Source organism: Anomaloglossus baeobatrachus, chromosome 4, assembly GCF_048569485.1.
Source record: "Anomaloglossus baeobatrachus isolate aAnoBae1 chromosome 4, aAnoBae1.hap1, whole genome shotgun sequence".
Lineage (NCBI taxonomy): Eukaryota > Metazoa > Chordata > Amphibia > Anura > Aromobatidae > Anomaloglossus > Anomaloglossus baeobatrachus.
In genome coordinates this window covers 132,190,939-132,263,027 of record NC_134356.1, presented here as the reverse complement: position 1 = coordinate 132,263,027, position 72,089 = coordinate 132,190,939, and positions in this window count along the sequence as shown.

The window sequence follows — 72,089 nt, the reverse complement described above, 5'->3', positions numbered from 1 at the left end:
CGAGGAGGAGGAGGAAGACAAGGATGTTATGGTGGCAATTCCTGTACAAACACGTTGGCAATGCAACCTTGAGAAGCACTGCATCCTCAGTCACAACTCTGGTTGTGGCCAGCAGCAGCTGTGGGTCTGCGGTTTGCAGGAAGGGTTGCCAGGCCAGGGCCTTTTTTAAGACCCAAAAGATAAAAAGATGACCCAACTTCCATTATCTGACAATGTTGTAGACATTGACTGAGTAGAGACACAAATTCAAATAATTTGACAACTACATGCATGAACAAGCACATGAGCAACCAACATGCGGAAATCTCACTGCGCTAAATTGTGGATTAAAGGACCTACCCAACTACCGGCCACTAAATCAACATCGTCTGCTGCTTCTTCCTCCTCCTGCATCAATGGCGAAACTATTCTAACACAGATCTCCGACCGCAGAATCTCCTCTTCTGTACCCGCTACAGTGGGGGTGAGTGAGGATGTTACAGAAGTGCTGGTGTTGTTGATCCATGTAAAACACCAAACACAACACATGTTTCTCAATCCAGCATTAAATCTCCCACTAAACCTCCCTCCCAGTCCACCGCTCGGTCGTGCACTTCTTACTCCACCCTCTCTCAGCACAACAGCCAACCCTCGGTCCCACAGTTTTGGACACATAAAAGACAATTTCATCCCACTCAAGGCAAAGCGCAGTGCTTGAATTTCACTGTATCGAAACTGCTGGCCACAGAAATGCTGCCATTCCGCCTGGTGGATACAGAGGGTTTCCGAAACATGATGGCCATTGCAGTCCCCTAATACCAGTTACCCAGTCACCATTACTTCTCCAATGAAGCTGTGCCTGCCCTACACCATCATATTGCAGCCAAGATTGCCTTTTCCATGAATAATTCTGTATCTCCCAGTGTACATTTCACCACTGATGCCTAGATGAGCAACCATGGACAGGGACGTTACATCTTGCTGACTAGGCACTGGGTTACTCTGGTGGCTGCAGGGGCATGTGGGAAAGGGGCTGCTTCCAAAATGTTGAAAACCCCTAGGCTTTCAGGACAAACTTCTGCATCTACCGTTTCTTCTTCTGCTTCGACCACCAATTCTAGGGTCTCCACCTGCACCCTAAACCTTTCACTTAATGTAACATGCGTTCAGAGAGTCCCCCCACCTTCGTACAGCTCAGCCAGGGCTCAACACAATCAGTCAATACTGAAATTAATCTGCATCGGAGAATGCAGTCACACAGCTGCAGAATTGTGGACCGCAATCCGGGCTTCTATCAATGGCTGTCTCCACTGACCCTGAAGCCAGAGAAGGCTGTGTGCAACAATGGTGCAAACCTGTTAGCAGCCCTATGCCTAGGTGACATCCCACAGGTGCCTTGCACCTGGTTGTACAAAAATTTCTAGCCCACTATCTGTGGGCTGTATGCGCTGCTGCACAAGGCATGATCGGTGTGTGCTCACTTCCGCCGTCCACATCTCGCGGCTAATCGACTTGCAATCCTACAATGGACTTTCGCCCTATTGGTTAACCGGTTGATATGCGATGTGCCAACTTGGTGGAATTCCACAGATGTTACAGAACTATGCACTATGCCATGACTCATACCCTTGGACAACGCTGTATGAATATGGGTCCTATCACGATTGCGGAGTGGTCACAGATGTAGAACCTCTGCACCCTTCTGCAGTTTCAAAATTGCTATGAAGATAGTTAGCGCTGACGATGCTGTCATCAGCACAACTATTCCGCTCATCTACATGTTGGAGCACACTTTGAATGGTCTGCGAGACGAGGTGGGGGTCACAGAGGAAGAGAAGGAAGCAGAGGAGGCTAAGGAAGGCATTCCATTTCCTATAAGGTCCAGACAGTTGTCACATTGGCGGATGTCATAGGAGGGTAGCGTCCATCGATCGAGGCAGGCTCATGGTAACAGACAAAGTGGTAGTGAAGGTGCAGGAGCAGAGGAACAAATGGAGGAGGAAGAGGTGATTGGCTCAGAAAAATACGGAGACAAAGAAGATATTGATATTGTCCTTTTTGTTCATGGTTGCTGGAAGGGGACAGAGGAGGTAAACTTGAGCACTACGCCGCCACCAAGACAACATAGACTTGGACCACATGGAAGCGTCTGACACATGAGCGCCTTCTTGCTTCAATATTTGCAACATGATGTCCATATTGTTACTATTAGAAATAGTGCAGACTTTTGAGTTACACAATAAAAGAGTCAATTTAGCAAGATGCTTCCACCCCTGGAAATGGACGCGCGGATGCTGGAGCATCGAAACAAGCTTGTAGACCATGTTAACAGTACTTTTCCACAAGACAGTGAGGAAGACAGCGTGTATCGCAGTTCTGGAAATCCAATTACGGGGATGTTGCATTGTCAACGGAGAAATATTAGCAGCAGCAGTTCAAGTGGCACAAGCAATTTCTATGCTTTGTGGCACACATTTTTTTATACCATTGCATGCACCTGCGAAACAGAGTAGAAGTCTGACAAAGTGAATGACTGCAGAGGATGGTGCAGGAGTATCTAGAGCTGAACATCAATGCCATAAAGGGGGATTGGACTCTTTTGCAATTTGGTCTTCAAAAATGGAAGAGTTGCCTGAGCGCGCCAATCATGCCTTGCCCAGCAGCCAGCGTTCTCTCAGAACATGTCTTCAGCGCTGCTGGCAGTGTATGGACAGATAAGCACATCCGGCTGTCCCCTCAAAGCGTTGACCGCCTAACATTCATAAAGATGAATAAATTACGGATATCCAGTGACTTTGCCACCTCAGTCCCAGACTGTGCAGACTAGGCAATGGTGTAGTGCCATGTCTCTGTGAGCAAGAGGCCTACCCCTGTCTGTCATGTGTCTCATAATTTGAAAAATCTAAATGCCAGGCCACATCCAGTGTGATGCATGGACCATACCTCTCTGCTGTTTTAACAACATATGGGGAGGCGGTGAATTGATGCTACTGTACTACTGTCTACCTGAAAGGTATTTAAATGTTGAGATTCCAAGGTGGGTCTCCAATTATGTCTTGTGGGTAATGCATTAACTTGCTGTCTCTGATGAAGGTAGAAATGCTGGTTCAGGCTTTCTTCCTGGGTTGGTCCCAAGCTGCCATGTTGCATAGTTGGCCTATTTGTAGTGTGTGCCACTTTTTGGCAATTTTCATGTTGCCTGACCCTAAAACCCCTTAATAATTGCGGGCAGTAATATTACGTCCTAGCGGTTATAGTGTTAATCACCGCCGGCTGATGCAAGCAGTCTGCGGTGATCTGCGCACATGTCAGCTGATTTGTACAGCTGACATGTTTGCCTGGCAGGCACGAGTGGATCCATGATCTGCCAGTACCTGTTAACCCTTTAATTGGCACTGTCAGAATGTGACAGCGCCACTTAAATCGCGGTCGCGGTAAAACTTTATTCACCGACCACCGCCGGAAGTCACGTGTCCTGATCATGTGGAGCCGATGGTTGTCATACTAGCACAGGGTCATGTGATGACTCCTGTAGCTCACATGACTCAGGCCCTGTAACAAGCAGCCAAGTATTGCAGGTTTCTTGTGAGCATTTCTCCTGATCTGAGCGGTGCAGCTCTGATTGGGAGAAAAGAATGAGCAATCAGACTACTGATCCTTGTAGTCCCCTAGGGGAACTAGTAAAAAACAAAAAAAAAGTTAAAAAAAGTTTTGAAATATTAAAAAAATAAAAAAATTTAAAAGTTCAAATCACCCCCGATTCGCGTCATTAAAAACTAAAGAGTTAAAAAAAGGAGAGCTATACACACATTTGGTATTGCCCGGTTCACAAATGCCTGATCTATCAAAATATAAAATAAATTAATCTGACTGGTACTCGGAGTAGCAGCAAAATAATTTCAAACGCCAAAATTACATTTTTTTGGTCTCTGCAAATTTTGCGCAAAATGCAAGAACAGACAAAATGTAGCATCTGCGCAAAAATGGTACCGTCAAAACGTCAGCTTGAGACACAAAAAATAAGCCATCACTGAGCCATAGATCCCGAAAAATAGGGACACTACGGGTCCAGGAAAATGGCGTAAAACATGCGCCACTTTTTTATACAAAATTTAGATTTTTTTTTTTAACCACTAAAAAAGTAAAGCTATACTTGTTTGGTGTCTACGAACTTGCACCGACCTGTGGCATCATAGTGACTAATCGGTTTTACCATATAGTGAACACAGCGAATAAAATATCTCAAAAACAATTGTGCAATCACACTGTTTTGCAATTTTTCCGCATTTGGAATTATTTTGCTATTTTTCAGTACAGTATCTGGTAAAACTTATGATTTCATTTAAAAGTACAACAAGCCCTCATATGGCAAGATTGACTGAAAAATAAAAAATGTTACGGTTCTCGGAAGAAGGGGAGCGGAAAAAAAAAAATGGAAAATCAACCAGGGGTGAAGGGGTTAATTTTTGGAAATATGGAGACTCCAAGTAAGGTCTCCAAGTTGGCTTTGGTCTGTAGTGCCAGGAGTATGGGAACACCAGCCCTACGACTGTCTTTTATCTTGATGTCTCGGGTGAAGGAAGAAATGCTGTTTCAGGCCTTGTTTCTGGGCCGGTTCCATGCTGCCATATTGCTTTGTGGGGCTATTTGTAATGTGTGTTAACTGTTGCCACATTACATATTACTTGACCTTAATTTTTGGAAATGTGGAGACTCAAAGTAGGGTCTAGAAGTTGGCTTTGGTCTGTAGTGCCAGGAGTAGCGGAGCACTAGCCCTACGCACGTCTTTCATTCATCTCAATATTTTTCAGTTTTAAATGCCAAGCCACATCCTGTGGGTTCCATGGACCGTATCTCTCTGCTCTTTTAATGCTCTATGGGGAGGAAGGGGGGAATTGATGCTACTGTACTGTTGTCTGCCTAAAAGGATTTTTAAGATTTCTATTCTCATATGTTTTGTGAACAATACAAACATTAACAAACAGTAAAAATATAAAACCATCTTTAAAAATGCTCTTGAAAACTTTTGATTTTTAACACTGTTGACACAAATATCCTTCAAAACAAGAATAATGGTTATCCAGACCTAGTGTAAAATTCTAAGAAATGTGCTACAAACCTAATGGTATGTTGCTTTTAGAAAGAATAAAGCGGGCTTTGCACGTTGCGACATCGCAAGCCGATGCTGCGATGTCGCACGCGATAGTCCCCGCCCCCGTCGCAGGTACGATATCTTGTGATAGCTGGCGTAGCGTAAATTATCGCTACGCCAGCTTCACATGCACTCACCTGGCCTGCGACCGTCGCTCTGGCCGGCGACCCTGCGACGTCGTGCGGCGTCCCTGCGACGTCACATGGCAGGCGGCCAATCGGAGCGGAGGGGCGGAGATGAGCGGGATGTAAACATCCCGCCCACCTCCTTCCTTCCGCATATCCTACGGAAGCCGCAGTGACACCGGTAGGAGATGTTACTCGCTCCTGCGACTTCACACACAGCGATGTGTGCTGCTGCAGGAGCGAGGAACAACATCGGACCGTCACGTCAGCGTAATTATGGATTACGCCGACGCTGCACCAATGATACGATAACGACGCTTTTGCGCTCGTTAATCGTAACATCTAGGCTTTACACACTACGATGTCGCATGCGATGCCAGATGTGCGTTACTTTCAATTTGACCCCACCGACATCGCACCTGCGATGTCATAGTGTGCAAAGCCCGCGTAAGGGTTACAGCCAGATGGACCACACATGGTCGATAGATCAAACATGGCAGCAGAATCATTACCAAAAGAAACAGGAGCCTGAAAAGTAGGTGCCATGGGATATGATGGCTAAACAGAGGCTGCTGCTAGTTTGGGGTTTGGAGGCAAAGTCAGAAAATTATTGTTCTTTTATTCAGCAATACTCTGCAGGTTATTTGACAGAAAACACACAATATTTATCAGATCTGGCATAACCATTTTTCCATCCTCAGTGATCTGATGCCCATAGGTGGCAGCTCTTGTTCTTCCATTTCCTTCTCTTCCCATTCCACATCTTCTACTATAAAAGTGAATATGTTATCAGGAATATTCAGGTGCTCCTCTCTCGGTACTTTGGTGACATTTGTGGGACATGAAGACCAACATGGATGGCTTGGAAGAAGTGGAGCCAGTAAGAGGAGAGGTTGTTCATCCTCAAGACCAGCTCCCTCCCCTAAGGGGTGAAGTTTGGCAGCTATTAGCTGGCATGCTGGAAGTGGAATTATAAAGGCCTTCATCTTGTGGGTATTGATAATTACATCTCAGTTTGTGGTTTAAGTAGGAAATGAGTTGAGTATAGAACACGGCATCACTGGAGGTCTGGGGAAAGAAACGCAGAAGGCACATATCCTTAGTGCGATCCACATCTTACCAGACTGATTCCTGGCATTTGAAGCCTTTACTTGTGATCATCTTTGGCAATTTCTGACAAAATTGGCAACTATAACCCGAAACTTGCATAGGTTTCACTTGAAATTGCTTAATAGAAAACATCTGAATCAAGCTTTTCCATATTGCAGATTGAGATGAGGAGGCGTTCTGAATTTTACCATGTAGGAAATCACCTTCCATGCATTCAATGGCTTCTCCTGCCTTTGAGAATTGAAACTTCTCTCCATGCTTCTTTTCCTTGGCATTCGTGATTGGTGATTTTACTTTTCTCCATTGGCCCATATTATTTATATCATATTTATATTTATATCTGATTTATATTTTCCACATGCAAATAAGACAATTGAGGACAAGAAGGTGAGTTTTATGATGACCTGTTGTATCTCGTGTCCTAAGTTATGTTATCAACATCTGAACTCAATGAATATTTGTTTTTTCAAGGAGTATCAGACTTATCCTCAAACGTAAACATTTGATCTAGGGATATATTGATTTCCATCAGCCCCTTGTGTGTGAGTTTTATCATTTGCTACTTCTGAATTAGTGCTTTCTCCGCTTTCTCAGTGATCTCCAAATTATGCTGCCTCTCTTGGTGTCTCCAATCAGCTAACTGTTGGTGAGCCATTTTTGTAGGGGTCATCTGAACAAGACATTGAGGAGTAATCTCATCTATTACCACCTGTTGAAAGAAACCCTTATTTTTGGGGTTCATTAGGTTGAATAGAAGACTTCTATACTTAGTTTTGTACCTTACACCAGTATCACGATACAGGCTAAATATTTCTTCTTTAACATTTTCAGCCAGTATTTTTAATATTTATTCAGTCAAGTTAAGATACTGAGTCTCATTAAGGCTACTTTCACACATCTGGCTTTTGCCGTCAGGCACAATCCGGTGTGTGCCTGATGCAACGGATCCGTCGCAGATTGTGTAAAAACTGATGTGATGGATCCGGTAAAAAAACAGATCTGTTGTAGCAGTTTGTACCGAGAATCCAGCTGTGGCTGCGGGTAACCTGAGTGACGTCACTGCTGACAGCACGACTCACTTCAGTGCTCTGTGGAGCTCACAGTGAGCGGCGGTGTTCTACGGCTGCTCCTGTCAGCTTCCAATGTAGCAGAGCTGAAAGCATCATGGGACCTCGTGTGGATTACGTCAGAACTGGAGGGGTATTTGGGGATTTTAATAAAGTAGTGAAAGAGGGTGTTTTGTTGTCTTTTATTTCAAATAAAGGATTTTTTCGGTGTTTGTGTTTATTTACTTTAACTACAGTTTAATGATGGGGGGGTGTCTCATAGACACCTGCCATCACTAAGCTAGAACTTAGTGGCAGCTATGGGCTGCCATTAACTCCTTATTACCCTGATTGCCACCGCACCAGGGCAATTCGGGATGAGCCGGGTAGAGTCCCAGGACTATCGCATCTAATGGATGCGGCATTTCCAAGCGGCTGCTGGCTGATATTTTTAAGCTGGGGGGCTCCCCATAATGTGGGGCTCCCCATCCTGAGAATACCAGCCCTCAGCCGTTCTTTACTGGTTTGTCCTGAGGAACGGAGCTGTGTCTCCTGAAACGCGTTGACATGACCTATGCATGAAATAAAGCAGCATTAATCTTAAGCTTACATGATCCGGTGGTCATTGGCGCGGCTGTGAAACCCTTCTCTACTACTCTCTGTTATCTGCCTTATGGGGACCGCTGCCGTGACTGGAGTTACATGCTAATATAGGAGTTGTGACTTTCACAACCCCCTTTGGTGAGTAGTATTGCTCATTTTCTCACCCTGTATATATTGGAGTAAGACCCTATTGCGCTTCTTTTTCCACAGTATTACTCTGATTGGTTGCAGTGAGACAGCTGTCACTTAGCATGGGGGCTTGTCCTACTGCAACCAATCATAGGCACCAGTGGGTATGGGAAGCAGTGAATACAAGATGGACTAATGAGCGGCCGGCATTTGCAAAGCAGGAGAAGCCGCCGGAGCTTTTTGACAGCTGTGCAGCGCAACGCCGCGCCATTGATCGGTGAACGATGCGTTTGAGAGAGGGGGTGAGAAGGAGAGATCGATCGACAGAGAGAGAGACACACAATGACAGAGAGAGAGAGACTGACCAACGACAGAGAGAGAGACCGACATCGACAGAGAGACAGACCGTCATCGATAGTGAGAGACCGACAGACAGAGAAAAACCGACAGAGAGAGAGAAAGAGAGAGAGAGAGGGATTTTCTAACCAGAAAGGAATTTACACATCTGAGCATGCTCAGTTAAAAAAAAACGGATCCAACGGTGGAATGCGTTTTTTGCCGCATTACGATGGATCCGGCGACCATTGGCTTTCATTTTACAACACGCTGCACAACGCTGGATCTGGCGCGGTGCAGTTTTTTGCCGGTGACAAAAAACGTTCAGAACAGAAATTTTGCCGGATCCGTCGCACGCCGGATGAAACATAAGGGCATCAAGCACAATCCGGCGCTAATACAATTCAATTGGGATAAAAATTGAGTTTTATCCGGTATTCACCGGATTGTGCGGCAAAAACAGATGTGTGAAAGCACCCTAAGCCTACTTTCACACATCCGGTTTGAGCACTGCGGCTCAATCCGGCGGTGAAACCTATGCAACGGATGCGGCGAAAACACTGCATCCTTTGCATAAGTTTTTACATGTGGCCCGTCCGTTTTTTTCTGGTTGCGGCACGCTACTGAGCATGCACGGTGGAAGAAACCGCATGCAGCGGCCGGATGCGGCTTTTGCCGCATCGCGCCGCATCCGGCATCAATAGGTATGCATTGAAAAATGCGCCGCAGCGGCCGGATGCGGCGCCATGCGTTTTTTTTACCGGATCAAAAAACGTGCCAGGGAACGTTCCATCCGGCTACCGCATCGGCTAAATCTGCCGCATGCGGCAAAAAACGGACGGAACGCAAGCCCATGCGGCACAATGCCGCGCCAATGCAAGTCAATGCTGGAAAAAATGAAACCGGCGGAAAAAAAAAACGGTTTTGTTTTTTCAGCAGAGCGCCGGATTGTACCGCACTGCTACAACCAGATGTGTGAAAGTAGCCTTACCCTTCTCATCAGGACTTCATACAGTGCCTGCACTGTGCTGTTGCGAACAGTTTTAGGGGACTTTGCTGAAAACAAAATGAGAGAATCATGTGCATTCTCCACTTCAAATGTGTTCTTGGATTTTCTTTTTCCCAATTTCTACTTTTGATTTGTTGGAGGAGCCAATGCTTGTAGATTGTCAGTTGACCTAGTTGCAGGAAGCATATTTTTGACCCTCAGCTCTGTATGTTGTCCTTCTCTGCAAATCAGAACATTATCATAATCGGATAGATCCTGTACCAATATCTGAAGGTCCAATTCTGCCTAGGTAGAAGGTTGCTTTAACTCATCCAATATCTAACCCTCCTTGGAATCTGCATTCCAGGATCCCAATAGAATGCAAGAATCATCTTCAGTTCTATTTTTGACAGCAGAGCCTGAATTCACCACCCAGTGCAGGCTGTATAATACTGTGCTTTTCTTAATGGTGGACATTTTGATAAATGGCAGGGACATGAGAATATTTGGATTGCCATGTGTACAGAGATTCTGATACAAACTGTACATCAGAATCCGGATAAGATGCCGTATCTGGAGGGATTTCAACCTTGAACTTCTCAAAAAAGCCCAGTGGAATGTGACATTCACGATCATTTGGGTTTGCTTGGTCCACACACACAGCAGATCATCCATGGTTTATCTTTTAATCTTGGCTTCCTACACTTTGCATTCACTACAGGGTATAAACCTGCCTGAAAGAATTTTGAATATTAAGTCTGCAACATGGGTCTCAAAATTGTGTCTTATGGGTAGTGCGAGCATTCTGTGAGTAACAGACCTACACCTGTCACTCAGGCATATCTTAATTTTTCAAAGTAAAATACCGGCACATAGCCTGTGTGTTTCATGGCCCGTACCTCCCAGCTCTTTTAAAGCCCTATGGGGAGGGGGCAATTGATGCTACTGTACTGCTGTCTGCCTGAAATGATTTTAAATGTCAAGACTACTAGATAGGTCTCAAAGTTGTCTTTTGTCTGTACTGGCAGGGGTATGGAAGCACCAGTCCTACACCTGTATCTCATCCACCTCTATATTTCTTGTGTCAATAGTCTAGGCAGCTAACGGCTATTCCAAATAGTGGTGTTGCACTGTGAAATGTATTTTTGCTGTTTTGGAAGCTTTTTGACCCCTCTAAAGGTGTTTGGCTTCCCATTGATTTCGGAAAGTTCAATAAAGGTTCAAAGTTCGGTTCGATAAAGGTTCAAAGTTCGGTTCGATAAAGGTTCAGCGAACGTACCCCTTGTTCAAAGAGAAACCAAGGGAAAAAATTGTGAAAACATACCCTGCTGTAACTAAATAAAAGCATAGGACATATAAACATAGGGTACTTAGTAAACACTGTTTTTGATCAAAAGCACAAAGCTATCCCACCAACGCCAAGGTGTACCCAGTTGGGATAGTGCCTACACTTTCTAATATTAAAACTTTACCATGGGTCTAAAATAGGCCTCAATGTGGCTAAGGGCTGAGAGTGACCGGGTCCCAACAGGACACACAGTCAGGGGATGCACAGAATGAAATGCCCAGCTCACTAAAAGGGAGGGCCACACTCTATTTGTACTGAATACAAAAAAATGACATAAATACAAAAAAGTGAGCCGGAGTATGAGATGGTATACATGGAGCTTGTGAGCTCATGTTCACACTGGCCATAAGACAAAGAGAAACCAAGGGAAAAAATTGTGAAAACATACCCTGCTGTAACTAAATAAAAGCATAGTGCATATAAACATAGGGTATTTAGTAAACACTGTTTTTGATAAAAAAAAGCATAAAGCTAATGTGACGCCCTGGCAAAACCAGGTAGTCACAGTTAGGCCTCCGCATTACACCGTTCCCTCACTAGGAAACACACAGCCAACCAGAAACCCTTGTCACCCCCACTTAGGGAAAGATAGACACACCAGTGGGCGTGACCAGGCGGTTAAGACACGCCTACCCAGGGGTCCAGACAGCCCAGGGCGGGAAAACAAGCAGTCTAAGTCATATGAGTTTGGAGTTCAGTTTGGAAAGAAGTGTGGGCTGGAGCTAAGTGTATCTTCAGCAAGGAAGTTCAAGTTGAACGGTACCAGGGTAGGAGCCCTGGTGCCCCTAGCTAGGAGAGAGATGGTGGTCTCCGTCAGCAGGAGACGGGAAGATGGCTCGGCAGAACCGAGGTGGACCGGGACAGGGTTGTAGCCCACCGGTACCGACACGGGGAACCGACCCGGAAACCGTAGCACAAAGAGGGGTACTCGGACCCTGAAGCCAGGACCGGAACTCTCAGAGAGTGGAGCCTTAGCTTTATCAGAAGTTGGCATAATACCTGGATCCTGCAGCAATACCTGGGAGGACCGGGGGATTCATGGAAGGCCAGTTATCTGCCAGACTGACAGTGTTTTAACAGGAATGTCAGACCCTAGCTACAGAAAACTGGTGAGACGGTTCCTTTTCTTTTCTAGCTGTACAGATTTATTATAGTGACTACCCCATAATGGTGTGTGTTTTGTCATTAGAGCTAGAAAAATCTGAGAATCACTGTTTTATGAGAGGCAGTGTGAATTATGCCCTTTAAAGTTCTGCAGAGCAATGGTAAGCAATATGTTCCCTATTTGGAAGACATCTTGCCTTTGAGAAGATGTCATTTTTTTGAGTGCTACCTGGCTCTTATAGATAGAACTACAAATCATTCCTGAGGGCGTTCTACATCTGTATCACTGTTGTATTAGTGGGTGTCTGTCCTTTTGGTGTATTCTGATACCCTTTCTGTTGCTACCCAGAGGTGATCAGAGCCAATACGCCCCTTCACATCTGGCACATGCGGTGCTATTTATATGTGTCTTGTTTGTACAGTTTTTAAACGGTAACTATTGAAAGTTAATTTTTAGGCGTCTTATTTAGCTAGTATTTGGCTATTTCCATACCTATCTAATCATACCTGATCCAGTTGGCTATTTACACCTGTTGGGATAGTACCTACACTCTCTAATATTAAAACCTTACCATGGGTCTAAAATAGGCCTCAATGTGGCTAAGGGCTGAGAGTGACCAGGTCCCAACAGGACACACAGTCAGGGGATGCACAGAGTGAAATGCCCAGCTCACTAAAAGGGAGGGCCACACCCTATTTGTACTCAATGCAAAGAAATTACATAAAAACAAAAAAGTGAGCCAGAGTTTGAGATGGTATACATGGAGCTTGTGAGCTCATGTTCACACTGGCCATAAGACAAGGAGAAACCAAGGGAAAAAATTGTGAAAACATACCCTGCTGTAACTAAATAAAAGCATAGTGCATATAAACATAGGGTACTTAGTAAACACTGTTTTTGATCAAAAAAAGTATAAAGCTATCCCACCAATGCCAAGGTGTACCCAGTTGGGATAGTACCTACACTCTCTAATATTAAAACCTTACCATGGGTCTAAAATAGGCCTCGATGTGACTAAGGGCTGAAAGTGACCGGGTCTCAACAGGACATACAGTCAGGGGATGCACAGAATGTTTTTATGTACCCCTTGTTCAGTTCAATTCTGCGAACTGAACCGTGGGAGGTTCGATCATCTCTATTCAAAAAGTCAAATGGCGTTCCTTCCCTTCTGAGCCCTGCTGTGTGCCCAACCAGTAGGTTTACACCACATGTGAAGTGTCGGCATACTCAGGAGAAATTGCATAACAAAGATAATGGTGAACTTTATCTTATTACCTTTTTGAAAATGCAAAATTGGGTTTAAAATAACATTTTTTGGGGGAAAAAGTAAAATTTTAATTTTTTTCCTTCCACATTACTTTAGTTCTTGTGAAGCACCTGAAGTGTTAATAAACTTCTTGGATGTGGTTTTGAGAAATGTGAGTGGTGCAGTTTTTAGAATATGGTCACTCTTGGTTATTTTCTGTCACCTTGGCTTCTCAAACTCACTTCAAATATCATGCGGTCCATAAATAAATGGTTATGTATTAGTTGGAAAAATTAGAAATAGTTGATAACATTTTAAACCTTCTAACTTCTTAACAAAAAAATAATGTTTCAAAATGTTATTTAGTAACTGTTTTGTGTGACATAACATTCGGATTTATGGGTATAAAATTTCAAAGTTTGAAAATTGCCACATTTTTGTCAAATTTCTGATATCACAAATAAACACAAAATATTGACCTAAATTTTAGAACTAAACTGAGGTACAATATGTCACAAAAAAAGTCAGAATCACTTGGATCCGTTGAAGCGTTCCAGAGTTATAATTTCCTTAATTGACAATGGTCAGAATTTCACAAAATGGCCTAGTCCTCAAGGTGAAAACTATGCTTAGTGGTAAAGGGGTTAATGACGAGGTGGAGTAGTGGCCAAATATTGTTATGAACATAGCCATTCGCATCAACCTTCTTAAAAAATGTTTATGATTACCATGAAAAAGTCACATCAAGAAAGTCAATCCTTCACTCATTAATAAAGGGAGAGAAGACTAAATCCAAATTATTGACATGGATGCAGGTAATAAAGGTCTGAATATTATTTTCTATCCCAAATTAAGAATAAGTCATTAATATATCATTTGTATATGACAATGAGCTTTTTAATTGGGATGTGGGAAACGAAAATTCTTTCAAATAAATCCATAATAAAATTTCCATATGTAGGTGCTATTTTTGAGCCCATTGCTGTGCCAAGTTTTTGAAAGCAGCTACCACCCAAAAAGGTAACATTATTGTTATTCAATAAAAACGACACACCTGATAAAACAGAATAATCATATTGTAATTAAATTATTCATTTATCTAGATAGTATGTTTTTAATATTCCTGGTTGTGTAATATTAATTTAAATTGATATATCAATATGTGATGAGTGCGCACTAAAATACTCAGATGCTCGGTACTAGAGATGAGCGGACTTGTTCAAAAAAGATTCGCCAATTTCAAATTCGGCATGTGCCTTGCCCATTCGGATTTGTGTTCGGATGAGTTTTCTGACAAATCGTCAAAGTTCAGATTTGTTCGTAAACTTGCGATTGCACTAATGCTTTTCAACTTTATCACCTTGACTAGGATAGTAGTGGTGTATGATGAATGAGTGGATGTGTTTGATTGGAAGGGTCTTTTGCTTTTGTTCTTGGGTTGATATGCACATGTCATCAAAGCATGTTCATCTCTAGTACACAGAATCCATCTCCATCCTGAGTGGTATGATGGCTGGACATTCCCATCTTGTTTGTACTTGCATATAATTGTTTGTACAGATGAACGAGGAACCTGAAGGTATCTGAAACTTGCACTCAGGTATGAACCAGACTTGTGCAAATTCACAATTCTCTTCCTGACATCTTGGCTGATTTCTTTTGACTTTCCCATGATGCTACACAAAGAAGCAGTGTGTTTATAATACATTAAATACATATACATATAATACAAAAATAAATACAATACAATAAATACAATAATAAATAAATATAATAAATACATATAATACATATAAAAATACATTCACAGGTGTGTCTCTATTTAACTCAGAAGCTGTCAATAAACCAGAAGCTTCTAAAGTCATGACATCATCATATGGGTTGTCCCATATTGTCTGAAGGCATAATACTCAGTGTATGTAAATGTTTGACTTTGCAGAAAGTAACAACAATGCCTTAAAACATTCTCTCCCTTTCATTATTCTGTTATTTGGCAAATATAAATATTTTTTTTAACTCTAATTGACCTAAAACGGGAAAGGTTTATTCTGATTTCATGTCAGATAGTGAGAAAAACACGCAGATGTGTCTTTTTAGATAGTATATGTAAACTTCTGGTTTCAACTGTATATGTATAAATACATGTAAGGTAAATATAAAGGACTGACACATGACTTATTCCTTCGAAAGACAATACTAACTACCAGGGGGCACTCACTGCGAGTGCAAGAAAGGTGATTCCGGCAGCTAAATAGGAAAGGTTGTTTACAGTTAGAGCAGTCAGACTGTGGAATGCCCTACCACAAGAGGTAGTAATGGCAGATACTATAATAACTTTTAAAAAAGGGCTGGATGATTTCCTCAGTGCACACAATATTGTTGGTTAGAAATAATTTAGTGACAAAATATATAATTGGTGGAGGAAGGTTAAACTAGATGGACCTTGGTCTTTTATAAACCTATGGAACTATATAGCATCACCTTATACATATGATTCGAAGATGGTGCTTGATACACTTAGAAAAAAATAACATGACTTTGCATCTTTTACACCTTCATAAACAAGAGGCTAGAAAGCCCCTAAAACATATGCGAAGATAAGATAAGGACCATAAGGGCTAGACACTCTGCCATTTGCATCACCGTACCAAATAACCAAACACACATACTCATTTAAGCTTTTATAACCAATCACTGAGCAAGGATTGAAAAGTACCCAATAATCTTGGCGTGTATTAACTTGATCTAATCCAAGCGACAGCGATCTAATGATATAACTCCTCCTGAAAATGTCATATCATTACCATAAGAAAAAAACAAATTGTCGTATGAATACGTCGGTTGGAAAGACGCGAAACGTCCTTCGTCCGACAGATTGTGTGTTCCCACCTCTCTCACGCCTTTCCCCCTGACCTGATGGTTGAATAAATCAGCTTTTTTTACCGCATATTTGGAGAGTGCCATCCGTCTCTTTTTCATGGACTGTATGGAATGTTGTCTATTGGAATGAGCACCGGGGACATAATGCTATGGATTCTACTGCCATATAGTGCATTTCTAAGCCTGGAATAAGTGGATTGAGCGGTTAGCTTGCTGAATAGTGCCGGTGTTTCCTTCTTCCCTTTGGATGTATTGGTCATCAATACTTCATACATAACGCGTTAATTCTTTGGTTAATAGTGTAGATTCAATTATGAATTGCATCTTCCTTCTTCCCTACCAGTACATTTTGTTGGTGAAACGCTAGGTAATAACTTGTTTTCTACATGATTTATATGATCTTATGAATCCTCTAAGTTAAAACATTAAATGTGTTCTGCAGCTGCAAAATGTTCCTAAAAGAATGACATATCTTGTGCAGTTTCTCCAGAATATAATATGAATGTTATCTTTGCGCATGACAGCTTTAAATTAATAACATGCTTCCTTTTAAATAGCTGATACATTGATACCACCATAAAATTGGGCTCTTTTTCTCCATCACACATTTTCTATTCATTTATTCATTTGTTAGTTATTCCAAAAGCCTTCACCAGCTGCATTTAATGCAAATACAGCAATGTATCCACAGTATAACTAATCATTCCTCTAGAACCAATCAAGTAACTTTTCTAGTTATCATTTCTATTTCCACATTATGTAAAAGGCTTTCATTGTGTGTGAAGGAATTTTCATTATCAGTAGGACACAACCAAGGAATGGATAGAAAAATGTAATTTTGAGTTTTGCTCAAGGCCATATTTAAAAGGTTTTGCATCACAGCCCTATGCTGGGAAAAGCTCCATCAGATGATGACAGATCGTCATGTTTTCAAAATCAGAATGATAGATAAAAGTGTCATGATGCCACAGTTGACGGATAATATCACTTGGCAAACACAATATGATTCTTTGGTTTTATAATGTGGAAGTCTTAATGTCAGTCATACAAAACAGTTTAATAACAAAAACGTTAGTGTGACTGAATTGTCATAAAAGTCGTTCCAGGGATTCCCCAGTGTCCTCTAAGAAGCCACAGCTGAAGCTTCTGATGACCATCACAACAAACATTGGTACCGGTAAACTGCAAACTAAAACCATTGATAAATATGTATTTTCTGTAAAAATGTGTTTTCGGTTGATGCACAGGAGACAGCTGTTGCCAGACTAGTGTCTTTCGCTACTTCTCCATATACTTAAGTACTGGAATGAGCATTCATATGTTTTTCTATGTGAGAGGAGAAAAAGCTTCCGCCAGAAGTCTATGGCAGCAGTTTGTCTCTTCTTGAAGCAATGTGATCTGACAATTGAAAGTAAACAACTTGATCTGTCTCTCTTAACCCCTTAGTGACGGAGCTAATTGACACCTTAATGACCAGACCAAATTTTGCAATTCTGACCAGTGCCACTTTATGAAGTTATAACTCTGGAACGCTTCAACGGATCTCAGTGATTCTGAGACAGTTTTTTCGTTACATATTGGACTTCATTTTTACATCAACATTTACAAAACCATTTTTTTAGGGACCACATCACATTTGAAGGGACTTTGAGAGGCCTAGGTGACAGAAAATACCTAAAAGTGACACCATTCTAAAAACTGCACCCCCCAAAGTACTCAAAATAACATCCAAGAAGTTTATTAACCCTTCAGGTGCTTCACAGGAACTAAAGCAATGTGGAATGAAAAAAAGCAAAAAATAAAATTTTACCTAAAAATGTTGCTCTACCCCAAATTTATTCCCTTTTAGAAGAAATAACACAACAAAATTGACCCCAAAACTTGTTACTCACTTTCTTATGAACGCGCCAATACCCCACATGTGGTAAGAAACTTCTGTTTGGATAAATTTGAGGGCTCGGAACAGAAGGAGCAATATTTGAATTTTGGAAACCAAATTCGGCTGAAATAGATTGTGGGCACCATGTTGCATTTACAGGTCCGCTAAGGTACCTAAATGGCAGAAACCCGTCACAAGTGATGCCATTTTGTAAACTAGACCTCTATAGGCTTCTATCTAGGGGTATAGTGAGAATTTTGGACCCACAGGTACTTCACAGATTTTGATAACGTTACGTTATCATATTGAAACTTTTCATTTTTTTTTCTCAAAAATGTTGTTTTAGCATCAATTTTCTCACTTTTTCAAGAGGTAATTCCAAAAATTTTACTCCGTTTGTTACCCATTTTCTTATGAGCTGCACCCAGCGCTCCCAATAATCCCACCAAAAACCCCAGAGGCTGGGGCCTTTCCTGCCTGCGGAGGGACTGACACCTTGCTGCCCCACACCATCTGGCCCGGTACTCCCATCAGCAGCGGCAGTACTCCCCTTACCGTCACAAACTTCTCCCCTGTAAATATCCCCCTTTTCAAGGATCGGAGTGTTAGCCGAGCCCGGGTCCCGACCCCTCGAGCCACGACCACCCCAAATCTGAGCACCCCGGTCCGCGCCGGGGCAGCACATCTGCAATCATTGAACAGCTGTTCGAGGGTGCATACTGCCTTTTGAGATGTGTACACATTGTGTATTTGTAAGCCCATGTACTAGATTTAAATTAGCAGCTGGAAACACTGAGATACATAGACAATATGGAATTGAGTTTACTGCTCACTGACCAAGGTGCTCACTAGGGTAGATGTGGAGGAGGATCATAGTATGGAGCTGTAGGGTAGTGAGTCAGCTAGCTGGGTCACAGTTAGAAGGTGAGGTAGAGGAAAGAATGCCAGGGAGGCTAGTCCTGATCTGGCACATCACAACACGTTTGCTAAGTTGGCAGATAAGGGAGGTGTCAGTACAGGAGTAGCACTGCAGCAGCAAGACATCATCACTGAAGCCTGCTTCAATAAGGTGGGAAACAGCAGTGCAGGGCACTCCATTATTAGGGGAACAGATGGGGCAATTTGTCACAAGGCAGGGATCATTAAACGATGTGTTGTCTTCCTGACACTCAAGTTTGGCACATTGCTGAAGCATCAGATGAGTTGGATGGGGCATTAGGTGGTTGGCGATGCTTGCTAGGTTGCATTTTAGAGCAGTACGATTCCCAGACAAATTCATGTTGGTTGGTCATGTGACAGTTCATGCACATAGTAGAAAAATGATTTTAACTTCTGCCTCTACTAAGTCATTTTTTACAAAGTTTGCAGAGAATGCGAGTTGGGCTGTCCATTCCTGTTGCAAAAAAAGACCCAGGCTAGGCAACCCTTGTCACGCATGTGAAATGTTAACCTTGCCATCTCTACTAGACACAGACTGAGTTGTGACTGAGGATGCAGGGGTTGTCCTGTTTGCATTACTCTGTGTTTGTGTGGAAAGCATCTTGTCTTCCTCCTCCATCTCCTCTGTTGAGCTACTCAGCTGTGTGCCTCTGGGTTCACATCAAGTGGGATCTACAACTTAATTGTCATCCCCTATGTTGTCCCACTCCTCACCCTGACAGTCACTCTCCTCCTCTTCTTGACCTGACATCACAGTATAGTATGCATGCGCCTCATGTATCTGAGTCTCATCATCACCACTTCCACGTCTTTGATGATGGCCTGGATCCTGCTCGCACCCTACTTTGTTCGGGCCCGGATCCAGCTGACAAAGATTTTGGGTATCAGTGCAGATGCTTTCCTCTTCTTCATTCAGTGAATCTTTGGAGCAGACTTCTGATGTCCATGTAATAGAATGTGTGAACATCTCTGCAGACTCACCCATGTGTGGTTTCCCACAGTAAGTTTGAGATTGGAGATTTGTGACTCAAGAGAAACAAGGGTAATAAGGGTGGCACCTCTGAGGAATGAACTGTTTAGGATGTTGAGGTGCATGAAAAGGAGGAAAGGAAATTTGATGCAGCGCTTGCCATTCCCTCTAGCACATGCTGTTTCTTGCCCTCATTTTTGAAGCGATGTGCGGCTGACAAAGAAATAGAGAGTAGCTGCCTGTCCAGTAACAGGAGTTGTTCTGAGATCTCTAGGGATAGGACGAGCCAGTGTTTGCTCAGAAGAGCTTTGACTAACATTAGAACGTCCCCCATGTACACCTCGAACACCACACCTATTCTCCTTTCCACCACAACCTTGTGATTTAATACTCATGTCTCATGTACCCCTTTCCTTTTTAAACTGATTTTTTTCAACCTAGGCACACACCTGTCAGACACGTGACACAAAAGATAAATTGTGTATTTCGCTTATGAGATGGCAATATTCGGATGGCCCACAGAAGTACCAATACATAGTTATATGGGTCACTGGCAAATGTTTAGCAGGCACTCAAAAGTATCAATGCCTAGTTAGATGGTTTACTGTCAATTTTTTATCAAGCACCAGAAAGTACCACTACCTAGTTAGATGGTTCACTGGCAAATTTTTAGCAGGCTCTCTATACCAATACTTAGTTGGTTCACTGACAAATTTTTACCAAGTAATAAAAAATACCAATACCTAGTTAGATGGTTCACTGGCAAACTTGTAGCAGGCACTAAAAAGTAACAATACCTACGTAGATGGTTCACTGGCAACTTTTTAGCAGGCACTCTATAGCACCAATACTAGTTATAGGGTTTACCGGCAAGTTTTATCTGTCACTCAAAAATACGAATACCTAGTTAGATGGTTCAATAGCAAATTTTTTGAAGGCACTAACAAGTACCAAGATCTGTTTAGATGGTTCACTGTCAACGTTTAGCAGGCACTCTAAAATACCAATACCTAGTTAGATTGTTCATTGGCAAATTTTAGCTGGCACTCAAAAGTACCAATAGCTATTTAGATGCTGCACTACCAAATTTTTAACAGGCACTAAAAACTATCAATACATATTTAAATGGTTAACTGGCATCTTTTTAGCAGGCACTCTAAATTACCAATACCTTTTCTGATAGTTCACTAGAAAATTTTTAGCAGGCACTAAAAACTATCAATACATCTTTAGATGGTTCACTGGCAGCTTTTTAGCAGGCACTCTAAATTACCAATACCTTTTCTGATAGTTCACTAGAAAATTTTTAGCAGGCACTATAAGAGACCAATACCTATTTAGATTGTTCACTTTCAACTTCTTAGCAGGTACTTAGAAGTAGCAATCCCTATTTATATCATGAAATGCCGATTTGTGGCACACATTTTTCCTTACACTGCACCTCCCTATTCTACCCTATCACTATATTATCTTTCTCAATTACCTATGTTGAAACCCCTAGCTAAGCTGTCAGCAGCAGCTGTGGTAGCACCTTCCCTAAGCTTTAGCAAGCACAAAATGGCATTGATGCAGCTTGTCTGTATTTTATATGCAGAGGGATATGTTACTTAGGCAGCCAATGACACAAGCCCTTGTGTCTGAAATCTTGTGGATTTTTTCTGCACTGTGATTGGCTGCAGGAACATCCACAAATAAAGTTAAGAAAAAAAAAAGGGTGTTGCTCCTCTTGCCTTTCCCCACCCCTTTCTGTCATTAAAATCATCTCCTGTCTATCATACAGCACCACAATCCTATCCAAATGCATGATATGTTATTTGAAAAGCATTTTGGAACCCGAGAATAATCACCGAACATAGCTGATCAGTACCGAATTTTCACAAAAATGCTTGGGTACCCGAGCTCAAACTGAACACAGAAATGCTCTTCCTGAATTACAAATTGAACAAGTTTGCTCATCTCTGGTTAGGAAGGTTATAAAGATAACAATAAATACATGGTAGCAGTTTGGAGGAGGAGTGCAACTTCAGCTTTTGTTTCTCTTTTAACACAGAAAAACCCTATATTGATAAGTGCCCATTGTTACTTTTGGAAAGATTCATAGACTTCAATCACTTGTGTTGTTAGAATGTTTACCATAAACAGAGGGGTAGAGCAAAGCCAACAGACTTGAGGTCTAAAGTTTACATTCAACTTAGTCTATATAAAAATGGCCTTTATAATTGTGTCAAAAAGTGTCTGCTAATATCACTATACCGTATATGTTACTCAGCTTTCTATTATAAAAATGCTCAGCATTTCCAAGTTCTTTGCTTGCTAGAGCTCTACATGTGTAAAACAAGCTACAATGAGTCATTTCTAACAGAAAACAGTAACGTGACACTGCCAGAATCTATTATATGTATCAAACTGCAGAATGCAACATCCAATGCAAATTATTCATTGCATTGAAATTGGCATAAATCAGATCCTTGGTTGGGATACTGCGCATTACACTTCAATACGAACAAGAGTGCAGTTACTGGGGATGAATGAATGAATTCAAGTGGAACTGAATTCTCCAGGAATGTTACAAAAAGTCCAGAATATGAATTACCTGTAATTTGTGCTGCTCAAATTCCGCAAAATGTTGACCAGCTCTTCTATGGTTTGTAGAAGGCAAGGCAAATGGTTATAAAAAATAAAGTATTGCTCAACTCACTGTTCACCTGTCCTGCTGCTCCTCCTGCCTGTTGTGTGCCCTTGCACACCTTTTATCCCCTGTTTCCATGTTGTGAGAATTCTTTTCAACCTCTTCTTTTCTGCCTTGACAAGGCCGTGACATGCATCGCTCGATTGACTGCATGGAGCATCATGAAATCAGAGACCTAGTCATACTGGAAGCCATGGTCTGACGTGATGAGGTCAAATAGAATGTGTGGCGTGGTAAGGGGAAAAGAAGAGGCATGGGGAACTGGACAGCAGGCTACAAGGGCAATGATACAAGTGAGCAATGAGGTGAGAATTAGCATTTTTTATTTAAATATATTATACTCTGAGGCCGGAGAATAAATGAATATCTTCACTGTGAATCGGATTTCCTTGTAAAATCTGAAAAATGAGGTGAAGTCGAATCTTGGCAGGTCAATCATTTCTAGCTGTGACCAACAATTTAGTAGCTACATGTTTTATTTCTTACTGAAACTTATCAATTTATTGTGGAAGATGCAACATTAGACACAGTGGATCAGTTTCCAATACAACAGTTTGATATCCATAGTCTTTACTGCAGACCTTTGGCAACTAGATCATCCTGTCTGAAGCTGACTGGAATCGCAGATAGTATATGTTTGATAAAGCCCAATTGTAAGGTGAAATGTTGCCTGACTTGGTGGATTAAAGAAAAATTGAAAAAAAAACAGCAATGCTGTCTACTTTTCTTCTAGTACCGAGTGACAGACACATTAAGAATTAGTTCTGAAATAATTATCATTGCTTGTAAGCTCATAGTTAATGTATTGTCTGCCTATTGAATTATAGAATAGGGGAAAACATTCCATTGGTGCAGTCTGTTCAGCTGCTGAGCGGCCCAATATCGTAGGGGCCGGCCCACTCTAAAAAGCAGTTTCCTACTCTCAGATTGCTCATAAGGGCTTGAGCTAATAATAGCTCACAGTTAATGTTGGTTGTTGGAGAGGAATAGTTTGGGGCTTTATGATAAGCCAGTGACCATCTGCAGTTAGTCAACAGAGGCGAACAATTTACTTTTCAATGTCACTAAATGTAATATTGGGGTTTTTTGTTTATTTTATTTTTTTTAAATTAAATTGTTGGACTATTTTTTCAAAACTGTCAACCAAGTAGCCATCTCCAATGATCCTTCTAAAAGCAAAAAGGCTAGGAAAATATTGTAATGTCTCCTGAGGAGTGAAGCAGAAGTCTTAATGTGCTGTCCTGCTGCTACGATGAACAGGTACTTAAAAAGTATTAATTTTCTGTAGGGAAATAAGGTCAGGAAAGAGAAGCTTTAAGAGCCATCCACAGCCAATAAACTGTCAATATCATGCGGCGAAAACAGAATGAGGACAAGAGAACATTTATAAACTCACCTACATGCTGAGAACCTGCATGGAAACTTCGACCATAAGAACATTTTTTTGTTAGTGGCGACAGATAATCTTAAGGCCTTTTTCACTTATACTTATTTTTAAGCTTTCTTAAATTCCTGTAAATAACTTTATACATTTCAGGCATTTGTAATCTCACTTTGTATATGTTCTTTGGATAAGTTGGATATTATCTGTATTAGATTTTTATTTTGCTAACTCTTCATGTAACAAGTCAGATAGGGGAATGTGTTGGGAACACACTCAAAGTATACTGTGCCTTGGAAAAAAAAAATCTGAAAATGTATAACCTTGAAAATGTCACAAAAACTTCACAGAACAAAATGCATTGTATGTTTTTTTTTGTTGTATTGTAGACTCTTCATGAAACCCATCAGCATATATTTAAAATGCATTGACAACCTGAATTGATTAGTGGTGAGTGGACCCGGACTGTAAACGTCCGGATCCGCGCGGTTTCAGTGCTATCCCCGGGCCAGACCCAGGCGCGGGATTCCGGCTGCATGATCCGGAATCGGCAATTAATAAAAATGTTAAAAAACAATAAATAAATGAGCGTTTCATACTTACCAGACTCTGTCATGGCGGCACACTTGCTTCCGGGTCGCGCTTTCACTTCCTGTGCTGTGTACGCCGTCACACAGCTTTCCGTGCTTTCCCCGCCCACCGGCCGTCTTCTCAGCTGTGATTGGTTCCTGGCTGACGCGCCCCCAGCCTGTGACAGCTCTGCCGTGCAGTCATCGCAGCTCAGTAATAGGCTGCTAGGCTACTCTCAGAGCGGGCAGCCGAGCTTTATGGCTGCTTGCTGTGACATGTAGCAGAACTGGATGTGTCGCCGCTGGATGTCGTGTGGATTACGCCAGAGGGCTGTGTTGGGCTAATAAAGTGGTGAAGGAGGAGGGAATGTGGTGCTGAATAAAAAATAAAAATAAAAAAAAATAAAAAAAATTTGCCACAGGTGGAAATTTGGTGCTGAAAGCTGGTGCAGACGATTTCAGCACCAAATATGCACCTCCTGGCAAAAAAACGCGGCAAAAATCGCGGAAAAATAACCACGGCAAAAACCGCGGCATAAAAATTGCGTCAAAACACCGCGATTTTTATGGTGTAAAAATCACAGCATCAAATTTGCATCCCTTGGTCACCAAAAATAAAAAAAAAATTGCCACAGGTGGAAATTTGGTGCTGAAAGCTGGTGCAGACGATTTCAGCACCAAATGTGCACCTCCTGGCAAAAATCTGCGGCATAAAAATTGCGTCAAAACACCGCGATGTTTTGCCAGGAGGTGTAGATTGGATGCAGGAATATGGTATAAAAATTTCAGCACAAAATCTGCATCTCTTAGCCAAAAAAACTGCGCTTTTTCTGCCAGGAGATGCAGGTCTGTGAACTCAGTGACCTCCACCTGAGGTCAGGTTACCTGCGATCACAGATGAAGGACCGTGGGAACCTCCAGCTGTGACTGAAAAAGACCTGACTGACGTCACCGCTCAATGCTCAGCTCATTCATTCTCTGGAGCTCACAAAAAGCAGTTGGTCGTGCCGCTCTCTGTGATATTCAGATGTAGCAGAGCTGAAGCGGCGTGGGACTTCTCCTGTGGATTACGTCGGAGCTGCAGGGTATTTGGGGGTTAATAAAGTGATGAAGGAGGAGTGTTTTGTATTTTATTCCAAATAAAGGATTTTTCTGTGTGTCTGTGTTTATTTACTGTCACTTACAGGTTTGTGTGATGCAGGTATCTGACAGACGCCTGTGCCATCACACAAAGCTAGGGTTTAGCAGCAGCCGTGTGCCGCTGCTAATCCTGCTATTACCCCGACTGGCACCGCATCAGGCCAGCGGGAAGAGCCAGTAGCGCACACCGGTATGTCGCATCTAACAGATGCGACATACTGGACGGCTGCGGGCTGAGGATATACCAGCCCCCGGCCGGCGTTATGGCTGGATGTGAAGTTTAGGGGGGACCGCACGTCGTTTTTTTTTTACTTTCACCGGAGTCACATGTGCGAGGGGCTCACGCGAGTCTGCCATGGCAGCACCCGGCAGCCTCGCATGTGTGACTCCGGGCACTCTATACACAGCACAGACTGCGCGACGGCTGAGGCTGCAGCTGAGCGCTATAAGTGTGCTGCCGAGTGTTTACTACTGTGAACTGACCGACAGACTGTACTGCTTTCCCCGCCCACCAGCCGTCCTGTGATTGGTTGCAGTTAGCTGCCACGCTGCCACTCAGGATGGGGGCGTGTCTAGCTGGAACCAACACGCGCCGGTGGGCGGGGAAAACCATGAATATTGAATTGTCGGCTCCGGAAAGTAACAGCGTGACCCTGAAGGAGTGTGCCGCCATGACAGCGCCTCGGTGAGTATGCCGCGCTCGCTCCTAGCCTCCTAGCCCTTCCACAAACGTTTTTACCCTCCGGATTCCGGTCCCCATTGACTTATATGGGCACTGGATTCCGGAGCGGATCAGATTCTTTTTTAAATCTGTTAGTGATCCGCCGGCCCCGGATTATTGGCCGTTCGATCAGCTCTAGAATTGATATTTGGCCTGTATGCTAAATTGTCAAGGCTGACAGATCAAATCTTTACAAAAGAGATATTAGTTTTATTGGAGAAAAAAAGAGTCTTTACAGCCATACCAATTGGAGATGACTGAGTACGTTTTAAAATTCAGATTAATCAATTTCACTGTGAATACGTTTGTGAGGATTTCAATACTGGAAAGCTTGTAATTGCTTGTAACTAGTGATGGGTGATAATGCTCGGTACTTAATCGAGCAATAGTGTGCTCAAAATACTCAATTGAGTATTATGGTACTTGGGCACCATGCTCGAGTCCCCGCCTTACATGTTTCTTGTTTTTTTTCAGCCAGTAAACATGTGGGGAATTTCATCCAATTTTGGTAATGCCGTAGCCATTTTGGCTACTAGCATTACTGTAATTGATCAGCTGCATAGTGTCATCAGGTCTATATAAGACCCAGAGGCACCAATGCTTGCCGCATTGTACCCAGGAAGAGTATAAGGAATAGGGAGAGATTCTGCTGGAGAAGGGACAGGGTGTTTATAGCATGACAGTACCTGGTCATAGCTTTTTTCAGTGTAGCCATCCCACTACCTAACAATTTTAACTTAATGTGTATGAAGCTTTTATGTCTGATAAAGGGTGTATTGGAGTAAATTTTCCTTCAAATTTTTGGCAGTTCTGCATTGTCCACATAGGCTTTGTAATTTTCAGAGTCCCTCCTTCATAAATTAAACCATGTCACACATACCACATGCCCAGATAAGGTAGTAAAATATTAAAATACTTTTACCGGTGCCTATATGTAGGTATGTGTGTTAGTTACCCCTGTGCCTTGTCATCTACTGTACTCATAGGCAACGGGGAAATTTGGTGAGCAATGGCCCGGCTATTAAGGCTATGTTGACATGTTGCATTTTTGCTGCCTTGTTTTGGGAGTCTTTTTATTGAGTTTGATGTAAATTAAAAGCTCATTTTAGAATTCCAGCAAAACCTATTAGATTTCAGATAGCTAATGTACACGATTGTTTATTGTTTATTGTTACTGAATAAAATAGAAAACCGCTGCGTTTTTGAAAGAACGCTAAGTGTTAATACAGCCAAAAGTGTGGAGAAGGTGTTTTTTCTCTGACTTTAAATTTTCCTTAAGACTCCGTCACACGCTATGATATATCTAACGATATGTCGGCGGGGTCACGGAGTTTGTGACTCACATCTGGCATCGTTAGAGATGTCGTAGCATGTGACATCTCTGTACGACTGTTAACGAGCAAAAATACTCACCTTATCGTTGCTCATTGACACGTCGTTCATTTTCATAATGTCGTTCCTCCTTCTGTGAGGACCCCACTGACTATAAGGGTTTACACTCTACAGGAGGGAGAATGAGAGAGGACCCTGCTGATCATAAGAGCTTACAGTCTACAGGAGGGAGAAAGAGCACTTACTATAACAGTTTACACTCTACAGGAGGGAGAGAGAGGACCCTGCTGACCATAAGAGCTTACACTCTACAAGAGGGAGAAAGAGAGGACCCAACTGACTATAAGGCTATGTGCCCACGCTGCGGATTTTGCGCGGATTTTGCTCGGATTTTGCCGCGGATTTGTCGCGGATTTCCCGAAAATCTGCACCAGCGGCACTTCCAAGCCATTTCAATGGCATTTTGGAAATGCTGTGTCCATGCTGCGGATTTTTCCGCTGCGGATTTGCCGCGGATTTTGATCCGGAAAAATCTGCAGCATGTCAATTGTTTGGTGCAGATTTGGTGCGGATTTTTGGTTTTGAATGGGGAAAAAAAAAAAAAAAAAATCCGCATCAAATTCCGCGGCAAATCCGCGGTAAATCCGCGGCAAATCCGCGGCAAATCCGCGGGTGCGGATTTGCCGCGAAAGTCGCGGATTTTCAGGCAGAAAAATCCGCAGGTACATTCTACCGTGGACACATAGCCTAAGAGTTTACACTCTACAGGAGGGCGAGGACCCTGCTGATCATAAGAACTTACACTCTACAGAAGAGAAAGACTTACCCAGTGACTCTGGAGATAGAAGTTTATTATACCATACAAACTGTGCTCCACCATGACTTATGGAGGAGCATGTGTTGCAATGTAAAATAGTGTTTATCTGCTCACTGATGCTTCAGCAGTGTGGGAAATGGTGGCAGGCAAGCTTTTCTTTTTTAGAACTGCAAATCGAATCTCGAAAATTCCAATTCATGTTGAACCACAAATTTGAAGAAATTTAAATTTGAATTTGAGCCTCCGTGAATTGTACAGTCAGCTCTCGCAAAAATGTGTGACAGGTTTTCTTTACTATCTGACTGCACACAAAAATTGTAAAAAAAATCACAGAACATTGCCATAAAAAATGTACGAATTAAACCAGCCAAAGTGTGATATAATTCACATTGAGTAACCTATTGTGAAGCTTTGTTAGGTAGGAATAGTCAATGAGGTCACTTACATAAGGAGATTTCTAACTAAATAATTTTTCATATTTTGTTGTCAAAACAATTTAACAGCTTCTTAAACAAGTCCTGCACTTTCAAAATTTAACTTATTTTCAAGCTATCGGAGAATCTTGTTTAAGAAGTGTCAAATGACAAAGAGGAAAAGAACCCCCCTATGGAGTGCAGGGACTTTGTTTTTTTGTTTCTGAGGATGAAACCATAGAGAAGAAATAACTGCAAGTCATACTTATACTCATTTCTTGTGACTATGACAGGTCAGTTATACAGTTAAATAATTTGACTATCTGTGCCACCCCCACGACAGCCGACGGGTTGCTCGGACCCGGATCCGCAGTGGCTCAAGGGGTCTCTTGATCCGAGGCGGGGTCGTGCAACTACCTCGGAAATAAAAAGGGGGAAGATGTGTTTTGGGTGGTGCATGGGATAATGCTCGTGATGCCACCCACAGTGTGTGGTAATGTGAGAGACCACCTCTGCTGTTGGGGGAGCCCGGTGACGGCGTTGAAGCAGCAGGCTATTTAACCCCTCCGTGGGTAGGGGGCTTGGTGTACCGGGGCCCAGTGATGGGATGGAGAGGGGAACCCAACGGGGGTGAAGGGATATAGGGTACTCACACAGTCCAAAGTCACTGACGCTGACACCAGGTAAACCAAACTCTTGGATGCTCTGTTTCCCTTGGTTGAGAACTGGGTCCGTGCCCCTTTGGTGTTACTGGTTGGTCTTAAGCCTTGTCACTTGGCACTGTGTGTAACTTGGTGGATCCCTTTCGCCTAAGACTACTCGGGTCCTGCTCACGTGCGTGGCTAGCAAGGTGAGCCTGCTCTCAGGGTTCACGCTTGGGATTTTCTGGACGATTTTGTGAAGTCCTATCCCCCTCATTGCGCTAGTACCCCGATTCTGGATGCGGGTGGGGAACGGTTCCTGAAGACTCCGCTCCCGTCGGGTGAATTACTGGGCTGCGTGAAGCTACTTCCCAGCCTAGGGTCCGCGTACCCTGTCGTGCCCTAGCCCCTGCCCGGTTGTAGCACAAGGCAGCCGGCCTGCTCTCTGTAGCAGCACCATATCCCTGTCACTACCCCCTGTGACCGGGGTTCCAGCTCCTTCTGGTCAGGCCAAAGTCTGGCACCTGGGACGGGTACAGGAGCCCAGCTCCACAGCGTGACCTGTCCTGTCACCGCTGTCTCACTGCTCAACTCTACTCAACTCAACTACTGACATCTCTTCCCTCCCTCTTCCACCCCCATATGGGTGGCCCTATTCCCCTCAGGCTGCTCAATGGGTGGTTGGTGGGTGTGGTGCAGAGTGTTTTTCAGGATTTGTGTACACCTGTTGGTAACAACACCAAATTGACAGGACCCGTAACCAAGCAGGAGCAGGTAAAATGCAGAAGGACAGATTGCAAGGCAACCTTGTGACGACCTGATAGGCCAGGGCGTCACATTCCGCCTTGGTTAAATGTAGCTCGTCCGCGAGCTACAAAACACCAAACATTTATTTCTTTATAAAGGAGGAAAAAGGGGTAACATAGACATTTATTTAACAGATTGATCCCACATTAGGGAGGCAATTTTCTTGAACCCTTGCTAATATTATGAGTTCGCCTGCCAACAGGTTACGCCACGGAATTTAGTGGCAGCGGGGACCCAACCTTCCACATTGTGGTCCCTCCCTGTGACAGTCCAGTCCCAACGTCCCGGATCCCAATAACCCCCCCGCCCAAACAACCTGGTTCCCCTGGAAACTTAGATGGGTCCTTGGGCCGAGTTAAGGTCCCTGGGTGTTCCAGACGACCTTGGTAGGCACAACAGTTGCAGTCTTTTTACAAGACACAAGTTTGTGTTGGTCACGCAAGTCCTGTGGCCGTGGTCCATTTTTAACTATAAAAACGTGGAAGTCTTTGCAAAAACACAATAAGAGTCCCTGTACCATAGTACAACTGTTGTCAATTTAGGAGAAAATAAGGTCACTTTCCCATGTAATTAGCTTTCATTAATTCTCTCATTTTCAAACATTTTTCTATATGAAAAATAACAAACTGTGGAAAATAACAAACGGAAAACACAGATACCTAACAATGTTACGGTACCACATTTTTCCTGTATTACTGCAACGGGCAATCTCGATCGATCAGTGCCAGAGGCTCCTCAAGGGCACAGCGCAGCCTCTGGCCACCATGCCATGGGCCCCAGACCCAGGTGGCACTCCCACTCGCTAGCTCTTGAGTGGCAACTCTTCTCCGGCGCCGCTCTCTGGCAATTGCTCCCGTACGGAGCCTTAATAGCCGCTGCCCGTGCACGTCTCCAGCACAGGGATCACTGCTAGGCTGTATTTCAGCCTCTAACACTGCTGGCAAATACATTTCTACGGCCCTGATAGCCGTCGGCATGCCACGCGGTGATGGAACCAGACAATTGGAAGGTTCCACTCCCGCTGCTGGAAGTAGTGGGCCCGACTGCTCCGCAGCTGGGCTTGCAGGGTCCGGGTGCTCCGCTTCTACAGACGGGCCCGCTGATGCAGCCGGGTCTGATCTGGCCCGGCTCCAGGGAACCGCTGATGTGACTGGGACAACAGGAGACTTCGGGGCCACTGCTGGAGCTTCATATGAAAATGCTGCAGGTTCCGCTGCCGGGATGGATAATGGCAGCTCAGCATCCGCCGAGGATGGGGTAGGTGACGGTGGAGTGGATGCCGGGTCCACCCCGATAGTACCCCGATTCTGGATGCGGGTGGGGAACGGTTCCTGAAGACTCCGCTCCCGTCGGGTGAATTACTGGGCTGCGTGAAGCTACTTCCCAGCCTAGGGTCCGTGTACCCCGTCGTGCCCTAGCCCCTGCCCGGTTGTGGCACAAGGCAGATGGCCTGCTCTCTGTAGCAGCACCGTACTCCTTGTCACTACCCCCTGCGACCGGGGTTCCAGCTCCTTCTATCCAGGCCAAAGTCTGGCACCTGGGACGGGTACAGGAGCCCAGCTCCACAGCGTGACCTGTCCTGTCACCGCTGTATCACTGCTCAACTCTACTCAACTCAACTACTGACATCTCTGCCCTCCCTCTTCCATCCCCCATCTGGGTGGCCCTATTCCCCTCAGGCTGCTCAATGGGTGGTTGGTGGGTGTGGTGCAGAGTGTTCCTCAGGATTTGTGTACACCTGTTGGTAGCAACACCAAATTAACAGGACCCGTAACCAAGGAGGAGCGGGTACCATGCAGAAGGGCAGATTGCACGGCACCCTTGTGACGACCTGATAGGCCAGGGCTTCACATATCCCTTAGATCAATATATTTATATAAGCACTATTTTCACTTGTCCTTTGATATGAGCACCTTTTATATCTGCTGCTAGGGTGAGGCAGGGCAGTTTAGGGATAGTCTTTGGAGAGTGGGGGCACCATATCATTTATCACTAGGGTGCTGACCTCCATGTGAGGTAGTGGATAAGAGGGAGGAATATTCTTAGGGTGTGATCTTTAATCCTCCTCCCTTTTTTGCCTGTACACTTTAGTTGTCTATGTGTTGGTTTTATCATTGGTTTTATCAATGTTAGAATAAAGTTAATGATTTTAAGGGTTATTATAGATTTTTGTTTCATGAACACTTTCCCCTTTCTAAGCTCGGTTCTGCTCCCTTATTTCTGCAGTAAGCACGATTCTGCACCCTTATCTCTGTAGTAAGCTTGGTTCTTCTCCCTTATCTCTGTAGTAAGCTCAGTTCTGCACCCTTATCTCTGTAGTAAGCTCGGTTCTGCTCTATTATCTCTGCAGTAGGCCAGGTTCTACTCCGTTATCTCTGCAGTAAGCTTGGTTATGCTCCCTTATCTCTGCAGTAAGCTCAGGTCTGCTCCCTTATCTCTGTAGTAATCTCGGTTCTGCTCCCTCATCTCTGTAGTAAGCTTGGTTCTGCTCCCTTATTTCTGTATTAAGCTCTGCTCTGCACCCATATCTCTGTAGTAAGCTCAGTTCTGCTCCCTTATCTTTGCAGTAAGCTTGGTTCTGCTCCCTCATCTCTGTAGTAAGCTTGGTTCTGCTCCCTTATTTCTGTATTAAGCTCTGCTCTGGACCCATATCTCTGTAGTAAGCTTGGTTCTGCTCCCTTATCTCTGTAGTAAGCTCGGTTATGCTCCCTTATCTCTGCAGTAAGCTCGGTTATGCTCCCTTATCTCTGCAGTTAGTTCAGTTGTGCTCCCTTCATCTATATAGTAAGCTCGGTTCAGAAAAAAATACATTTATATTTTCATCTTTTACATTTGAAAAATTACAAAAGAGGAAAATGAGATGATGGAAAAATTCGGGCACCCTTGGAAATTTATGTGCTCAGATAACTTTGACCAAAGTTTGAGACCTTAACTAGCTTGTTAAGCCCCCGTCACATTTAGCGACTTACCAGCAATCCCGTAAACAATGCGACCTGATAAGGATCGCTGGTAAGTCGCTGAGAGGTCGCTGGTGAGATGTCGCACCGTCATATCTTACCAAAGACTCAGTAACGATACAGGTCGCATTAGTGACCTGTGTAACGATCTCTGCTGTCATTGGGACCCTGTCACACAGTGTCAAACATAGCGATGCGTCCTGCACAGCAGGACAAATATAACACTTAAGTGTGGGAGGGCACTAGAAGTATATAATATAAGAAATTCAAAAAGGGATCAAAAAACCACTAGCACATTTTGAAGAAGGACTGAAGCAAATGGAGAAGAAGAAAATGTGCAAAAAGTGGGATCACCAGTATAACAAAAAATATATATCGTTTATTAGACACAAAGTACCAACATGGACATACATTAAAAACAATTAAAAAAGCACAAGCTTATAGAAATGCACATGATTGATGTCAATGGTATATGGCACCAAATACACCCCACACCCTCAACAAGCCAAACAGCCCAATCTACAATATAAAGCAGGACATGCCCTTACAAATGGTTCAAACAGTGAAGATATAACAAACAGGTGGCTGAGACACAATACAAGAAATGCCCAGACATAAGGAAAACTAGCAATACATGGCAATTAAATGCATGGATAAACTGAGCCGCAGCAATCACCTGTTAGTGGAGAAAAATGTGCCGAACCAGAGGATGCAAGGGCAGACGCTAGTGAAAATCAGGGCTGGAGGCAAGGAAAATGCAAAAGGAGGGGGTGGGGTGGTGACCCCACGCGTATCGCTACAGCAAAGTGTAGCTTCCTCAGGGGAAAGTGAGGAATGCCATGATTAGCGTGTCTTATATATATGGTGTAATTCATAAATTGCTTACCAGCATGTAGGAGGAAGGCAGAGAGGAATTGCTGTGCCGACAAATCACGCCGATGGGCGCCACCATACTCGCCACCTGATCTAGTCAGGTAGACTCATGACGTGGAGGTGCCCTCCACCGCGCATGCGCCGGAACCATGGCACCCGTAGCAAGGAGCCTCACATGCGCATGCGCACCGCTACAGGCAGGGGAACGTTGTATCACGAAGTCACATGACCGCAGGCTAAGTGTACGTCATTTGTCAATAACGCAAGCGCTGGCACGGTCGCATTACATATGTTGCAGATACTTAAGGAGCATCAGACGCAGCTACGGCGCTAGTCGTATCATGATATCACAACAGCATCCTGTAAATAAATCTTTACCCAGCACATGCGCAAAGATGGTGACGCCCATAAGACAGCAAATGACATTATACACAGCGTGGTTCGCATGAGAATATAGACATGATAGCATTAACTGGGAATCAACCAACTAAATGATAAGTGAATCACAATAGTGATAAAAGCAACCACGTAGGGACTGTGAACCCCACAGTGTAGCCATTCAGAAAAGTCACATGAAAGTACAGAACAGTGAGTAGGGGGCCCCCCTACAGGGTAAGCCTATCCCAAAATCCCCCTGAATGTATGTACAAAAAGTGTGTATACAGAACTCCTACACATATATATGCATATATGACAAGTAGCATACCAGAAAGAAAGAATTGTGTAACAATTTAAGTCCTTAATTTTCATGAAAGAAGGGGGGGCGGCAAAAAGCAATCCCTGTAGGGGAAAAAAACCTTCCTTTCACAAAGCATAATTCATAATAAGCACACAGAATTTTATGGAGTTCTTGGACAAAAAACGAAGGGATGTCAAGATGGTGTAGCAAAATCCGCAGATCAAAAAAGCTTGATGAAGCCCATGGCCAGGAAAAAATGGATAAAGCCGTGGGTGGACCAAAATTCATCACTAGGGACGTCCCAACACTGAACAAAATTCTTCAGGAAAAATAGACGAGTCCTCATGCAGTTCAAACGTAGGGGTTCAGACCACCAAGGTATAAAAACACACCTACAAGAGAGGAAAAAACCACAAGTGAATGACCCCAATAGAAAACAGGCCACCCAGGGGGACCCCCCCAGAAAAGAAGGGGGGGTTTCCACTGGGGGAAATAAGGTGGCCCAAAAGCCGGCCGATGTCGGGCCAACTGGGAAAGTTCGACTGGCCTCTACAACCGAAAAGAGAGCACCTACAGAAGGGTCCAGGACTGAACCCAAATCGGGCCCTCATTTCTTATAGAAGCCAGTGAACAACATTTCCTCATTAAGGCTTTTTGGGGAAAGACTCTGTAGCTGGTAAATCCACCTGGCTTCCCTTCTCAGAAATTCGTCGGACATCCTGCCCCCCCGAATATTAGGGGGGACAGATTCAAGCGCCAATATCCGGACCTTGCGAAAAGAGCCATTATGTAGGTCAAGAAAATGTTTAGCCACAGATGTAATGGGCTTACCTTGGGTTTGATCTTTCTTGGCCCGTCCGATATCCGAAAAGTGGTGTTGAATCCAACGCCGAAGCTCCTGTGTGGTCTGTCCAACATACAGCTTAGGACAGTCGCAAATCAAGAGGTACACAACATTTTTGGTTCGACAGTTGGAATAAACTCTGGTAGTGATAGTTCCTGGAAAGATAGAAATTTGGACAGACCTATCAGCAGCAAGGAAGGGACAGATGGAGCAATCCCCACAAGGAAAAGAACCGACCAGTCTCTCCCCCCGACCTAAAGAGACTGTAGGTCTCTTAAAATGACTTGTGGAGAGAAGGTCTTTCAAGTTTTTGGCACGTTTGGCGATCAATTTCGGACGGTTGTTAATAAAAGGGACCAACCTAGATTCGCTGAGAAGAATATTCCAATTCTTCGCAAAGACATGTCGTATTTCCTCCCATTGATTGTTATATGTTGTTACAAGATTTATAGTGCTCATCTCTGTTTTGTGGTGACCACGGAAGGTGTCAGATCGTGGAATATTGGCTGAGTGTTGAAAGGCTCTAGAAACCACTTTTCGTGGATACCCTCTCTTAAGGAAATGTGTAGTTAAATCTTGTGCTTCACTTCTAAACGTAGTCATTTTAGAACAGTTGCGACGTACCTGCAGGAACTGGCCCTTGGGTATGCCATCTCGCACATGTTTAGGATGGAACGAAGTATAGTGTAACACACTGTTGGTTGCAGTCTGTTTCCGAAACAGAGAGGTTGTAATCCGATCGTTCTCCAACGTAATCCTCAAGTCGAGAAAATCCACCGAAGTGGTTGAGATGTTTGATGACAATTTAATATGCCACGGATTGTCATTCAGCTGGGCAATAAACTCCTTACACGATGCACGATCACCTACCCAGAAAAACAGAACATCGTCGATGTATCTGAACCAATGTGACATAAGCCCCTGGGACAGAGCGGTGGGCGCCACGTGTGTCTCCTCCCACCAACCTAAAAATAGGTTGGCGTACGAAGGGGCACAACGGGCGCCCATCGCGGTCCCAGACGCCTGCTTGTAGAAAACACGATCGAACACAAAAAAGCTGTTATATAAGACAAGTTGTAATAGATCTAACAGAAAAGAATCGTGTTTTCGGTCACCTGTAGAGCGACGATCCAAAAAATAGGTAACCGCTTGTATGCCCAGGTTGTGATCGATGCACGTGTATAGGAATTCGATGTCCATAGTGATCAGTAACGTACCGGCCTGCAATTCAACCTGCTCCAATTGAGTAATCGGGTGCGATGAATCCCTAATGTAGGAGTCAAGAGTGAACACGTAAGGTTGCAAATAGAAATCCAAATACTCACACGGACGTTCATACAAGCCCCCTATGCCCGATACTATGGGCCTTCCCAGTGGGTCCACCAATGATTTGTGGACCTTCGGGAGCATGTAAAACGTAGGAATGGTAGGATAACGTGTGGTAAGGAAATCCCTCTCCCGTTTGGAGATAATGCCCAAATCAAAGGCCCGTCCCAAAAGCCTGTCCAGTTTCGCTTTATACGAATTGGTAGGGTCCGAAGGAAGAATAGTGTAAAAGACCCGGTTGCCAAGTTGTCTAATAGCTTCCTTTGTGTATAATTCAACGGGCCATAGCACTATATTTCCTCCTTTATCTGCCTCACGGATAATAAATGAGGTATTCTTCCTAAGTCGAGACAGGGCTTTTTGTTCCACGGCAGTAAGATTGTTTTGCTGAAAAGGTAAGATCCTGAGACTCTGTATGTCACGACACACAGTCTCAAAAAAGATTTGTACTGCCAGGAACAAAGAGAAGGCGGGTATAGCCTGTGAGGGCAGTCTTGATGTAAAAGGCAGCTTCTTACCTCCAGGTCCATTGCTTTCCTCAAAGAGCTCCAGCAGATCCCGAAATGCTTGTCTGTCCTCCACGGGTAATGTATCAATGACTCCAGGTTGATGATACAGAAGTTTAAAAACCATTTGCCTACAAAATAGGTACACATCTTTAGTAAGTTCGAATTTATCGAGTATCTTGGTGGGTGAGAAAGAAAGACCCTTAGACAGGAGACTCGATTCTTCTTCAGACAACTGATAGTTCGTAAGATTAATAATCTGTAGATTATCTTGCAAGTCATTCCCCTGGTTCACAGAGCAGGTGCCATCCTCCATCACCACTTCTTCCTGTTCCTCGTTGTTCTGTTGGACGTTGTAGGCCATTGTTTGCGTCGTGTCTGGTGTGACCCACCCCCTGACATATTTGGTAGATTTGCGTCTCCCTCGTCTGGTGGGCCTTCCCTGTCGCTGTTGTCTGAGGACAAAAAAATCACTCGAGGATAGGTCACGAGTGGTGATATTTGATCCGCTGTGGCCAATTGTGACAGCTTTCCGAAATCTCTGGTTGCCTTGATGTGTCCATCTAAAGGCGACACCATTTTCAAAGTCCTTTTTGTCTCTAAAGAATTTTTGTTTTTTGCCCCTGACTATATCCTTCTCATATCTTTCAATAGATGCTTTGAGCTGTTGTTGAAAGGGAAGGACCTGAGTATTAGGCTATGTGCGCACAGTGCGTTTTTCGCGACGTTTTTGCGCGTTTTTCGGGTGCGTTTTTGGCCTCAAAACTGCAGGACTTTGCTTCCCCAGCAAAGTCTATGAGTTTTAATTTTTGCTGTCCGCACACATCTGTTTTTTTTCAGCTTCGTTTTTGTGGTGCCACAAAAACGCAGCATGTCAATTATTCCCGCGTTTTTCACTGCGCTTTTCATCCATTGAGTGCAATGGGATGTTGAAAGACGCAATGAGAAACGCAAATAGCTGCGTTTTGGTGCGTTTCTAAGACCAAAAACGCAGCTATAAACGCAGGAGGTGGGTAGTAAAGTGACGTGTACAGGAAGAGGATTCCTTCTGTCAGTATATACAGAAGCGTGAATCCTCCCGGTACCGTCACCGCTGCGTCCACCTCCCGTCCTGTGCATGTATGCTGCCGTGCGGCGCCATGTACAGGCAGGAGGTGGAAGCGGCTGCGAAAACAAAAGTGAACAGTAGAAAAAAAAAAAAAAGTTATACTCACCTGTCTGCAGACTCCCGGTGCCATGCCCGCTCCCATCTCCTCTCACGGTATCGCCACCCCCGCTCCGGCTGTGTGCAGACGGCCGGGAAACCTCCGATGGATGCAGGACCTGGCGATGGATCACCTGATGCAGTCACCTGACGCATCAGGTGATCGTAAGTATCGCGGTGACGCGGGCGCCCGGCCGGTATCAGCGGATGCGTCAGGAGTAGAGATGAGCGAACCGGTCCCGGTTCGGCTCGAGGCCGGTTCGCCGAACGGGGGTCCCGTTCGAGTTCGGCTCGTCGAACGTTCGACGAACCGAACTCGAACGTATAGGCTACAATGGGAGGCAATCACAAACACATAAAAATGCATTATAAATGTACACAAACAGTTAATAAACATTGCCATAACACTTACCGGTCCCCGCGATCCCTTCTGCACTCTGTCTCCTGCCGCTATTCCATCCGATGATCGCTTAATCCTCCCGGTGACCTGCACTGCCAGCAGAGATGCAGGACCTATCGTGACGTCAAAATAGCCATATGACCAGTCACGTGGCTATTATCTCATTGGCTACAGACTGGTCACATGACTATGACACGTCATGTAGGACCTGCGAGTGCATCTCTCCGGTACACGGTGCACATATGTGTATCGCCGTGTACCGGCGACATGCTCTAGCACACGGTCGACTCCCCGTTCCGTTAGAGACCGGCTGACACAGCCGGTCATTAACGGAGATCACCGTTGCCATAGCAACGCAGTTAGCGGTGACATCACCGCTAACCGCGGCTCCGAGAGCACCGTTGCTATGGTAACGCGTCTGTCAGCGTTACCGCTGTTACCGCTGACAGCCAGCACTGATCACTCACGGAGTGAAGGCTGCACGCTGCTGCACGATTGTAGTGAGGATTGTAGTGAGGATGAGGTTCCCCAGCCCCAAGTGATGAGCTGGTGAATCTCATCCTTCCTCACTACAATCGTCACTACTACTACACTAGTGAGGATTGTAGTGAGGATTGTAGTGAGGATGAGGTTCCCCAGCCCCAAGTGATGAGCTGGTGCACCTCATCCTTCCTCACTACAATCGTCACTACTACTACACTAGTGAGGATTGTAGTGAGGATGAGATGCCCCAGCCCCAAGTGATGGGCTGGTGAACCTCATCCTCACTACAATCATCACTACTACTACACTAGAAAGAAAGAAGACAGAAGAGCAGGATCGTGGAGGGGTGACAGGGGGTAATAAAGATGGAGTCTCTAATGTGTCTGTGTATTTATTTCTATTAAAGTATTTTTTCTCTGTGTGGTGTCTTTTTTTTAACCCTTTATTGGAGATTCTTAATGGCCGGGTCAAACGTGCCTGACATTAAGAATCTCTGGCTTAATACTGGCTAGTAAAACAAAGCCAGTATTAACTCATGATTACCCAACAAGCCACCCGGCTCCAGGGCTGTTGGAAGAGTTGGATACAGCGCCAGATGATGGCGCTTCTATGAGAGCGCCATTTTCTGGGGCGGCTGCGGACTGCAATTCGCAGCAGAGGCGCCCAGAAACCTCGGGCTAACCTGTGCTGCGGATTCCAATCCCCAGCTGCCTAGTTGTACCCGGCTGGACACAAAAATGGGGCGAAGCCCACGTCATTTGTTTTTTAATTATTTCATGAAATAAGTGAAATAATTAAAAAAAACGGGCTTCCCTATATTTTTGGTTCCCAGCCGGGTACAAATAGGCAACTGGGGGTTGGAGGCAGCCCGTGGCTGCCTGCTGTACCTGGCTAGCATACAAAAATATGACGAAGCCCACGTCATTTTTTTCGTGGGCAAAAAAATTCTGCATACAGTCCTGGATGGAGTATGCTGAGCCTTGTAGTTCTGCAGCTGCTGTCTGCTCTTCTCCATACAGATAGACAGCAGCTGCAGAACTACAAGGCACAGCATACTCCATCCAGGACTGTATGCAGAAGTTTTTTGCCCCCTGAAAAAATTATGTGGGCTTCGCCATATTTTTGTATGCTAGCCAGGTACAGCAGGCAGGTACGGCTGCCCCCAACCCCCAGTTGCCTATTTGTACCCGGCTGGGAACCAAAAATAAAGGGAACCCCTTTTTTTATTATTTCATGAATTTCATGAAATAATTAGAAAACAAATGACGTAGGCTTCGCCCCATTTTTGTGTCCAGCCAGGTACAACTAGGCAGCTGGGGATTGGAATCCGCAGCACAGGTTGGCCTGAGCTTTCTGGGCCCCACTGCTGCGAATTGCAGTCTGCAGCCGCCTCAGAAAATGTCATTTTCATAGAAGCGCCATATTCTGGCGCTGTATCCAACTCTTCCAGCACCTGCCTGCTATACCTGGCTAGCATACAAAAATATGGCGAAGCTCACGTCCTTTTTTTGTAGTTTTTTGGCAAAAAAAATAAAAAATGCTTCCCTGGATTTTCCATTGCCAGTGAAGGTAACACCAAGCAGTGGGGGTTAGCAGCCAGTAGCTGCTTGGATTACCCTTAGCTAGTAATGCAAAAAATGCAGCGGGAGCCCATATATATTTTTTTAAATTATTTATTTAAATAACTAAAAATAAAATGGGCTTCCCTGTATTTTGATTGCTGGACATCACAGTGCTGTAAAAATAAATCTTTAAAAAAATGACGTAGCGCTCCGCGGTATTTTTGATTCTCAGCGCAGATAAAGCAGACAGCTATGGGTTGCCACCCCCATCTGCCTGCTGTTACCTTGGTTGGCAATCAAAATACAGGGAAGCCCATTAATTTTTTCTATTTAAAAAATAGTTAAAAAAAAAAAATGACGTTGGGTCCCCCCATTTTTGATAGCCAGCTAGGGTAAAGCAGACGGCTGTAGCCTGAAAACCACAGCTGGCAGCTTTACCGTGGTTGGGGATCCAATGTGGAGGTCCCCTCAGGCTCTTTTTTATAATTATTGTATAAATATTAATAATTACACAATAAAAGTAGGGTCCCCCCCAAATTGGATCACCAGCCAAGGTAAAGCGGACAGCTGTGGTCTGGTATTCTCAGGGTGGGAAGGTCCATAGTTATTGGGCCTTCACAGCCTAAAAATAGCAGGCCGCAGGCACCCCAGACGTGGCGCATCCACTAGATGCGCCAATCCTGGCGCTTCACCCCAGCTCATCCCGTGCCCTGGTGCAGTGGCAAACGGGGTAATAAATCGGGTTGATACTAGCTGTAAAGTAACCTGAGATCAAGCCCAGCAGTTTGTGATGTCATGGCGTCTATTAGATACTCAACATCATAAACTGTCAGTACTAACAAAAAAAAAAATCAACAAAAGAAATTTATTTGAGAAAACAGTCCCCAAAACATTTCCTCTTTCACCAATTTATTGTAAGAAAAAAAATAAAAGGGTCCCATGACGACTCTGGACCGTCTAGAATATGGGGGGGAGACACTCAGGGAACGTATCCCCCATTTTCTAGGAGTGCGGACCCTTCATGTGAGGAGTGTGGGTGCAATGAATCTGCACTCACTCTTCTCGGGTCCACAGCAGCAGAGTCCATGTCGTAATGGTTGCTACCAAAGCTGCAATGCCCTGCTCATGAGGTAAGGGCATGCCTAATCAGGAGAACTACTGTAGAGGAAGCTCTGCTCACTGGTATATAGGTGCTCAGAGGTAATAATAGATAAAATTAGTGAGTAACCTCGGCACTCTAAATCTCCCAGACTAAGTCAGTAAGTCACAACGGATAGTAATGCAAAATCACTCTTTATTGGTCCGTATTAAGAAAATTTTTTTTTTCATAAGCATATATGTTTTTGTCCAAAACAAGTTACAAATGACGTTTCGGCCTGAGCCTTCGTCAGATTGGACTTATCTGCATGTAATTATGAAAAATGACAATAATCAGTATCACATAAGAGTGAGAGAACAATAACTTAAACTCGAACAATGTAGAGGTACAATTGGGATGCAGCAAAAAAATTGCAACACAGCAAGAAATGAAACACATGATACAAATGTCATAATACAGTACAAGGACAATATAGTAATGACAAATATGGGGTCAGAGTAGACTTAGACAGCTCTGGTACGAAAGAGATGTCAATCATAAAGTAACATGTGCAGTAGGTGTAGAGCTACAGTGTGCATGGCAGAGCTAATGGGTAGACCGACCATAGAAAAAGAACGGAGAAAAAGTGGAGAAAAAGTGGAGAAAAAGTGGAGAAAAAGTGGAGAAAAAAATGGAGAAAAAGTGGAGAAAAAGTGGAGAAAAAGTGGAGAAAAAGTGGAGAAAAAGTGGAAAAAAAATGGAGAAAAAGTGGAGAAAAAGTGGAGAAAAAGTGGAGAAAAAGTGGAGAAAAAATGTTGAAAAAGTGGAGAAAAAATGGAGAAAAAGTGGAGCACCCTTTGGTGCCTTTCATGTGGCACTTGTGGTGCTTAGCATTGTATTTAGCCAAAAAAATGAAAAAAAAAATGACGTAGGGTTCCCCCTAGTTTTGTAGCCAGCTAGGGTAAAGCAGACGGCTGCAGACTGCAGACCACAGCTGGCAACCTCACCTTGGCTGGTAATCCAAAACTGAGGGCACCCCACGCTGTTATTTTAAATTAAATAAATAATTTAAAAAAAAAAACACGTAGGGGTCCCCCAAAATTGGATCACCAGCCAAGGTAAAGCAGACAGCTGGGGCCTGATATTCTCAGACTAGGGAGGTCCATGGTTATTTAACTCTCCCCAGCCTAAAAATAGCAGGCCGCAGCCGCCCCAGAAGTGGCGCATACATTAGATGCGCCAATCCTGGTGCTTCGCCCCAGCTCAACCCGCGCCCTGGTGCGGTGGCAAACGGGGTAGTATATGGGGTTAATACCAGATGTGTAAGTCACCTGGCATCAAGCCCTGGGGTTGGTGAGGTCAGGCGTCTATCAGATACCCGACATCACCAACCCAGTCAGTAATAAAAAAAAATAGACGACAAACACATTTTTATTTGAAAAAACACTCCCCAAAACATTCCCTCTTTAACCAATTTATTAGAATGAAAAACAAATCCAGGTCTGGTGTAATCCAAGGGGTTGCCATGACGATCCACACTGTCCCAGTCAATGAAGAGCAGGATGTTCCCCATTGGCTGGGAGAGCAGTGCAGTGACCTGAGCTAACATCAATGGGTCAGCCCAGGTCACTGCAGGGGGATGACAAGTGCTGCTGTCAGCGAGGTACATTACCTGCGCTGATCTCCAGCACACTGACAGCCCCTGTCACTGAGTTCAATGACCGGCGCCTTCACACCAAGTATCGCGAGAGGCCCGTGATGTCACCGCTAGTCAGTCTCGGGTCGGAAGCGAGAGGTGATGTGACAAGCGGCGGCCATGGAGGACAGTGACAGCGCTGAGGTCGGGATGGCGGGACTTCATCACCGCAGGTAAGCCGAGCGGGACCATGTGTGTGTGTGTGTGTGTGTGTGTGTGTGTGTGTACATGCCGCGGGCAGGAGGGGGCGGAGCGAGCTGAGCGGGGAAGTGTGGGCTTCCTGCACGTAACTAAGATAAACATCGGGTTACTAACCAAAGCGCTTTGCTTGGATACCCGATGTTTATCTTGGTTACCAGCTTCTGGCAGGCTGCCAGCGATGGCTCCTGCACACTGTAGCTGTAAAAAGCCCTGCTTTTTGCTGCTAGAACCGTTCTCGAACATATCTAGAACTATCGAGCTTTTGCAAAAAGCTCGAGTTCTAGTTCGATCTCGAACAGCCCCCAAAATCACTCGAGCCCCGAACTGGAGAACCTCGAACCACGAACCGCGCTCAACTCTACTCCTTATACTGCTGAGATACACAGGGGCCAAAAGCTGCCATCTGTTCTTCGAACCACACCAACCACTGGCTTTTTGGGGCAGGGATTCTGTAGCGTTCAGTCCAGGAGTGGATCCTCGGGACCATGCACCGGACTCCCCCAGGGAGGCCACCAGGAGCGAACCCCTATACAGGGACTGTCTGATGACCACCCCAGAGGATCTAGATGCACAGCAGCTGGAACACAGGCAGCATTCAGGGACTGTCCTTGAAAACACAGCGGAAAGCCAGCTAGTAATTAGCTTGTCTTTTTGCTGCTAGAACCGTTCTCGAACGTATCTAGAACTATCGAGCTTTTGCAAAAAGCTCGAGTTCTAGTTCGATCTCGAACAGCCCCCAAAATCACTCGAGCCCCGAACTGGAGAACCTCGAACCACGAACCGCGCTCAACTCTAGTCAGGAGACTTCATCCCTGATTACCGGCAGCTGCTGCAGCGATCGGACAGGATCAGACTCCCGCCCCATCGCTGCAGGAGCTGCCGGTAATCAGCACATAAGTGAGTATTTTTTTTTTTTTTCTACTGATGCATCTGCTGATTGTATAATCGGCTTTTATACAATCAGCTGATGTGTGATGGGATTCAGGCACTTGAACCTGACACATCATCTGATCGCTTTGCCTTCCAGCAAACCGATCAGACGATATTGGATCCGGATTGGACGGCGCGGGACCCTGACCCAGGATTACTGCGGAGGGGGGGTTCTTTATTTCAATAAAGATGGAGTCACTAATTGTGTTGTGTTTTATTTCTAATAAAAATATTTTTCTGTGTGTTGTGTTTTTTTTTATCTTTACTAGAAATTCATGGTGGCCATGTCTAATATTGGCGTGACACCATGAATTTCGGGCTTAGGGCCAGCTATACAGCTAGCCCTAACCCCATTATTACCCAGCGGGCCACCCGGCATCAGGGCAGCTGGAAGAGTTGGATACAGCGCCAGAAGATGGCGCTTCTATGAAAGCGCCATTTTCTGGGGTGGCTGCGGGACTGCAATTCACAGCAGGGGGTGCCCGCCCAGAAAGCATGGGCACCCTGCACTGTGGATTCCAATCCCCAGCTGCCTAGTTGTACCCGGCTGGACTCAAAAATTGGGCGAAGCTCACGTCATTTTTTTTTTTAAATTATTTCATGAAATTCATGAAATAATTTTAAAAAAAAGGGCTTCCCTATATTTTTGGTTCCCAGCCGGGTACAAATAGGCAGCTGGGGGTTGGGGGCAGCCCGTACCTGCCTGCTGTACCCGGCTAGCATACAAAAATATGACGAAGCCAACGTCATTTTTTTTGTTTGGGGGGGCAAAGAAATCCTGCATACAGTCCTGGAAGGAGGATGCTGAGCCTTGTAGGTCTGCTCCCCCTGACTCTCCCTCAAGCATATAGTCCTGGATGGAGCATGCTGAGCCTTGTAGTTCTGCAGCTGCTGTCTGCTCTCCTGCATACACTATTGGATGGAGTATGCTGAGCCTTGTAGTTCTGCAGCTGTCTGCTCTTCTGCATACACTAGTGGAGAATGAAGAACACATTGAAGAAGGAAATGACATCAGACCTTTTTTTTTTTGTTCACTGATAAAAAACGCATAAAGACGCAGTGAGCAAAAACGCAGCAAAACGCAGCAAAAAAACGCACAAAATCGCGGCAAAACGCGTGCGTTTTTTGCCGCGTTTTTTCGACGCAGGTGCGTTTTTGTGCGTTTTTAGCGGCCAAAAACGCAGCGTCAAAAAGACGCAGTGTGCGCACATAGCCTTAAGGTCAAAAGTTTTCAACTTGGCCTCGCACATTCTAATCTTATCTTTGATGTCGTTTAACAACGCCCTATCATGTTCGATCAGCATGTGCAAGATTATGTCTGAGCATTTCATAAGACCAGCTTCCCATGTGCTCTTGAACCCTGCGTTCGGTTCCCACGCGGGAAAAATCTGCACTATCAGCACACGGGGCACAATACCCATTTTTACGTATTCTTCCAAAGTCTTAACATTCCACCATGTCTTAGTGACCGCTTTATGTAAGTTTGTAAGCTCAGTGGACAACTGATGGAAAGAGTCCTGAGCCGGCACCTCTGAGGGCGCACCAAACAAATCACCAGAATGATTATTCCATACGGCCTCTCTGGCCTCCAAATCCATGCTGCAAAAATGAAAAAATGTACCACAATCACTAGAACAACCACTGTGCCACACTCCCAGAATTGAAGGGAAAGCCTTCACAACTGCGACAAATATAACACTTAAGTGTGGGAGGGCACTAGAAGTTTATAATATAAGAAATTCAAAAAGGGATCAAAAAACCACTAGCACATTTTGAAGAAGGACTGAAGCAAATGGAGAAGAAGAAAATGTGCAAAAAGTGGGATCACCAGTATAACAAAAAATATATATCGTTTATTAGACACAAAGCACCAACATGGACATACATTAAAAACAATAAAAAAAGCACAAGCTTATAGAAATGCACATGATTGATGTCAATGGTATATGGCACCAAATACACCCCACACCCTCAACAAGCCAAACAGCCCAATCTACAATATAAAGCAGGGCATGCCCTTACAAATGGTTCAAACAGTGAAGATATCAAAAACGAAGAAACTTCAGCTCTCCCCTCTTCACTCCCAAATCTTACCTCCGGTGCACGGAAACACCCTGGCCTGGGTGGGAACACATGAAGAAAGGAAGAAATTCCAGCAACTTCAGGAGAAAGTAGAATTTTCTTAAAAAACAGTTTCTTTATTGGTAATAAAAATATTAATATTCCATCCAAGCAAGACAAAAATAAAGAGGCAAGACAGAGGAGCTGTTTCCTACGCGTTTCAACCTGAATAGGTCTTAATCATGGAATGCCATATGCCATATCATCATGGAATGCCATATAAAGCAGGGCATGCCCTTACAAATGGTTCAAACAGTGAAGATATTACATCTGTGGCTAAACATTTTCTTGACCTACATAATGGCTCTTTTCGCAAGGTCCGGATATTGGTGCTTGAATCTTTCCCCCCTAATATTCGGGGGGCAGGATGTCCGACGAATTGCTGAGAAGGGAAGCCAGGTGGATTTACCAGCTACAGAGTCTTTCCCCAAAAGGCCTTAATGAGGAAATGTTGTTCACTGGCTTCTATAAGAAATGAGGGCCCAATTTGGGTTCAGTCCTGGACCCTTCTGTAGGTGCTCTCTTTTCGGTTGTAGAGGCCAGTTGAACTTTCCCAGTTGGCCCGACATCGGACGGCTTTTGGGCCACCTTATTTCCCCCAGTGGAAACCCCCCCTTCTTTTCTGGGGGGTCCCCCTGGGTGGCCTGTTTTCTATTGGGGTCATTCACTTGTGGTTTTTTCCTCTCTTGTAGGTGTGAATTTATACCTTGGTGGTCTGAACCCCTACGTTTGAACTGCATGAGGACTTGTCTATTTTTCCTGAAGAATTTTGTTCAGTGTTGGGACGTCCCTAGTGATGGATTTTGGTCCACCCACGGCTTTATCCATTTTTTCCTGGCCATGGGCTTCATCAAGCTTTTTTGATCTGCGGATTTTTCTACACCATCTTGACATCCCTTCGTTTTTTGTCCAAGAATTCCATAACATTCTGTGTGCTTATTATGAATTATGCTTTGTGAAAGGAAGGTTTTTTTTCCCCTACAGGGATTGCTTTTTGCCGCCCCCCCCTTCTTTCATGAAAATTAAGGACTTCAATTGTTACACAATTCTTTCTTTCTGGTATGCTACTTGTCATATATGCATATATATGTGTAGGAGTTCTGTATACACACTTTTTGTACATACATTCAGGGGGATTTTGGGATAGGCTTACCCTGTAGGGGGGCCCCCTACTCACTGTTCTGTACTTTCATGTGACTTTTCTGAATGGCTACACTGTGGGGTTCACAGTCCCTACATGGTTGCTTTTATCACTATTGTGATTCACTTATCATTTAGTTGGTTGATTCCCAGTTAATGCTATCATGTCTATATTCTCATGCGAACCACGCTGTGTATAATGTCATTTGCTGTCTTATGGGCACCATCTTTGCGCATGTGCTGGGTAAAGATTTATTTACAGGATGTTGTTGTGATATCATGATACGACTAGCGCCGTAGCTGCGTCTGATGCTCCTTAAAGGGAACCTGTCATCAGAAATTTCGCCCAAAAGCTAAAAGCTTCCCCCTCTGCAGCTCCTGGGCTGCATTCTAGGAAGGTCCCTGTTATTATTGTGCCCCATGTGAGACCAAAATAAAGCCTTTATAAAGTTCTACCTTTTTGTATGCAGCTTCTGTAAATGTGTCACGGGGGCGGGCTCTCTGCCGTCCGTTATTCTGCCCCCTGGTCCTGTATGCCGCCCCCATCGCTCCTTTCCTAACTGATGCACCGCCCACTGCTCCAGCCATCCCCGCGCATGCCCAGTGCCAGTCTCACAGGACTGAGCAGTGTGACCGCTGGTGACATGTGCGCAGGCAAGTGATTATGGGCGGGGCTGTGACTGTTATCAGCAAGTACCCGCCCATAATCTCGTGAGCGCGCAAACCTCTCCAGCATTCACACTGAGCTCAGTGTAGATGCTAGACTGTATGGGCTGCTTCCAGGGATGACGTCCCTTTGTCATGTGATAGTATTTTGAACACGCCCCTATCACATGACAAAGGGACGTCATCCCTGGAAGCAGCCCATACAGTCTAGCATCTACACTGAGCTCAGTGTGAATGCTGGAGAGGTTTGCGCGCTCACGAGATTATGGGCGGGTACTTGCTGATAACAGTCACAGTCCCGCCCATAATCACTTGCCTGCGCACATGTCACCAGCGGTCACACTGCTCAGTCCTGTGAGACTGGCACTGGGCATGCGCGGGGATGGCTGGAGCAGTGGGCGGTGCATCAGATATGGAAAGGAGCGATGGGGGCGGCATACAGGACCAGGAGGCAGAATAACGGACGGCAGAGAGCCCGCCCCCGTGACACATTTACAGAAGCTGCATACAAAAAGGTAGAACTTTATAAAGGCTTTATTTTGGTCTCACATGGGGCACAATAATAACAGGGACCTTCCTAGAATGCAGCCCAGGAGCTGCAGAGGGGGAAGCTTTTAGCTTTTGGGCGAAATTTCTGATGACAGGTTCCCTTTAAGTATCTGCAACATATGTAATGCGACCGTGCCAGCGCTTGCGCTATTGACAAATGACGTACACTTAGCCTGCGGTCATGTGACTTCGTGATACAACGTTCCCCTGCCTGTAGCCGTGCGCATGCGCATGTGAGGCTCCTTGTTACGGGTGCCATGGTTCCGGCGCATGCGCCGTGGAGGGCACCTCCACTTCATGAGTTCATGAGTCTACCTGACTAGGTGGCGAGTATGGTGGCGCCCATCGGCGTGATTTGTCGGCACAGCAATTCCTCTCTGCCTTCCTCCTACATGCTGGTAAGCAATTTATGAATTACACCATATATATAAGACACGCTAATCATGGCATTCCTCACTTTCCCCTGAGGAAGCTACACTTTCCTGTAGCGATACGCGTGGGGTCACCACCCCACCCCCTCCTTTTGCATTTTCCTTGCCTCCAGCCCTGATTTTCACTAGCGTCTACCCTTGCATCCTCTGGTTCGGCACATTTTTCTCCACTAACAGGTGATTGCTGCGGCTCAGTTTATCCATGCATTTAATTGCCATGTATTGCTAGTTTTCCTTATGTCTGGGCATTTCTTGTATTGTGTCTCAGCCACCTGTTTGTTATATCTTCACTGTTTGAACCATTTGTAAGGGCATGTCCTGCTTTATATTGTAGATTGTGCTGTTTGGCTTGTTGAGGGTGTGGGGTGTATTTGGTGCCATATACCATTGACATCAATCATGTGCATTTCTATAAGCTTGTGCTTTTTTTATTGTTTTTAATGTATGTCCATGTTGGTGCTTTGTGTCTAATAAACGATATGTATTTTTTGTTATACTGGTGATCCCACTTTTTGCACATTTTCTTCTTCTCCATTTGCTTCTGCACAGCAGGACATCGCCTTTGAAGAAAATGGTCCCAACCATTCAGCAACGAATAGCGATCTCACAGCAGGGGCCTGATCGCTGGTAGGTGTCACACATAACGAGATCGCTGCATTAGCGATCTCGTTGTGTGTGACGGGGCCTTTATGGTTATGGCTTGTTCACTATCATTGTTGGGATAAGCCAGGTGATGCAAATTTTCTCCACCCTCCTCTTACCTTGTGCTAAAAAAAAGCAGCCATGGGTTCTTGTAAGAAAAAACAAAAAATCTAGCACTAAATGTGCACTACAGCACAAAAAATTCCAACTGTACTTATTATAAATATGAGATTTCTTGAGCCACCCCGCCACTTCACGGCAAATCTCTATTGGGGCAGTCTTACGCTAAAATATTTTTATAAAATGTACCAAACGGCCTCACATATGAAATAGTAGAACTGCTCTTAGTAGCACTCACCTGGTCTGTTTCAGTCCCGTACCCATGACTGAATCATGGCTGTGGGCGGGACAGGTCCAAGCAAATGCTGCATGAAGTAAATAGCCTGTGGACAGGGCCTGATGACTGAATGTCAACAGTCACCAACCGCCAAAATCTAGACAGGAGGAATACATCCCAAATTGGGGTGCATAGCAAGGTGGGGGTCAGCCACCGACCAATTCAATGAAGAAAAAACAAAAAAGCTAGCACTAAATGTGCACTACAGCACTAAAAATTCCAACTGTACTTATTATAAATTTGAGATTTTTGGCAAAAAATTGCAATTTCTTGAGCCACCCCGCCACTTCACGGCAAATCTCTATTGGGGCAGTCCTACGCTAAAATATTTTTATAAATTTATAATTTTTAGTGCTGAAGTGCACATTTAGTGCTGGCTTTTTGTTTTTTCTTCATTGAATTGGTCGGTGGCTGACCCCCACCTTGCTATGCACCCCAATTTGGGATGTATTCCACCTGCCTAGATTTTGGCGGTTGGTGACTGTTCACATTCAGTCATCAGGCCCTGTCCACAGGCTATTTATTTCATGCAGCAGTTGCTTGGACCTGTCCCGCCCATAGCCATGACTCAGTCATGGGTACGGGATTGAAATAGACCAGGTGAGTGCTGCTAAGAGCAGTTCTACTATTCATATGTGAGGCCGTATGGCACATTTTATAAAAATATTTTAGTGTAGGACTGCCCCAAATGAGATTTGCCGTGACATGGCGGGGTAGCTCAAGAAATTGCAATTTTTTGCCAAAAATCTCAAAATTTTTATAATAAGTACAGTTTGGAATTTTTAGTACTGAAGTGCACATTTAGTGCTGGCTTTTTGTTTTTTCTTCATGGGTTCTTGTAAGCAGCTGCCTAGCACTTTGAAAATGAAAATAGTGAAAGCCCACAAAGGAGAAGGTTAAAAGAAGATAGCAAAGCGTTTTCAAGTTGGCCTTTCCTCAGTTTGAAATGTAATTAAGAAATAGCAGCTAACAGGAACAGTGGAGGTCAAGATAAGGTCTGGAAGACCAAGTAACATTTCTGTGAGAGCTACTCGTAGGATTGCTATAGAGGCAAATCAAAACACCCTCTCATCTGCAAAAGACCTTTAAGAAGATTTAGCAAACTCTGGAGTTGTGGTACACTGTTCTACTGTTCAGAGACACCTGCACAAATATGGCCCTCATAGAAGAGTCATCAGAAAAAACTCTCTCCTGCATCCTTACAATAAAATTCAGAGTCACAAGTATGCAAAAGAACTTCTAAACAAGCTGATGCATTTTGGAAACAAATCATGTGGACTGATGAGGTTAAAATAGAATTCTTTTGCCTTAATGATCAAAGGTATGTGTGGAGAAAAAAAAGGGCACAGAATTTCAGGAAAAGAACATATCTCCAACCATTAAGCATGAGGATGGATCAATCATGCTTTGGGGTTGGGTTGCAGCATGTGGCATGGGGAACATTTCATTGGTAGAGGTAAGAATGGATTGAATGAAATTTCAACAAATTCTTGATGCAAACAAGCAAACACTATCTATAGAAAAACTTAAGTTGAAAACAGGATGGCTTCTACAAATGGTAATAATCCTAAATACATTTAAAAATCCAAAATAGACTACCTCAAAGGTGGAAGCTGAAGGTTTTACAGTGAACCTCACATTCCTTTCATCTGAACATCATTGAAAATCTGTTGCTAGACCTCAAAAGAGCAGTGCATGCAAGATGACCCAAGAATCTCACAGAACTGGAAGACTTTTCCAAGGAAGAATGGATGAAAATCCCTCAAGCAAGAAATAAAAGACTCTCCACCAGCTACAAAACGTGTTTATAAACTGTGATACTTGCCAAAGGGGGTGATACTAGGAATTAACTATGCAGGGTGCCCAAACTTTAGCATGGCCCTATTTTCCTTTTTTGTTCATTTTCAAATTTAAAAGATTAAAAAAAAATTCTCTAAAATACAAAAGAAATTTGTCATCTTTAACCTTATGCCTTTTAGAGATTATTTCATCTTCAACTTGCTTATCTGTTCATAATAACAGTAATTTTGATCACGGGTGCCCAAACTTTTACACACCACTGTATAGGGAGTTCCACAATCTTTTTTGTGATATAGTAGCATAGCTAATTTCACAATTGGCAAATGCAAAGAAAAAAACTTAATCTGGTTAGTCCCACACATTTATGCTTCCAGGCGCAATGCAATTAATTTTTGTATCTATGAATATAGCCTTGAATATTAGCAGTGTCTCAGGAGATGAAAGTTCAAGAAAGATAAAAGTCTGGGTGTCATATGAAGAAACTTTTCACGCTAATAAAATATAACTGTAATTAGCTGAATGTATACAAATTGAATATAGAAATAACAAAATAGCAACTACAGGAAAATCACTGCTTAAACATGCACATTTCTGCTTTGTTTTTGTTTATTTGTTTTTGTTTTTTCTCTGCGTTTTGCATGTGTTTTCCATTACTTACAATGGTGAAAAATGCAGGCAAAAAATGCTGGAAGAATTGACATGCTGTAAAATATTTTTTGCACAAAATCTGCAAGGAGAAGAAACTCCCATGTGCATTAGGGGTACTTCACACACAGCGAGATCGCTACTGAGATCGCTGCTGAGTCACGTTTTTTGCGACCTCATTAGCGATCTCGCTGTGTGTGACACTGAGCAGCGATCTGGCCCCTGCTGTGAGATCGCTGCTCGTTACACACAGCCCTGGTTCGTTTTTTTTATTGTTGCTCTCCCGCTGATAAGCACACATCGCTGTGTGTGACAGCGAGAGAGCAACAATCTTGAATGTGCAGGGAGCAGGAGCCGGCGTCTGGCAGCCTGCGGTAAGCTGTAACTAAGGTAAACATCGGGTAACCAAGGTGATTACCCGATATTTACCTTCGTTACCAGCCTCCGCAGCTCTCACGCAGCCAGTGCCGGCTCCTGCTCCCTGCACACGCTAAGCGAAGCGGTGTGCGCTGGTAATTAAGGTAAACATCGGGTAACCATACCCGATGTTTACCTTAGTTACCAGTGTCCGCAGCTTCCAGAAGCCGGCTCCGTGCAAGCGCAGCGTCGCTTGCACGTCGCTGCTGGCTGGGGGCTGGTCACTGGTCGCTGGTGAGATCTGCCTGTTTGACAGCTCACCAGCGAAAATGTAGCGACGCAGCAGCAATCCTGACCAGGTCAGATCGCTGGTGGGATCGCTGCTGCGTCGCTAAAGTGTGAAGGTACCCTTACACTTTAGGTTTCTCATCGACTTTGCTGGTATAAGGAATTGTTTTCAGTTTTGTGATAAAACTGCACTTATAAAAAGCATCAAACAATGCATAAAAATGCACTGTGTATACATAGCCTAACAGTGCTGCTTGCAATCGGACCTGTCCTTAAGGCGAGTTTCAGACATCCGTATTTAATCAGGTACAAGCCACACGCATGGGTATGGTCATACATATGTTCAGGGCCGGATTATAGGCGGGGCAGGCGGGGCTTCAGCCCCGGGGCCCCCACTAAAAGAGCTTCCAAGGGGGCCCCCACCACCAGGGCCATACTTGCCACCCATCAGCAATTTTTTTTTTTTTTCACACCCTCTCCCCCTCCGTAAAGACAGTCTAATAAATCGGCTGTGTTTTCGGGGGGCACCTACATTTATTTGTATCAGTGTCTCTAAGACGCAAAAACAAACTGCGGGTGCAGGACGCTGAATGATCCCGGAAGTACCAGCGACTGCACTTCCGGGGTCAGAGGTGTGCCTGCTCCCTGCTTTGCTGCGGCGTCCAATGCTGCAGACGTCACAGCAGGACACCGCGGACGTCACAGCAGAACGCCGTGGCCGGCGGAGAAGAAGACCGACGCTGCGGCCGGCGGAGGAGAAGACCGACGCCGGCGGAGGAGAGGAGACTCACCGGAGAAGGAGGATGGCCGCGGCACCGGAACAGCAGCAGGAGGAGGATGGAATCAGAGCAGGTAAGGGCAGAGCTGAAAAAAGATGTGTGGTGTGATGCAGAGCTGTGTGTGTGTGTGTGTGTGTGTGTGAAGTAGAGCTGTGTGTGTGAGAGAAGCAGAGCTGTGTGTGTGAGAAGCAGAGCTGTGTGTGAGTGAAGCAGAGCTGTGTGTGAGTGAAGCAGAGTGTGTGTGTGTGTAGCAGAGCTGTGTGTGTGTGTGTGTGAAGCAGAGCTGTGTGTGTGTGTGAGAAGCAGAGCTGTATGTGTGTGTGAAGCAGAGCTGTGTGTGTGTGTGTGAAGCAGAGCTGTGTGTGTGTGTGTGTGTGAAGCAGAGCTGTGTGTGTGTGTGTGTGTGTGTGAAGCAGAGCTGTGTGTGTGTGAAGCAGAGCTGTGTGTGTGTGAAGCAGAGGTGTGTGTCTGTGTGTGTGTGTGAAGCAGAGCTGTGTGTGTGTGTGTGTGTGTGAAGCAGAGCTGTGTGTGTGTGTGTGTGTGTGTGAAGTAGAGCTGTGTGTGTGAGAAGCAGAGCTGTGTGTGTGAGAAGCAGAGCTGTGTGTGAGTGAAACAGAGCTGTGTGTGAGTGAAGCAGAGCTGTGTGTGAGTGAAGCAGAGTGTGTGTGTGTAGCAGAGCTGTGTGTGTGTGTGTGTGAAGCAGAGCTGTGTGTGTGTGTGTGTGAGAAGCAGAGCTGTATGTGTGTGTGAAGCAGAGCTGTGTGTGTGTGTGTGTGAAGCAGAGCTGTGTGTGTGTGTGTGTGAAGCAGAGCTGTGTGTGTGTGTGTGTGTGTGTGTGTGAAGCAGAGCTGTGTGTGTGTGTGAAGCAGAGCTGTGTGTGTGTGAAGAAGAGGTGTGTGTGTGTGTGTGTGTGTGAAGCAGAGCTGTGTGTGTGTGTGTGTGTGTGTGTGTGTGTGAAGCAGAGCTGTGTGTGTGTGTGTGAAGTAGAGCTGTGTGTGTGAGCAGCAGAGCTGTGTGTGAGAAGCAGAGCTGTGTGTGAGTGAAACAGAGCTGTGTGTGAGTGAAGCAGAGCTGTGTGTGAGTGAAGCAGAGTGTGTGTGTGTGTGTATAGCAGAGCTGTGTGTGTGTGAAGCAGAGCTGTGTGTGTGTGAGAGAAGCAGAGCTGTGTGTCTGTGTGTGTGTGAAGCAGAGCTGTGTGTGTGAAGCAGAGGTGTGTGTGTGAAGCAGAGCTGTGTGTGTGTGTGTGTGTGTGTATGTGAAGCAGAGCTGTGTGTGTGTGTGTGTGTGTGTGTGTGTGTGTGTGTGTGTGTGTGTGAAGCAGAGGTGTGTGTGTGTGTGAAGCAGAGCTGAAGAAAGATGTGTGGTGTGAAGCAGAGCTGTGTGTGTGTGTGAAGCAGAGCTGTGTGTGTGAAGCAGAGCTGTGTGTGTGTGTGTGAAGCAGAGCTGTGTGTGTGAATTAGAGCTGTGTATGTGAAGCAGAGCTGTGTGTGTGAAGCAGAGCTGTGTGTGTGAAGCAGAGCTGTGTGTGTGTGTGTGTGTCAGAAGCAGAGCTGTGTGTGTGTATATATGAATCAGAGCAGTCTGTGCGGCACCCCAGAACTATATGGGTCCCCCAGAGTGCTAAGCCACCCATCCCAGTAATGTGTACGCCACCAGAGCTGTTTGCCACTCCAGTAACATCTATGCCCCCCCCAGTAACGTCTATGCCCCCTGTCTCTCCTGTAATGTATATACAGCAGTGCTGTGTCAGTGTGCACATTTTGCAGTCATGTCTGTTAGTGATGGCCATCATGCAACACAGCCACATGTCCTGGAGGAGCTGGACGGAAACAAGTGGGGGAGGTGAGTGATGCTGCTTGTGACTTCTCCATATTAACACCTGTAATGCTTCTGTGTCTGCATGTATGTCAGTGTATATGACTGTGTATATATTTGTCTGTTTAAATGTATTTTTGTGAATTTGTCTTCAAATATGTACGGTATATGTACGTATGCCTGTATGTGTATGTGCGTGTCTACATGTGGATGGGGCCCACTGAGACTCAATCGGGGACCACAAAAACCTGGAGCCGACCCTGGCTGCCTTAACAGTGGGATGAAAAAAAAAATATGTGAGTAAGGCTATGTGCCCACGGGACTCTGTATCTGCGGATTTTTCTGCATCAAAATCCGCAGCTTTCCCCCGGAATCCGCACCTTTTGATAGGTGCGGATTTGATGCAGATTTTGTTGCGGATTTTGCGATTTTTTTTTTTTTTTAATTCAATTGAATAGGCAAAATCTGCACGAAAATTCGCAACAACAATTGACATGCTGCAGATTTTTCCGCACGAAAATCCGCACGATTTCCGCTGTGGAAAAATCCGCAGTGTGGGCACAGCATTTCCCAAATGCCATAGAAATGGCTGGGGAGTAGCTGTGCTGCAGATTTGTGGAAAATCCGCGGCTTTTCCGCGAGAAATCCGCGGCAAAATCCGCGCATTTTCCGCAGCGTGGGCACATAGCCTAACTCTACTTTCTGTGTATAAGTGACGGCTGTGAGTGATCCTGGACTGTGTCTGTATTGTACTGTGTGTATAAGTGACAGCTGTGAGTGATCCTGGACTGTGTCTGTATTGTACTGTGTGTATAAGTAACAGCTGTGAGTGATCCTGGACTGTATCTGTATTGTAGTACTGTGTGTATAAGTGACGGCTGTGAGTGATCCTGGACTGTATCTGTATTATAGTACTGTACAGTGCCTACAAGTAGTATTCAACCCCCTGCAGATTTAGCAGGTTTACACATTCGGAATTAACTTGGCATTGTGACATTTGGACTGTAGATCAGCCTGGAAGTGTGAAATGCACTGCAGCAAAAAAGAATGTTATTTCTTTTTTTATTTTTTTTTTTTAAATTGTGAAAAGTTTATTCAGAGGGTCATTTATTATTCAACCCCTCAAACCACCAGAATTCTGTTTGGTTCCCCTAAAGTATTAAGAAGTATTTCAGGCACAAAGAACAATGAGCTTCACATGTTTGGATTAATTATCTCTTTTTCCAGCCTTTTCTGACTAATTAAGACCCTCCCCAAACTTGTGAACAGCACTCATACTTGGTCAACATGGGAAAGACAAAGGAGCATTCCAAGGCCATCAGAGACAAGATCGTGGAGGGTCACAAGGCTGGCAAGGGGTACAAAACCCTTTCCAAGGAGTTGGGCCTACCCGTCTCCACTGTTGGGAGCATCATCCGGAAGTGGAAAACTTATGGAAATACTGTTAGCCTTACACGGCCTGGACAGCCTTTGAAAGTTTCCACCCGTGCCGAGGCCAGGCTTGTCCAAAGAATCAAGGCTAACCCAAGGACAACAAGGAAGGAGCTCCGGGAAGATCTCATGGCAGTGGGGACATTGGTTTCAGTCAATACCATAAGTAACGTACTCCACCGCAATGGTCTCCGTTCCAGACGAGCCCATAAGGTACCTTTACTTTCAAAGCGTCATGTCAAGGCTCGTCTACAGTTTGCTCATGATCACTTGGAGGACTCTGAGACAGACTGGTTCAAGGTTCTCTGGTTTGATGAGACCAAGATCGAGATCTTTGGTGCCAACCACACACGTGACGTTTGGAGACTAGATGGCACTGCATACGACCCCAAGAATACCATCCCTACAGTCAAGCATGGTGGTGGCAGCATCATGCTGTGGGGCTGTTTCTCAGCCAAGGGGCCTGGCCATCTGGTCCGCATCCATGGGAAGATGGATAGCACGGCCTACCTGGAGATTTTGGCCAAGAACCTTTCGCTCCTCCATCAAGGATCTTAAGATGGGTCGTCATTTCATCTTCCAACAAGACAACGACCCAAAGCACACAGCCAAGAAAACCAAGGCCTGGTTCAAGAGGGAAAAAATCAAGGTGTTGCAGTGGCCTAGTCAGTCTCCTGACCTTAACCCAATTGAAAACTTGTTGAAGGAGCTCAAGATTAAAGTCCACATGAAACACCCAAAGAACCTAGATAACTTGGAGAAGATCTGCATGGAGGAGTGGGCCAATATAACTCCAGAGACCTGTGCCGGCCTGATCAGGTCTTATAAAAGACGATTATTAGCTGTAATTGCAAACAAGGGTTATTCCACAAAATATTAAACCTAGGGATTGAATAATAATTGACCCACACTTTTATGTTGAAAATTTATTAAAATTTAACTGAGCAACATAACTTGTTGGTTTGTAAGATTTATGCATCTGTTAATAAATCCGGCTCTTGTTTGAAGTTTGCAGGCTCTAACTTATTTGCATCTTATCAAACCTGCTAAATCTGCAGGGGGTTGAATACTTCTTGTAGGCACTGTAAATCTGAATGTGGCAGACCAGGGTAAGATAAATGTTCATTGGATTTATATCTAAATGCTTCAGTTCGTGCTCTACTGTTATGGCTAAAAATGTTAACATTTATGGGGCCCCCACCAGATTTTCTGCCCAGGGGCCCCCACCAACCTTAATCCGGCCCTGCATATGTCATACGTGTGTCATGCATGTGTCACATATGTGACATCTGTGTTTGCATACTGTACATGTTACATCAGTGTGACACATATCGGAGAAAACATGTGACTTTGAAATAAAAAAAAATCTATATTCATCAGTATCCAGCGCTGCTGTCTTCAGCTCTGCTGTCTCCTGCTTCTGACCCCCGCTAATTATGCTCACTGAATATTCACTGCACCTCGGACCTGGAAGCAGAAGCATTGCCGGGGACAGCACCGGGGACAGCATCGCCAGAACAGCATTGCCGGGCACAGCATCGCTAAAACAGCATTGCTGGGGACAGCATCGCCGGGTCAGCATCGCTGGGGAAAGCATCACCGGGGACAGGATCGCTGGGGACAGCATCCCCGGGCAGCATCGCCGGGGACAGCATCGGGGACATCATTGCCAGGGACAGAATTGGGGACAGGATCGCTAGTGACAGGTGAGTATCCAGCAAGCAGTGTGTGTGCAGTGATGTCCAGGAGGTCATTGGAGTTCCCAATGAACTCTGAGGACCTCCTGATGACACCCCCGCGACACCCACACTACAGCGGGTGTCACGACGGTGACTTCACAGGTTCATCAGAGATCATTGGGAACTCGGATGACCTCCTAAATTTTAGTGCACATACACTGTTTGCTGGATACTCACCTGTCACTGGCGATGCTGTCCTCGGCAGTGCTGTCCCCGGTGATGCTTCTGCTTGCCGATCCGAGGTGCAGTGAATATTCAATGAGCATAATTAGCAGGGATCAGAAGCAGGAGACAGCAGAACCGAAGACAACAGCACTGGATACAGGTGAATATAGAAAATCTTTTTTTTCCAATACATGTTTTCTCCAGTATGTGTCAAACTGATATCACACAGATCACATCAGTGTGCGATCCGTGTGACACCCGTGATGCTGGAGGAAAAACGTACATGTCTCAATGTGTATGTGAAACGCAAGGTCATACGGTCCGTGTGAAAACACGGACGTGTGTGTAACTCCAGAGAATGACATGGGTACGTGTGGCATCCGTGTTAAAAATGGATGTCATACGTACCAGAAACACGGACGTCTGAAACCGGCCTTAAGGCCGCTTTACATGCTGCAACATCGCTAGCATCGGCTAACAATGTCGCGTGCGATAGCACCCGCCCCCATTGGTGGCATGATATGTGGTGATCGCTGCGGTAGCGAACATTATCGCTACGGCAGTGTCAAACGCACATACCTGTGCAGCGATGTCGCTGTGACTGGCGAACCGCCTCCTTTCTGAGGAGGCGATTTGTTCAGCGACGTCACAGCAGCGTCACTGAACCGCCACCCGATAGAAAAGGAGGGGAGGAGATGTGTGGCCGGAACATGCCGCCCACCTCCTTCCTTCCTCCTTTTCCGGTGGACGCAGGTAAGGAGATGTTTGTCGTTCCAGCGGCATCACACATAGCGATGTGTGCTGCCGCAGGAACGACAAACAACATCGTTACTGCAGCAGCAACGATAATTGGGAAGAGGGGGGCATGTCACCGATGAGGGATTTTGAACGTTTTTGCGATGATTCAAAATCGCTCATAGGTGTCACACACAACGACATTGCTAAAGCGGCCGGATGTGCATCACAAATTCCGTGACCCCAATGAGATCGCTTTAGCGATCTCGTAGCGTGTAAAGCCACCTTTAGTCTCAGAGGAGAAGCAATCTGGTACATTGTAGCAGCATGTGATCCTTCCCTCTGATAATCTAGGCACAGAGCAGAAAACTTGCAGGGGAAGGAATCGGAAAGCAAAACTGCAAAAAAAAAAAAAGATCATCCTTCTTAATTGCATATCATTTACGGTGTTTAGGGAAAGGGGGAGGTTTTAGCAAAGTTATCAGCAGCTTAATGCCGGCGTCACTTGGGACGATTTATCGTGCGATCGCATCAGCGATCGCACCCGCCCCTTTCGTTTGTGCATCACGGGCAATTCATTGCCCGTGTCGCTCAAAGTCGTTAAACCCCCGTCACACGTACTTACTGCCCGCACGACCTTGCCGGGGGGCGGCGAACATCCACTTCCTGAAGGGGGAGGGATGTTCGGCGTCACAGCGACGTCACACAGCCGCCGGCCAATAGAAGTGGAGGGGCGGAGATGAGCGGGACGTAAACATCCCGCCCACCTCCTTTCTTCCGCATTGGCGGCGGGCGCAGGTAAGCTGCAGTTCATTGTTCCCGGGGTGTCACACGGAGTGATGTGTGCTGCCACGGGAACGATGAACAACCGGCGTGCAGAAGGAGGACCGACATTTTGAAAATGAACGACGTGTCAACGAGCAACGATAAGGTGAGTTTTTTTGCTTGTTAACAGTCGTTCGGAGGTGTCACATGGTACGATATGTCAAACGATGACGGATGTGCGTCACTAACGACATGACCCCGACGACATATCGCCCGATATATCGTACCGTGTGACGCCGGCATTAGGAACAACATAGGCTTTGACATAACTGTATATCAACCAAAAAACCCCTATAAATATTGCAGCCAAGGTGGAGGATGGAGAGCTTATGGGCTCTGCCTTGACTGGAGCTGTTCAATATGGGCAGGGTAATGAAGATTCAGGAACGGTTTGGCGATGAGTTCAAAATGAGTCTGCATTATTATAAAAAAATAAATTACTGTGAAAGGTTTTAAAAAATGCGAGTCAAAAAATAGAACTGTACTGTTTTTCTAGCCATTTAACCCATTCTCACACTATGGGTTTCAGTTAGATAGTTGGCTGATGTATGACACTGTAAAACACAGCTCCTGCTGGCAGCTCTCTTTGCAATTGCTAACCAATGACAAACTGGATGTGCTTGATGGGAGAAAAGTCCGTTGATTCTGCAGGCCACGACAGCATGTTTAGGCGACACAGGCTCTTCATAGTAGCAAACCCAACAAATCTATCCCAGTAATAAATTGTTTTGCCAACCATTTAAAGGTGTTCTATACGGCTTTGAAGAAGGCGATTCATTTTATTATAATTATTCAACGATTACAGAAAATAGGAAATAGTGTGATATTGCATAGACTTTTGCATACTATAAATCACAAAGGTAAAGTACTTACATTGCACAGTACATAGAAAAAACTTCAACAGGAGCAACACATCATCTGTCTGGGAACATCAGATGTGAGAAGCAAAACAGCGAAGACAGAGAAACTCCTGGGATCCACACTGTCGTGTCACTGGTGTCCCCTCTACAGGTAAACAGGCTTCTGACTTCGCTGGAATCTTCACCAGTTTATATCTTACTTAAAAACAAATGCTTGCGTAACCAAATGTTACACAAACTCTAACAGGTTCCATTTGTTCAATGTAGTATCCCTCTTCTGAGTGGCCAACTCTTCAGATGTCAATCTGTGGCACCCATGGGCTTCAGGCGCCACAGGGTATTACATCACTTTTATGGGATAATATCTATCCTGGGTCAGGAGGAGGTTAATCTGCCAGTGCCGTCACAAAACACACACAAACAACAGCAGGTGCTTACTCAAAGGGGATTGGACTAGTGCAGAAAGGGGAGACAGCCATCATGAAACATGGGACTTCCTTAGTCGCTAGGACAACCACATGGGGCGGGCACCACATGGCTGTAGAAGTAGGCGCAACCATCAAACTTTAGACAGAACCTTCCTGGGCACAGCTTGGGATAACACCTAGCACTGACAACTGGAGTTAGTGTTCTTCTCTCTTCGTGGGCCCGTGCCTTGGAGCAGGAGGCTCGGCCCAGGTTCCGGATAGCAACCGAGGGATAATTCACTAACAGACTTTCATGGGCACCGGTGGTGACTGCCGATAGATCTGGGATCAACTGGAGCCCATCGTGGCAGAGGACGGTACTCTAGGGCAGCACCTGAACAACGTGGAAGTAAAAAGATTTGGAACAGCAGCCTCTGCCTCTCCTTTAACCAGCGCCGACGACCAGCTGTTGTGAATACATTTGAATTGGATTCCAGTTTGGGGCTCCCTCTTATGGTCAGTACTGGTAATGCAGTTAACTTGCTGAGTGGGAACTGGACAGCTGAGTAGGATTTGAAATCAGGCCATTTGGTTTGGGCCTATATAACTATGTTGCTTCCTTTTGTTCCTTGCTGGTGCTCAATTGTATTTCCTGTGTTCTATGGACTTCCTGAAACCAGCCCCATTCTCTGTGTCTACCAGAACCCCTCTCAGATAAGTTGATCTTGTACCTTTGCTTATGGTTTTTCACTTTCTTGTGATTTTGCCTGTGTGGAGTTCCTGGTGGAATTGGATTATTCCCTGCTAGGAGTATCTGTGTACCTTGCTCCATGTTCTGTTATGTATTGTGATTTGTCATGCTTGGTACAATATTCAGTCCCCTCTCTATATCAATGTTTTTCTTGGATCCCAGTAACACCAAAGTACTGATATAGTGGGGGAGAGCCTGTTCAGGCTCAGTATTTTTCCATGTCAGGCGTGCTGGTATTTATTAGGTTTTTTACTGCCGCAGCCCCTGCTTTTGCCTCTCCTTTAACCGTCACTGACGCCCAGCACTGCGGCGCCAACAGGGACTACCACCACCCTCGTTTTCCGTCATCCTCCCCGTTGTAATTCAACTCTGCCTGTGGGGAGCGACACAATCCCGGCTGCACTTAATATCTACTCCAGCGAGAAGACCTTGCAGTGGCGGCCCCCATCCCTGACTGCGTACCACAGGTGGCATCACGATCAGCTTAAAAGACTTTCCTAAACTTCCAACTACTACCTCCATCTTCCCTGCCACCCTACAACCCTCCTTCCTGTACACCTCGGGGCAACGGAACCTGGCCAGCCCACCCCGTGACAACGTAGAAGATTTGCCCCCCCTGCCCGGCAAAAAGTAGTTTAAAACACCTGCCCCATGGGGCGCTACAAATCTACACCAGACCAATATATCACTGGATGAGACATGCCAAAGGCTCCTGGTTTCAGATGTTCTACCATACAATAAACACATACATTCTCACTAAACATTTATAAGAGAACTATGTGGTACTGGGTGATACTATAAACATGTACTTTCTCAGTAAACATTGATACTAAAACTATTAGGCTATGTCCGCACGTTGCTTTTTACCTGCTTTTTACCTGCTTTTTTGCTGCTTTTTCAACTGCAGCATTTAATGCCAAAATGGTTGTGTTCTGCTTTTCAAGCAAAGTCTATGGGAATTTGGGTTTCTTGTCCGCACTATGCAGTTCAAACTGCAGCCTTTTTGTTGCAGAACTTTGGTCAAAAACTCAGCTTTGCAGTGCAAAACCCAAATGGCAAAAACAATTGACATGTCAATTGTTTTTGCCATTTGGGTTTTGCACTGCAAAGCTGAGTTTTTGACCAAAGTTCTGCAACAAAAAGGCAGCATTTTGAACAGCATAGTGCGGACAAGAAACCCAAATTCCCATAGACTTTGCTTGAAAAGCAGAACACAACCATTTTGGCATTAAATGCTGCAGTTGAAAAAGCAGCAAAAAAGCAGGTAAAAAGCAACGTGCGGACATAGCCTAAAGCCTGCTTTACACGGTACGACCGATTGTGCGATTTCACAATCGATCGTACCCGCCCCCGTCCTTTTTGCGTCACGGGCAAATCGCTGCCCGTGTCGCACAAAGTTAGTAAACGCCGTCACACATACTTACCTCTCGTGCGACCTCGCTGTGGGCGGCGAACGTCCACTTCCTGGAGTGGGAGGGACGTTCGGCGTCACAGCGACGTCACACGGGCGCCGGCCAATAGAAGCGGAGGGGCGGAGATGAGCGGGACGTAAACATCCCGCCCACCTCCTTCCTTCCACATAGAGACGGCGGCGGCCGCGGGAGGCAGGTGAGCTGATCATCGTTCCCGTGGTGTCACACGGAGCGACGTGTGCTACCACGGAAACGATGGTCAACTAAAGTAACCGATATTATGGAACCTAACGAGCAGTACCCGACTCACGATTTGTGAGCGATACTGCGTCGCTAGGAGGTGTCACACAGGCCGGCATCGCCAGCGATGCCGGATGTGCGTCACAAAATCCGTGACCCCGACGATCTATCGCACGATAGATTGCCTGGTGTAAAGCAGGCTTTACTCCAGAAAAACAAGGTAATATGAACTAAACTGTTACAGTCTGATAGCTTAAAGACACACTACAAATATGGATTCCTGATGGCCACTAACATCTTATCAATACACAAATATACAAAATTTATGACGACCATAAATTTGATCACTATTGTAGTGCCCCTGAACTACTCAGGGCACTACTAGGTGCTGCATCTTCACCAGGATGCAGGGCCTACCCCCAGAGACCTGGAACACCAGTGCCAATGACATCTGCAAACACCAAAATCCCAGTTTCCACTACACACCAGGAGTAATTTGCTAGTCAGACACAAAGGGGATGGCCACCTAGAGGGCGGAGCCAGTCCAGGGGACTAAACAGCCTGGTAGGAGGGGACAGTCAGTTAAGCAGAGTGGAGTCAAGGAGAATGAAGTGGAGAGACGTGCCTAGAGCTGGGTCGTGTAATGGTGACCCGGGAGCACAGGAGAGTGGTCACCAGGGTAGGTACACCCGAGTAACCCTGGGACCAGAGCACCAAAGGGGCACAGGGCCCTAGGTCAGGCACCAGCTTCACGCAGCCTGGCAAATACCTGCACAGTGAGGGGACCTTCACGGACCTCACTGACCCACAGATCTGGGGGCATCAGCAGTAACGAGAAGATCAGGGTTCGGAACCACGGACCAGCCCTACAGGGTCCACACAGCCCGCCGTACGGAGGAGAAGACTGCCCAAAAGACAGTCGGGGCCCGCAAACCTGCTCCAAGCTACAGGGACCCAACCACACTGAGGGTGCCAGGGACAGAGCAACCGAGTCATCAAACTGGCACTGGAAATGCAAGGACATGAACCAGCCATCCAAGGGCCCAACTATGAGTAAAGAATTGTTAAACTGCAACCCCCGGTGTGGCCTGCCTTATTCAGTGAAAGTCTCCACCATACATCCTTCGGGGCTCAGCCCTACCTGTGGAGGTTCAACCATCACAGCTGCCATTACCACCAGCCCCAGAGATAACCAACTCAGCAGCAGCAGTTCCACCATCTTAACCGCAACCCGCAGGTGGCATCACACCAATGACTTTAATCTCACTTGTAAATACTCCCCATTAAAAAGCACCAAGGTTACAAAACTGGGCAACGGCCACCAAAGTGACATTCCCCAGTTATACAATGCCCGGGACCAAGTACCCCATAACCCTGGGCAACACACTATCAAATTGTATTTAATGAAATCCATGATAACACAAGACAAAGACAACTTAAAAAGGAAACGTGTGTTTTGCTATACCTTCGTGACTCCCTCAGAAAGCAATAGCGAAATACGATTTTCCATTTTAGTTTATCTTCAGCTAATGTTATTTTTATAATGCGTTTCTGTAAATAAAATTTACATATGATCAAATATATGGTCATCATAATTTTTGTATTTTTATTACTGGGATAGATTTGTTGGGTTTGTAGTATGGTATAACCTAGTAGTCTTCATATTTTCAATCAAGAAATTAATATTGGTATTTACTTCTATCATAGGGTTCATCTTCATAGTAGCATGCTTGGAAAAATGGCCATGTAATTCAACTCAATGTAACGCTGAGCTGTTAGTGTACCTGCAATAAAGACAAGAAGGGTCACAATATCGAATATTATGTCACCCGAAACCAAAATTTGTACATCTGACATTTTCCTGTGAAGGTCTTCTCATCGCAATGCCAACATGGTGTTGTTAGATTCAGAAAAATGTGCTGTCACTATCCCACGCAAGTCTTGGACTTTTTTGTATGTTGCTGTTTCTGGCCCCTGGGTGTGGTGCAGTTATCAGTCTGGTTATGTCAGAGTGATTCTCCATGCCGGTTTTGATAAGGGTTAAGGTACCGTCACACTAAGCAACATCGCTAGCAACATCGCTGCTGAAGCACGACTTTTGTGACGTAACAGCGATGTTGCTAGTGATGTTGTTGTGTGTGACATCCAGCAACAACGTGGCCCCTGCTGTGAGGTAACTGGTTGTTGCTGAATGTCCTGGACCATTTTTTAGTTGTTGCTCTCCCGCTGTGAAGCACACATCGCTGTGTGTGACAGCGAGAGAGCAACAACTGAACGTGCAGTGAGCAGGGAGCCAGCTTCTGTGGACGCTGGTAACCAATGTAAATATCGGGTAACCAAGAAGTCCTTTCCATGGTTACCCAATATTTACCTTCGTTACCAGCGTCCACCGCTCTCACGCGGCGAGTGCCGGCTCCCTGCTCCCTGCACACATAGCCAGACTACACATCGGGTAATTAACCCGATGTGTACTCTGGCTAGGAGTGCAGGGAGCCAGCGCTAAGCGGTGTGCGCTGGTAACCAAGGTAAATATCGGGTTGGTTAGCCGATATTTACCTTAGTTACCAAGCGCAGCATCGCTTCCACGCGTCGCTGCCGGCTGGGGGCTGGTCACTGCTTGCTGGTAAGATCTGCCTGTGTGACAGCTCACCAGCAACCCGTGTAGCGACGCTCCAGCGATCCCTGCCAGGTCACGTTGCTGGTGGGATCGCTGGAGCATCGCTTAGTGTGACGGTACCTTTAGATCACTCAGGCTTTTCTACTTCCGGGGATTACTCTGCTTTTTAACTGAGTAGCTTTCACCAGTTTGCTGCCAGTCATACACTTTGTTTGAAGTGCTGTGTGGCCTGTAGTCTTGTGCTTATCCTAATCTCTGTTACTGACCTGGACTGACCTTTGTTTTCTCTTTGCCTTTTTTCTATACTTGTTATCTTTCCCATTGACCCATTTAAGCCTGTGTTTTATTCCTGGATCCTCTTCTTGCTCTCCTGGAATACCTGACTTTGGATCACTATGTGACCATGTATCTGTTTTCTCCTTATGTACTCTCCTGTAACTGACCCTGGATTTCCTGACCATTTTGTTATTTCTCTCTATCCCCATAAGTAGTCACTGTGCCATATCGTAGTCTTTTTGTAGTGGTGTACTTTACATTCTGTGTCACAACCCTGTTACCGTAGTGAACAGCATCATAGGTGATTAGTTATCTCCACTCCATGTGACTCTCTACTGTATCACCAAGCCTAGGACATCAAAAAGTACCTACCCAAATCATCATGTTTGCATGACATTGGCTATAAGCCAAATATCCAGCTACTAGTGTTCCATCATTTTCACGTCATGCTTTCAAAGGCTATCATGGTGCAGAGCAAAATGGCAATCGAGGCTGGAATGGAGGTCCATCCTTTTCAATGAAGAATCATGCTTTTTTCTTGGATGCAATGATAACAGGAGATTGGTCTGAAGACAATGAGGGATGTGTCATCTCAGTGGTCTTTACTAGGAAGCATAAAAGTATACAAGGATCAATATTCTCTTTCAAATTATTTTTATTGATTTTCAAATTGTTGGGTAGGGTATGAACTAGGGGGATACAGAAGGAAAATTAGAGGTGGTGATTACCTGGAGTAAACAGCAGGGGGGGGATAAATAAATAAAAGAAGCTACAGTATTTACATGGAAAGATCAGAGCTTTTTCCTTTTGTTAACAGTTTGTTAATCTGAGTGAGTATTTTGACAATTATTTGATTATAATTATATATATATATATATATATATATATACATATATAATCTCATAGCTGGAAATCTAATGGCATAAAGAGAACGTAGTCCTAGTCAATGGAGTCCTTAATATACAAGTTGTGTGTGAAGGTTTTTGATCCAAGGAAGCCATTTTGTCATATTTTTTGTAGTTCTTCCATCTTGACGTTGTAGTTTCCATCTTGACTCTATAAGATGTTTTATGGTTTGTAAAATATGGCAGATGATATTTCTAAACTTGTTTGGAATGTCTTCAAGACCTATTGAGAGGAGAATTAGCTGGTGAGTAATTTTTAATATGAGGCATTGTGTATCCAACCACAAATTATCAAGGATTGGGCAGTTCCAAAATATACAGTTAGGTCCAGAAATATTTGGACAGTGAAACAAGTTTTGTTATTTTAGCTGTTTACAAAAACATGTTCAGAAATACAATTATATATATAATATGGGCTGAAAGTGCACACTCCCAGCTGCAATATGAGAGTTTTCACATCCAAATCGGAGAAAGGGTTTAGGAATCATAGCTCTGTAATGCATAGCCTCCTCTTTTTCAAGGGACCAAAAGTAATTGGACAAGGGACTCTAAGGGCTGCAATTAACTCTGAAGGCGTCTCCCTCGTTAACCTGTAATCAATGAAGTAGTTAAAAGGTCTGGGGTTGATTACAGGTGTGTGGTTTTGCATTTGGAAGCTGTTGCTGTGACCAGACAACATGCGGTCTAAGGAACTCTCAATTGAGGTGAAGCAGAACATCCTGAGGCTGAAAAAAAAGAAAAAATCCATCAGAGAGATAGCAGACATGCTTGGAGTAGCAAAATCAACAGTCGGGTACATTCTGAGAAAAAAGGAATTGACTGGTGAGCTTGGGAACTCAAAAAGGCCTGGGCATCCACGGATGACAACAGTGGTGGATGATCGCCGCATACTTTCTTTGGTGAAGACGAACCCGTTCACAACATCAACTGAAGTCCAGAACACTCTCAGTGAAGTAGGTGTATCTGTCTCTAAGTCAACAGTAAAGAGAAGACTCCATGAAAGTAAATACAAAGGGTTCACATCTAGATGCAAACCATTCCTCAATTCCAAAAATAGACAGGCCAGAGTTAAATTTGCTGAAAAACACCTCATGAAGCCAGCTCAGTTCTGGAAAAGTATTCTATGGACAGATGAGACAAAGATCAACCTGTGCCAGAATGATGGGAAGAAAAAAGTTTGGAGAAGAAAGGGAACGGCACATGATCCAAGGCACACCACATCCTCTGTAAAACATGGTGGAGGCAACGTGATGGCATGGGCATGCATGGCTTTCAATGGCACTGGGTCACTTGTGTTTATTGATGACATAACAGCAGACAAGAGTAGCCGGATGAATTCTGAAGTGTACAGGGATATACTTTCAGCCCAGATTCAGCCAAATGCCGCAAAGTTGATCGGACGGCGCTTCATAGTACAGATGGACAATGACCCCAAGCATACAGCCAAAGCTACCCAGGAGTTCATGAGTGCAAAAAAGTGGAACATTCTGCAATGGCCAAGTCAATCACCAGATCTTAACCCAATTGAGCATGCATTTCACTTGCTCAAATCCAGACTTAAGACGGAAAGACCCACAAACAAGCAAGACCTGAAGGCTGCAGCTGTAAAGGCCTGGCAAAGCATTAAGAAGGAGGAAACCCAGCGTTTGGTGATGTCCATGGGTTCCAGACTTAAGGCAGTGATTGCCTCCAAAGGATTCGCAACAAAATATTGAAAATAAAAATGTGGAGTGTTTGTAAAGAAATGTGTACAATTCCTACAATTTCTATCAGATATTTTTGTTCAAACCTTCAAATTAAACGTTACAATCTGCACTTGAATTCTATTGTAGAGGTTTCATTTCAAATCCAATGTGGTGGCATACAGAGCCCAACTCGCAAAAATTGTGTCACTGTCCAAATATTTCTGGACCTAACTGTATGGGTTAAGTTTCCTTTTTCCCCACAATTCCTAAAGCAGAGGGGTGATTTTTCTGGATAAATTATGTTTCATTTTTGAAATACCACTTAGAGAGTACCTTATAGTACATTTCTTGAAGAGTAACAAAGTTGGTCTCAAAACCCTAGATACTCAATTTTTATTCCAAAGTCTTTTTTCCCATGTTGTTAGATTGGGCCCTTTGTAAAGGCCTGAGTCTTCATTAAATACATTTTAAATATTATTAGTTTTCCATGTTAGGGCGTTTAGAGAGTTTTTCAGTAGATTGACTATAATAGATAGTAATTTAAGTTTGACTTCTTCCGTTAAAAAAATGTTGATTAACCCCTTCACGACCGCGGGCAGTAAAATTACGTCCTATTTTAACGTGACTTAACGACCAGGGACGTAATTTTACTGCCTAAACTTCATTTGATTGCCGTGGCCATAGCAACGGCTTTCAAATGATGTCCCCTGCTGTTTCTTACAGCAGGGGACCTTTGCTTGACCCCAGGGGGGGCGGCATCGCCACCCCCTATCGACGATCGATGTGATTGGCTGTTCAAATCTGAACCGCCAACCACATCGATCGCACTAATTTCGGCAAAAATAATGCCCGAATTAGTGCGATCCTGTGAGATCCAGCTATGAGATGCCGCAGCTGCTGCAGCATATCATAGGTGGACCTCAAACATGCCGCCCCCAGCCCCTGCAGCACTGATTGGAGCGATCGTGCTATGACGCGCAATCGCTCCAATCAGTGTGCAGTGGGGCGGTCTGATCTGCCGGTGGCCGCCCTCCCCAGGCCTGTGCTGGCCTGCGAGCCCTCCCCCAACATGTCTGCAGCGTGCAGTGGCTGGTACTTGTGGTACCACGCCACCGCTGCTGCTGCCGCCGCCGTAGCTGAGGTCACCGCTGCTGCTGCACGTGAGTACTGTGCTCACTTTGCAGCCAGCCCGTGCGCGCTCCCGTGGTGCCCCTGCGCGCTGCCGTGATAGCCCCTGCCGTGCCCCCCCGCGATCTGCTTCCCCCCCCCCGACATCCCGATCTGCTCCCCCCGCGATCTGACTGCCTCCCCCATTATCTCTGTTCTG